The sequence below is a fragment of the Schistocerca americana genome, chromosome 7, assembly GCF_021461395.2.
Source record: "Schistocerca americana isolate TAMUIC-IGC-003095 chromosome 7, iqSchAmer2.1, whole genome shotgun sequence".
NCBI lineage: Eukaryota > Metazoa > Arthropoda > Insecta > Orthoptera > Acrididae > Schistocerca > Schistocerca americana.
Window position 1 is genome coordinate 200745248 of NC_060125.1, and position 72089 is coordinate 200817336.

Genomic DNA, 72089 nt, shown 5'->3' on the forward strand with positions numbered 1-72089 from the left:
GAAAAATCACACGTAATAGTACATGATATTTCGGAGATTTTCAAAGGAGTCGGCAGGATGCACCGAGCCTTGAAATGGAACCGCTGACACGACGTAACAATGACGGATTTGCGATTCGCGGAGGCGATGTCTTTGAGTATAAGCTCTTCATCACAAGGAGTTCATTTAAAACATTCAAGAATTCTAATAATTACATACATCCACAAGCTTGGCTTCATCACTTTTCTCATTGTTTTCTTCCTAACCGGTCATTAGAGCATAGACTAGAATTTATGTGTGGCTATTTACAAAATGAAACAGCAATAAGAATGCGATCGGTTATTCACGTCTGTCACAGTGGAGAAGATTTTTATTATGCTTTCCTTTCTGCATATTGGTCTCAGGCTACATAAGGTAAAGTAAAATACAGCATTATAATGAAGAAGCGTTTCGAGCAGCCTTATTTTCCTGCCCTGTAAATTAATTTGAAGATATGGTACACAAAAATAAGTATTTGGGCGAACCCGTACAGCCCCTCGTAACTTATTCGCATTTGCTTAATTAAATTGCATAACACTTAAGACATATTATTTTTGCTGGACGTTGTAAAGATGATTTTGAAGCTTTTCTGGGCTTTTTGCGAGAACTGGAGTTTGACACGGACAGTCGCATGATGCGAAGACTGGAGAACAACAATTATTGGTCACATCCACTACAGTCATCCATCCAGACAATCATAGCTCAGTCTATCTCCGTGTTCCGTACTGTGTAAACTTTCGTTACATTAGAGCACCCTATAGTGTTTCACTTGCGCGGAACTACGATCTACTGATTTCTGTGGTATTCTGCGTGTTCTTCGAGTTTTTCATAACGTCTGAAATACCAAGAAGGTATCATTGTTACACAAACAGGCAATGCACCTTATTTTTGAAGTGTACTCGTTCTTCAGACGTGAGACAGATTTAGGAAAGCCAGTCTGCGATGTTGCCAAGATGCCGGTACGCAATGCAGTAGCCTGTGGTGATATAGGCGTACGAACTGTCAGACTAATTGTGTAGGAGGCCAAGCTATTTTAGCAGGTAACTGGAAAATGCAGAATTTCGGTCTCTGCGGGAGAAACATAATATGCTAAAGCGGGAAAGAGGACTCGACGACTTTGATGAAAATGTTTTACTGCGGCAAGTTTTAGAATTTTATGAAGGAGACGAATTCCTCCTGCCAGTGAAATTGCTGACTGGCATGATGCTATTGAATTGAAGGAAATATGTGGTCATTCCAAAGAATGCTGAAAATCCTTGGATTTAAATATGTAAAATATAATGACGAACGCGAATTTTTAATGTTGTGAAGTGATATTTTGCTGCTAGGATGATGATGTGAAGAACAAAGTATGAAATCAGATCAAAAGAAACATCAGCTGTGTATTACTTGGACGAGACTTACGTAAATCAAAACCACACTATAAATTTTATTTTGCCAACAGAGCGAAATGGCGGCTTGAAAGTTCCGCTGCTAGTGGATTTGGGCCCCAGAGCCAACTTATGATCCGATGGAAATCCAAAACCAATCCTGACTACCGTTTCGAAATGGATGGAGAAACATTTCGAGACCGGTTTAGGAATCAGCTGCTGTCTTGTTTGTATCCACGCTCTTTCATTCTTATGGTCAATGAGAGCTATGACTCCGTTATTCCCAATAGGCCAACTACTACAAAAGCAAAAAGAAAGAAAAATACATTATCGTGGCTGTGAAGTAATAATACGAGGTATTGGGCTAAAATTTCGCCACCTTGGCGGGTTAGGACCTGTAGAAAACCTAAGATGTTATGGAAAGTGGTAACAAGTGGTATATATGTTCCTGAATTTATTCTCCTCTCCATAGCAAGTGACAGTTAAACTGCTATGACATACAACAATCAATATTTGACGCAAATGTTAACACTGCCAAAACTGAAATACAAAGAAAGTGTTATTAATTTCATTCTCCACCGTAATTCTGAAAAGCATAATTAATATAAATGTATTTTTGCATTCTAACATTTCGAAACTGTTTCATTAGTCTTAATCAGTTGATGGCCATGAATGAATAATGTTTTCAAGTTCTTTTCCGGCTTGCAAACATGTCACATAGGAAACTGCATGTCATTGTTTTGTGACACAAGATCAAGCGTTTCGTGTAGTAAATCCATTTCTCCTCATGAGTACCGGTTGAATGAAGCTTACTACAGGCAGGGCATTCAGCGACACTTTCACCACTATCATCGTTATTAGATGACATTCAGACGATGTCCCCACTCAATCACTTTTACTCGAATCACAGGGTTTTCTCTGGACTTTAGTCTGTTTTATTAGGTCTTTTAGGAGAAGTATATGATAACAAGCTTTTCGTAGAAGACATATTTTGGGGAATATCAGCATTGGCGGCTCCCATTGTCTTGCAGTAGGCGTGCATATAATTACCGTCACCAACGTACCCCTATCGGCTGACGAGAGTTTATGGAGTTACCTTTTACCTTTCAAAACAATAATTCTCTGACATTTGTGATGAGTGACGGAAATTACCGTTTTATCCAAGTTGAATGTTTTCAGTGGGTTACTATTAACTTTATCTATTCACGTTTTACGATTTCACACGATTTAATAACGTTTTTCTTATACAATTTTTAAATTCTGGTGACTGATGTCATTGGTTTTCTTAAAGACAGCTGAGGATGCCTGCCAAAGCAGAGGCGCATCCACATCCGTCCAGGAGCTTTCTGATCATTTGACAAAAGATATCGTACATTGTAACGAATTGCAAGCCATTCGGTGAAAATCTTTCACGGGTAACCCATAAATTTTTTTTTCCATTTGTAAACAGTATGTCACTAATTCATGTGCTAAGCCTTTTCGCAAGACTGGTGGTTGCCCTAGTTTGGTATCAAGCAGTTCTTCAGCAGTAAGATCTCCAGCCTCGTTTACATAATCTTTAGGCGTTGCCCGTTGATTTTAAATGAGTTGCTTCCACATTTGTAGCCCATTTGCTTCTCCCTCACTACCTTGATAGCCACTTTGATGGCCTCTTTATCCCGCTGCTAACGTTTTCCCATCTGAAAAAATAAATGTTCTTTTTAAGTAGTAATCTAATTTTAATAACAATTGCAACTTCCGTCCACAGGACGAACTTCTCTAAATTCCATTTAAGATACCTGTATTGTAGGTTCAATTGTTTTAGATACTTTTGTTGAACTGTAATACATATAGCACAGACTAATATTCATTTAAGATTAACTTTTATAGTATGTCATATTTGTACTGTCTTTTTATTGGTTCATTTATACTAGATCACTGTCTCAATAAGGAAAATTATGATAGTACCGAGAGCTACATCATATGAGAAGAAGTGTCCCACACCAACATAACGATAAGAAAAGCCGTTAAATGAGGAGAAAACTGCAACAATACTATTGTTGTGTAACTGCGAGACACAAATGTATTGTAGGGGGTGTTATCTATTATTGAGACATTTACTTTTTTCATATTTTACGACAGTAAGGACGTAATGCTGACTGGCAGGTACAATAAGCAAGCAAATTCAGCGAGTAGCAACAGTTGACTAATCCCGTGGATGCTCGATGTATTCACTTCCACTCTAGGACGTCGTCTTAGATCATGCTATACAGATGCTTTACACGTTCCGCAGGAACCCTGACGGAACATGGATGTTAATCGCCATAAGAAACTATAAAAACGAACAGGAGGGAAAGCAGGGCGATGGAACGTACCTGCGACGTGTCTTGCCTTATGGTTTGCGTAAGGAACCCTTGTCGAGAGTACGCCTACCTGATACTCAGACAACACACAGCCAACGGTCACGTTTGGTACTTCAAGAATTTCACACGGTGAAATATATTGTCACCATGTTTCCAATAAGGAAATGAGAGTAACGAAAGCAGGTATGTGTCAAATTGTTAACAGCCGAAATAATTTCATCTACGTGATTTTTACGTAAATTTGTTCCATAACGACATTACAATTTTCTTTTGTTTACGTGTAAGCTTCTGCTATAAAAGGCAATAATTTATTTAAATGGAAAGAGCAGGATTTGTATTTTAATCTCCGTTTCCACAAAACATTACAATTGAGTGGAAACTGAGCCGCGTCTGGATACGTGCCCCTCAAATTATTGATGAAACTGTCAGTACAAGCTCCCGGACACTGTTTTCTTTGGAACAGAGCAAGCTCACTCGCCGGTGACGCTCGTGAGCCGTGTGCGACTCTCGTTGATGCCCTTCATAGCTTGGCATCTTGTATTAGCGATAGTGGCGTCTCGTTTCCTTCGTGTGTTCACTGACACCACTACGACTGCTCGCCTTGTCTGTTCGGGAGTAGCAGCACCAGCGCTTATCGATATCACGTACTGTCGTACCATCTTTGTAGCGGCCTCTAGTATTTCCGGGTCGTGGTGTGTCGAGCTAGTTGAGTCGGGAGGGAGCAGCAGAGTGGTCCGGGAAGACCGTACTTCAGTGAGTTTTAGTTGAATGGACCGTGATAGTCGAGTAGTGTAACTTTCACTCGTGTGTCTGTGTGTGTGTGTGTGTCGTCATGGCAATGAGTGGTCTGTTGAGGTTTTATACTGGGAAGGAACTTTCACTGGTGTGTGTGTGTGTGTGTGTGTGTGTGTGTGTCCTCATGGCAATGAGTTGTCTGTTGATGCCTTATACTGGGATCCTTCCCGTGCCTGACTTCAGTGGGGGCGACCGTTGGTTGGTCGTACGGTCGGTCGCTGCAGCGGACGACGTGCATTTGCTCTTCCGACAGCTTCTGGCTTTTGCGTGTTTGTGCCGACTTATACGAGGGCTATCCACAAAGTACATTACGTTTTCGTTTGTGTCCGTTGGGGGCGGGGCTAGCGCGGCCATCTTGGTGTCATGGCATTCCGCCGCTCAGTCGGCATCCTGCCGTGCTAGTGAGAGGTTCGTGCTGTACTCCGTTGAGTTACTGTGACAGTTTGAAATGTCAGCGTTAATTGAAAGTGCCACGAAGTGTGAAGTGCGTGCTGTAATAAGGTTTCTGACTGCAAAAAACTGTACACCGATAGAAGTCGATCGGCAGCTTTGTGAAGTGTATGGAGACAACGTAATCACTGAAGGTGGAGTGCGTCAATGGGTCATAAAATTTAAAAATGGCCGAACTAACGATCACGACGAAGAGCGAAGTGGAAGACCCAGCATAGTGACTGCCGAACTTGTCGAAAAAGTCGATGCCGCGGTCCGTGAAAACCGTAATTTCACAATAACGGAACTCTCTATGAGTTTTCCACAAATTTCACGAAGTTTGTTGCACGAAAACATTACCGAAAAGCTTGGTAACCACAAGTTTTGTGCAAGTTGAATACCAAAAATCTTGACAGAGACTCACAAAAATCAGCCAATGGCTGCAGCGTTAACGTTTTTGGACGCTTACGAGAAAGATGGCGACTCATTACTCGATCGCATCGTTACTGGTGACGAAACATGGGTTAAGAATGTGAACTGCGAGACAAATTTGCAGTCAATGCAGTGGGGGCACACAAATTCCCCCCAAAAACCCAAGAAATGCATGCAGACAATGTCGGGAAGGAAGGATATGGCGACTGTCTTTTGGGACAGAAAAGGTGTTATTTTTGCGGATTTCCTGGAAAGAGGCACTACAATAAACTCTCAAAGGCATTGCCAAACTCTGCACAACCTCAGAAGAGCAATACAAAACAATCGCAGGGGAAAGTTGGGCTCAAAGATCTTGCTGATTCACGACAACGCTCGGGCCCACACGGCAAATGCCACTCGTGAAGTTCTCGAATGTTTTAAGTGGGAGTTGTTTCCTCATCCGCCGTACAGTCCCGACCTGGCACCAAGCGACTTCCACTTATTCCCAGCAATGAAGAAGTGGTTGCCTGTGCAGCGTTTTGATGACGACGCACAACTTCAAGAAGACGTAACCACGTGGTTGAAGGCGCAGGCGGCCGAATTTTACGACGAAGGAATTTCCAAGCTCGTCCATCGCTACGATAAGTGCCTTAATTTAAATAGAAACTATGTAGAAAAGTGGTATTTAAATGTGGCTTTCATCTGTATATAATAAAAAAATTTCCAATACTTTATTTATTTTTAATTCCAAAACGTAATGTACTTTATGGATAGCCCTCGTAATTCGTCCGTGTTGTTTTGCAGTGATTGGTTTAAGTATTGTGAGTTGCTGAAATTGTTTTCCCGGATCCGTGTGCATCTTGTGGTTTGGAACGTGCAGTTATTTTAATGCTGTCTTTGTACTAGATTTGGGGAGAGTAGCGAACGGACGTCGGTTCAGTTGGAGCGTAGCAGCGAGCAGGTTCGTGAAGCGCTATGGCAACCAGGGCCATTGGCGGTGTGCTGCCACTGATGGATCGAGTACGGGTAGCTGCGAGAGCGACGACTTCATTGCAAACCGAATTCTGGATGTTTAAGTTCGGTGAAAAGTTAACTGATGATCCGACTTCCACTTTGAGATCTCGCCTATGGTCGGCGGGTTGTTGCTCCCAGGGCCGCTGAGGCTGGCGGCCACGGGTGAAGTGTTTCGAGGCGGTGAAATATTGCAGCCATCGTTCTCTTTGTTATTCACCATATAATTTAGTATTACTCCTGTTAGTGAAGTGCAACTAGCTGTATTTTCTGCCTTGTGGCCGCTTAAGCCCAAGTTACCTGCCCTGGAAGTTAGTGTTATTTTCCGGCAGTGTACCTTTTCTTGTCGTGTCGATGCTGTCCTACACGGGGTGTAGTTAGACGGCCTCTTGTATTGTACTTTCCGTATTTTTTCGGGAGGTTTACCTTGATACTAGAGTTGCCTTCGGCATTGGGTGTTTTCTGAAAACGTAGTGCTGTCTGTTTCTTCGTCCTTGCCTACCAAACAAAAAACAAAAAAAAAAAAAAAAAAAAGATAGATCCATCGTTGTACCGGTGATCGGAGATTAGGCGGATTGGTTAGTAGGTCGGTCTGCGCTTAAGCCACCCTTAGTTTGTGTTGCCGTCCTGTTATGTGAGTACTACTCTTGGCTGTATGTCTCACCTTACCTTATGTTTCACTTACCTTTCCAGGCCGACCCGTGGAGCACTTGCTGAGAACCGTTTGTCCTGACTCCTTAGGTTATGTTTGTTGTAAGGATATTTGTAATTTTCAATTATTTTTGGCGTGGCCTTCAGCCGAGCAGTAATTCCACTAACTTCGTGATAAGGCCTTCTGCTGTGTTACAGTTAGTTTGAAAGCAAACTTGTTTCTAAAGCCAGGCATTTATTTTAAAGGTGCTATTTGGAATTCATTTGACTTTTAGTTCAGGACTTCATCCATTTGTTGCTTGAGGTTATTGTCGGTGGCCTTCTGCTCTAAAATTGTATTTTCTGTTTGTGATAAGGCCTGCAGGCGTCATACAGTCAATTGTGGTTCAAATGGCTCTGAGCACTATGGGACTCAACTGCTGAGGTCATTAGTCCCCTAGAACTTAAAACTACTTAAACCTAACTAACGTAAGGGCATCACAAACATCCATGCCCGAGGTAGGATTCGAACCTGCGACCGTAGCGGTCTTGCGGTTCCAGACTGCAGCGCCTTTAACCGCACGGCCACTTCGGCCGGCACAGTCAACTGTGTGTGTGCGTCTTTTTTCTTAAGAAATTGTTATAAAATTTTAATTTCTTTAAATAAAGTTTACGTACTTGTAGTGCAATCGAGAGTAACGGCTTACAGCCCCGTCCTGAGAAACCAGCTCTCACCCCATTGTAACGTACAACAGTAAACTAGGGATGTTACCATCTGTGGCGTCTCCGGTTGACTACTAAAAACAAGCTGAACATTTCATATTACGGCCTGTCGTTTTTTTGTTCGCACGATGTTTTTGTACATGCAGAACTCGTTTGAGCGGTTCAAAAAAATATGAAAGTTCGATTACGATCTTGCACATACTTTCGACAACACAAAGCGTCGGGACGGTGTGGTTTAATACCTAATTTAATCACTAACATGCCCTATATTCATCACATTGATGTTAACCATGAAGATTTTATGTATTTCGACTTTAAGGGTCTATTCAAAGAATGAAGTTTCAAATTTAAGTCACGCTCGTAGTGAACATAATAGAATAGTTGGACTTTCGATCAGGTCCTGTCACCGTCAAAACTGATCAGTTAATTTAATCATTCTGTACGTGCTCGTGACCCCCAATTGTCGCGGTAACTTAAATATACACATCGGAAATATTCAATGCGAACACTTTTTCCATCAAAAACTATTTACAGTATTTACTGGTGGAAAAGTACTTCACGCAGCACGAAATGTCGAGCGCACTCTCTCTCACATTCGACTACATTTTTTTCTTATCAATAGTAGTAAATACTCAATACACACATACCGACTCTTGAGCGAGAATTCCTAAGAACATTTCTCCAATTACTGAACTTGCTTCAGATAATACTAAACTTATTTTTTCAATACGTTTTCCGTTTCAGTCACATGCTACTCACATCCCCAAATGTTATTAAGAACTTACATAAATATTTCGCGTAACTGCCGATTTCCACTTCATTACAAGTGACTTATGAATGGACATAGTAGGACTCGGCTTGGGGGTTGATAAATTTCGGGGTAGGACTAACGATTCTTGCATTCGAAGCGCCACTACGCTTCTGGTTACAATGCAGAGCTCAAGATGGTATTAGTCAATTGACTCGTACGGGGACGGGTAAAAAAGGACGCAGTAACCAAAACTACAAACTATAGACGCTTAAAATTTTAAAATTACGAGAAACGCAGAAGAAAATAGCGTTGTAACTTATCCTGCACAAACGCCTGATAAGTTGGAAGAAAGGTTTCTCACAGAGTGTGAGCGATTTTTAAGTGAGGCTAATAGTCAAAGGTGAATATGTCGTCCTTCAAAAAAATGTGACATGAACATGAATTCCGTGCAATTTTGTATATATTTATAAGAGACTAATGGCGTACGAAATTGTTTGCAAGCGAGCATTTTGATTTCCCGTTCAAAATAATGGGTAAACGAGTTAACAGCTGCAATCAACTGCATAGCATGCGTAACACACTCAGGTGTAACAAGAAAAAATATTACTTACGAAATAAATGCCTAATAGACGAAATAAATCGTGTGACATTGACTGCAATTGTAAAATGAGTCACAATTGGAGCCATCAACTCAAACAATTGAGTGGGTGTAACAATTTGTAGGAATTTAAATGGAACAAGGACATAGTCAGTCGCAGGTGAACCACGAGGTATCGATTACTTGGTAGAATGCCGTCAGATTACAAGGGAGTTGGGTTAAAAGATATTCATCCTCATGCGATCTGTCCTAGAGAACTTGTATGGTTCAAGTTCAGGGGACCTAAACGACAGTAAAAGGCAATGGGAACAAGAAATGCACTTCAAACGACCGTCGGTGTCACATTATAGCAGAAATTGGGAATGTCGTATGTTGCTGACGTCAGCATCAGCACTTCCATATCCTCAGTCACACCCACTAAGCGCCTGGCTCCAGGGGGGGGGGGGGGGGTAGCCTCCCCACCTACACTGCACTTAGAAAATTTTTGCATGAAGCATCCCAAGCCTCGCGCTTGTACTATGTTTGGATAACTGATATCCAAAAATTCTGTTCTCACAGTGGTAACTTTGATTTAGCGCTATAAGTCATTCGCATTGCAATATTGGAACACGTAGGTAACACATATCTCAATAATCCATTAACAGCTAACTTTCTCAGGTTCTTTTTTTTTGAAAAACAGTTTTTCACGATAAATACTTTCCCATAAGCTCTGAAAATGCTAACAAGGGCAAGTAAACTTTCACAACCCATTTGCTCCTGTCACCAACAGATGGTTGCACTGAAAAATCCATATTTCTGTATAAATAATTAAAAACCAAAATTTGCCTACAAAACATGAGCAATGAAATAGGATTCATATTTGTTGAACATGAGTTTTACCTTAAATGTCACCCCGAAAACCCAGAAAACACAAACTAATAGCAAACCCCAGTTCCTCGTTATTTGTACCACTCCAATAGATGCCTCTAATAGTAATTGAGAAACGCAACAGAGCTTAGATTAACAATTTTCTGTACCTATGACTTTGCAAATATTCAAAAATGTTTATAACAAACAGAAGCACGAAGAAATGTGTTGGCTACATTGCTAAATGAGGTGAATATGTGAAAGTCGTTGCTTGTCACAATATTGCAAACAAACATTTGCAGAGCAAACGAAAGCTCGACTTAATTTACACGTACACATATTTTCGGTAAATTAGTGTCAAATTCTGAAGTATGTACCCTAATGGTTGGATTTAACATTTGACACTCTAGAAATCAAGCTTAAAAATTACATGTCATAAAATTAACCTGACCACGCTTATGGCAGTAGAAAAACTCGTATTACATGAGCCAGCAAGTTGACAGACTGTTTCTAACTAATTAGGCACATTCTCAGATAACATCCTTCCGGGACAGTGTAAAAAGTACTATGTGTACTTTGCCAGTTTAGATGAATACGCACTCGAAGTATATATTCCAGCATATAAGTTCTGTAGTACCATATTAGGAGGGAAATATGTAACGCATCGTGTTATATACTAGAAGCATTATAAAGCAAGCTATTCATTGCCTATTATTTCTAGTATTACGAAGGACACAGACCTTTTATGAGCTATGTCAATAACAGTAACTTGCAGTCAGAGGGCTCTCTGCAAGCCTTATAGACTGTTTTTGTCAAATATGATTCCCCACCGGACTCTAAAAAAAACATCATCAGCCTGTTTATGTTGTTAAATACGTAAAGTGAAATTTCGACCTGTGCAGTTGCATTTCTGCACCCGACCCGTACCATTACAGAGTCTACCTACTTGAACAGCCCCCTGTTGACATGCAGAGTCCATGGATTCGTGAGGTTGTCTCCATACCCGTGCATGTACATCCACTTGATACAGTTTGAAACAAGACTCACCCGACTAGACAACGTGTTTCCAGTCATCAACCGTCCAACGTCGGTGTTGACAGGCCAAAGCGAGATGTAAATAGGTGTATCGTATGGTCATTAAGGTTACATGAGTGGTCCGTCGGTTCCGAAGGCCGATGTCGATGATATTTCGTTGGATGGTTAGCACGTTGACACTTGTCGATGGCTCAGCATTGAAAACTGCAGCAATTAGAGAAACGGTTGCACTTCTGTCACGTTGTACGATTCTCTTCTGTCCTCGTTGGTCCTTTTCTTGTAAGATATTTTCCCGCCTATAGCGGTGTCGGGGATTTGTTGTTTTACCGGGTTCCTGATATTTTTGCAGTAGACTAGTGAAATGGTCGTATAGGAAAATCCCCACATCATCTGTACCTCGGAGATGCAGTGTCCTATTGCTCGCGCGCCGACTGTAGCACCACATTGAAACTAACATATCATGATAACATGCCGTTGTGACAGCAATAACCGACCTCATAAATGGTTCAAATGGCTCTGAGCACTATGGGACTTCACATCTGAAGTCATCAGTCCCCTATAACTTAGAACTACTTAAACCTAACTAACCTAAGGACATCACACACGTCCATGTCCAAGACAGGATTCGAACCTGCGACCGTAGCGGTCGCGCGGCTCCATACTGAAGCGCCTAGAACCGCTCGGGCACCTCGGCCGGCAATAACCGATCTAACAACTGCGACAGACACTTTTTGTCCTCTATAGGCGTTGCTGACAAGCGCCGTATTCTGCCTGTTTACGTATCTCTGTATTCGATAACTCATGCCTACACCAGTTTTTTTGGCGCTTCAGTGTACTTTATACCACAACAGAGTACTTGAAATGTCATCAAATTAATAAATAAACCGCCTGAAAGATATAAAACTTAACTCCACCCGAACACACCACGAAGGCCCAACGGTACCGACCAGTCACTGTGTCATTCTCAGTCTACAGGCGTCACTAGATGCGGATATGGACCGTCATGTGATCAGCACATCGCTCATCCGGCCGTATGCCAGTTTACGAGACCGGAGCCGCTACTCCTCAGTCAAGTAACTCCTCAGTTTGCCTCACAAGGGCGGAGCCTTATCCCGCTTGCCAACAGCGCTGGGCAGACCCATCTAAGTGCTAGCCCAGTCCGACAGCGTTTAACTTCAGTGATCTGATGGCCCTGAAAAATATACAGGCAGGGTAAATTAATTCAAGTTTTGTAAGAAAATAATATATTGAACCAGAGATTGTCAAATATGGTATCGATTGTGTAGTAGCGTCGCTGCTTAACAGCGATAGCTGATTCAAGGTGTTATTGATAATGTGTTAGAATAATTTAAGATTGAGAGATGTATTGAGGACACTCAAGGGTAAAGACGTGTTGTATGTGATGTGTGCTGGAGATATACTTTCTCGCTACGGGCAGGAATGATTTCTTATCACAAGATATTAGGATGTTAGCTAACTGAAAAAAGAATCTCAACATAAGCTTGAAATAATTAAGGTAAAGAAAGTTGTTTTGTTACGAATGTAGTGCGCTTATTCATAAGTGATGATTTAGGCAATGTATAGCACTCACATCCAATGATTTTGTAAAGTTAGTTGTTAATGTATAATCACGTTATTGAGTATGTTAACTGTGAGCAGTATTAATTTTCAGACACACAAAGAAGAAGTTTTCAAATTATTGTCATGTCTTTACATACCCCAACTCAATAGGAGTTCCCAGATCCATGTTATTTTTGATTAAATATTTTTGTCAATAATATGCTAAACAACAGCCCTGCATAGTAGCTGTTTGCAAACTGTGCAATGTACATTACTGACAAAGAGCAGTGCGAAGTACGTTACCATTGCACAGATAAAGGCAAGACATATTATTATTTCAGAGTAGCATTCATTAAGCACACTAGGGTCCATTATTTTCAATTTGATCATGTTCCTTTTTATTACCAGGGCTATTTTCAAACCAATAGTCTTGCATCAGATTCAGTTTTTTGTGTTACGTAAATTAACACAGTTTTGGTTTGGTTTGAAGTTATTGAAAGTTCACATTCTCGCAGCTAATTTAAATTTACATTCTCGTAGCCGTTGAAGTTCACTACAGATCAAAGCACGTAAACGACGAGATCAGACACATTCTCCTGACATTTCCATTCTAACAGTAGTGATTCAGACTACTACGGGTTACGTAATTTCAATGACATTTCAAACGCACATGTTTCACTTGGCAACAACTTTGTGTAGATGAAAATTCTTTTTGCTATCTTTCGAAGTTATTCAGTCAGGAGTACGCTCTGCTCTTTGTTATTTGGCTAGTAAGTGCCTGACAGGTCAACGGCGTATTGCTCTTTATTTGTTCTCTATTGGTTTTTCTTTAACCGTGTTTGTGCGAAGCTCAGTTGTCATCATTGCCGAAAATACTCACTTGCCAAATAACTCTGTTACAATGAATACCAATTCTGACAATACTGCATTGACGACAGTGCATCACACGACAGTCAACGAAAGTGCATCTTCAATGCCAAAGAGCCAAACTATCTTCAATTTTGCTTTATCTACCGATGTCTTAATTAATCTGACGGCACATTCCACAAATACGGAAGCCGCTGATACACATACTTCCCCTGTACAAAATTTGTGCTTTGATAATTTACCTTTAGAGTCAGATCAAAACGTCAATACCCAAACCTTAATAGACATATCAAATGCTGACACTGTTCAACTGTTTATGCAAAATACTTTAAACACTGACGGTCAGTTTTCGAACAATGCCACTTTGATGGTGTTTCTACAATCATGGATACCAGTAAAATGTCATAGCAGGAACAAGACGAACTCTTCACTCAAATTAGGCACTGGATCAAACAACAGACACAAATACCCAGTGACGAGGTCAATAAAGTCTCAAAAAACAAGATGAACTGACACACAGTATAAAACAAAAAATTAACGAATGTTTTGAATAACGAGAAACGCGATTTAATGAAGGCCTCATCCAGAATGTAGAGGCGTGTAATCAGTTTCAAGTGCAAGTTACGCATGCAATCCAAGTGCAAATTGAGACCATTCACCAATAAAACAAAAAGGTCGATCAGATACACGAAACTCTTTTTCACGAGCAACATGAAACCAGCAGAAGTATAGTAGGTCACGTAGAAAAATACATAAACAATTGCTACAGTAAAGCTTTCGGTGATCTTAAAACCATACAAGACACGAACACAAAACTTCAAAGTGGTTGTAAAGGGCATAAAACACAAGTAGAAACTCGTTTGAGTCAACAAACGAAAAACACCAAGGAGCCATAGAAACTGTCACCGGTAGACATGAGCAACTTGAACTTGTCACTGATTCTATCATAGTCAAATCAGACAAACGCCAACTTAACAAATGTGCAAAGAAACTAAAGAAACAGATCGACGTAAATGACACCAACAATATTGCTCAAATTTCATCCCTTACAGAAAAACTTGGTGACCTTTTGAACAGATATTTCAGGAGGTAATACCGATACTACAGCTGAAGACACATTGCATTCTCATTTCATTCAGTCTGAACAGTTGAATCTCTGAACCGTGCTATTAATGAGCTGAACTCACATAGCAGTGCACAGAATCTTAAAGTTAACGGTTTACACCATGAAATTGCCATGTTAAAAGATGAGACATCATACAATTAAGTATACCTATAGTAACCTTCAACATAATGTGGCAGAACAATTTGATACTACACCGCTAGACCACATTCTTGCAGATTACGACGTATGAGAGAATTAGAAAAGAAAACACATTTTTAACAGTAATAAACCGTCACCAAATTTCCGACACGATGGTTTCGTTTACAAGCATTTCTTGGCAGTACGTAAGCTCGAAGTACTCCGCAATAACAAATCAGATCTCCATCCCTCAGACTGGGTACAACAGGTTTCATTCTCGTTACCACCTAATTGGCCATAACCCATAAACTGGAATTCATTTACAGTCTTCTGCAGGGCGATCCCGCCACCGGGATGCGCCCCATTGCAAGTCAATGCTACACATTAGAATAATTTAAAAATGCATTGTGTCAGCTTATTGGTCGGAAAGAATTAAAGATCAGTTAATCAGTTTGCCATCCTTTAAATATTCTAACTTCCCAACCATTACACAATATCTGGACACATGGTTCAACAAAACCAGCACCTTTACCGAGCCATATAGTCTATCAGCATTACTACAGCTATGCATGTCTAAATTACTGCGTTCATTACGAGTCTCCAAGTTAACGGGGCAACAAAAAGAAAGAATTCTTCCGTTTCGCGATCCTTTACAACTTTTACGAGTACAGCATTCTGACTAATCCTTTGTAAATAAAAATTTCTCCCAAAACAGTAACAGTAATAACACGTATAGAAATCAAAACTCATCAGGAAATTTTAATGACAGACGTAGTAAGACGTTTAGGAATGGCTACAAGCTTCAGAATAATTTTCACAAATGTCAAAATTTTAATAATCAATATTTACAAAATTGACAAGAGTACCAGCAGTTTGGTAGCAACAACCAGAATTTTCAACAACTTCACCAAAAAACCAGCAAGTTGGAAATTCTGGACAACAATATTCTCAGCAAGGTCAACTCAACTTCAAAGGTTCGCCGCAAATTTCGTGAACACGCAAGGCATTAATTTCATGTATAGAAACCAGACATATCATTTCAACCGAAATGTTCCGTATCAGACTAACTAAAGCAACAAACGAAAAGTTCATAATGAGAAATTTCAGCGTAATTATAGCAAGAATAGTTTCTTTCAAAATCAAGAGCAACTTCAAGAACAACCTCCACTTGTTCTGAATGAAACTGACGTACGTTTACAACCACCTCAAAACCTTAATGACCACAATAGCACAACTCTACAAATTATTGAGACACCACAACAAGCTACGATAAGTAATCAAATTCCGATACAGCATGACTAAACTCCATTGTTTTAGCATACATCAACGATAAGTAATTAGAACCTCACGAAAGAGTAACTGAAAATGTAATCACTTTAGATGGCATTACAGAAAAGCTTTTACAAGAAACGAATCAGACTAACAAGACAGTTTAACACCCCAGCATTGATATACAAATAGGAACACACAAATTTACTGGTGTGATAGATTCAGGTTCACCTGTTAATGAGGCAAGTGATGCTGTATTTAATAAGTGTAACCACGATAATTCCTGCACGACTAATCCACTAAGCAAAATAAAAGTACCTGACGCAGTTTCCATCAAAGACGTCGACGTAAAACTACAAACATATTTACCTTTCTCTGTACATGGTCACTCATACCACTGTAATTTTTGGATTGTTCCCTTACCGCCGACGTAATGTTAGGTACGGCCTTTCTGGTCGAATATACAGCCATTTTGGATTTCAAAAACTCGTACCTCACATTAAACGAAAATTACAAAAGTTGCTTTGGAATTTCACCATAGTTTATCATCTGAGGTACAAAACGTCAATAGAAATATTTTTTTTTATTTTGCCATAAATACGCATTTGCATACATCGTTGTACACGGACACTTATTTTCATTGCAATAATGTACCAGACGATGTGGAATACGATGTTGAACAAACAACTACCAACAAGGTAAATGAAAGCCAAGCAACAACAGAAGTCGAACGGCGACAATTACATGACATTTTACTACATCATTTACGATATTTGATAACATTGCAGGTCCTGTTACAGGTTTCGTATTTAATGTCAAACCTCACAATTCTTTCAAACATTATTCCATACCATTTATTAATATAGAACAGTTCAAACTGGAACTTCAAGTACCACTCAACCAAGGAATTATAGAACCAGCTGTTAGTCAGTAGGAAAGTCCATTACACATTGTTATTAAAAAGGCTGGATCATTACATCTTGTTCTCGATTCACGCCAAGTCAACGACATTATAGTTACGGAGAATGACTGACCAGACTTCAGACGAACTTTTACAGAAATTTCATGGTGCATCTATTTGTTCAACACCATATCTAAAATCGGATTTTTGGCAGATTGAACTTCACACCAACTGTAGAAAATACATGGCACTTCTCTGTTTTGGCACTTGGAATCTGTGTTGTGAACTACAATTTGGTTCGACAATACCTTCTGCCGCATTCGTACGAAGTGTAAACACAGTAATACCGGCTGAATTGCAGGACAGAATAACCACGTATGTGGTTTTAATTGCAAAACGTACATGGTCTAACGGTAACAAGACCCTTCAAGCTCCACTTCAGACATTTCTTCAGCCAGGTCCCACAGTTAATCTGAGTAAATCCCTCTTTAGTAAGGCTTGTATTAAATTTCTATGTAATGTCGTTTTTGGCGATGGCATAGCGCCCGATCCAGAAAAACCTCAAGTCCGCAGTACGTAGCAGTAGTGCAAAGACGTATAATGGCAACATTGCTAATTGATGTGAATGCATTAAAATCGCTATTTGATGTCGTAATACTGCAAATGAACGTCTGCAGTGCAAAATAAAGAAAGATTAATTTCCACATACACACATTTTCGCCAAATTAGTGTGATAAATTCTGAAGTATGTAACCCAATGGTAGATATCAACAACTGATACTCTAGAAAATAGGCCTAAAATTCCGTATTATAATATTAACCTGACCACGCTTATGGCAGGAGAAAAATACGTATTAGTCAAGCCAGCAAGTAGACAGACTGAATGTAACTATTTAGACATACTCTCAAATAACATCTTTCGGGACAGTGCAAAAAGTGCGTTATATACTTTGCCACTTGGGATAAATACACACCTTCCAGCATTTATGTTTTCAAACACAATATTCGTAGGGACAAAAATAAAGCATCGTGTTATTGAAAGGAAGCATCGACAAACACGATATTCATTGAAAATTATTTCTCTTATTACAAATGACCATCAACTATTGAAAGCCATTTAAATAATAGCAATTTGCAGTCAGATTGCTGTCTACAAGCATTATAGACTGTAATTGTCCACAGGACTCTAAAAAATACGTCATCACTCTGTTGTTGTTGTTAAATGCGTAAAGTGAGCGATCGACCTGTGCAGTGGCATTTCTGCAAACCACGGCTTGCAAAAATAATAACCAGTAACCATCCATGCCACTAAAAACACCCGCATAACACAGTTGTTTTATTAGGAAAGGAACGAAGGAATAACGACTTTTTTTGTAACCAAAAATGTTATTTACACAACAGAAAAACACCTACAGCTTGTAAACTCACGAGCAAAGATGGAAAGAGTGCAAGATGTGGCATTTCCAAAGGCAATGTCGCAGTCAACGCATCGGGAAACACTACACACTTTGCAAGAAGCAATTTTATATTTTGCACCTGAAGCGTCTGTATAGTTCATTAAAATCCTTATTTATCGTAATATAAGCAAAATCACTACGAAAATTCGATTTCACGCATTTTACAGACACAAAGAGCTATCATAATACATCAAACCCCTAACGCAAGTCTATGTATGACTACTCTCTATCGCTATAAATGTCAAACAAATGCAGCAACAAGTATTAATGAGGTATTATTTTTTATAATGTACAGATATGCAGGAGTGGAAGCTATCGTTTTCTAAAGCAATTTGTGGATCACAACCGGAAATGTAGTAAGAGATTGCATCAGCCCAGCGTGCTATCCCAGCTGGAATGACGCATTATATCAAGTCCGTAACCACATCATCCTTGCTAAGACTTCGAATGAGCATAGCTAAAACAAAAGCGCTATAACTATGAAACTATGGCACCTCAATATTGTGCAGTAACAGCACGACTGTGCTGGTTTGTAGAGACGAACATATCAACTTCGCAATACACGGAAAATAATTTTATTACAGGAGCAATAGTAGTGTGGAATTATTAATAACTACCGAAGTGATAATATTATGTTCCATAAAATGGTGAAATATATAAACAAACAGCCTGCAAGGTATATACACAGTGTAAATGAATTAAACTTTTGTAAGAAAATATTATATTGAACCAGATATAGTCAAATGTAGTATCGACTGTGCAGTAGCCGCTCCGCAGCGAACGCTGATTCAAGATGTTAGTGATAATGTGTTAGAATAACTTTAGATTGAGAGATGTATGGAGGAATCTCGAGTGTAAAGACGTGTTATATCTGATGTTTGCTGGATATATACTTACTCGCTACGGGCAGTAATAACTTTTTATCGTAAGATATTATGATGTTTGATAACTGTTAAAAGAATCTCAACGTATCCTGGAAATAATTAACGCACATAAAATTGTTTCTTTCTTTCCTAATGTTGTGTACGAATTCAAAAGTGTTGATTGAGACAATGTATAGGACTCACATCTTATAACTTTGTAAAGCTAATTGTTAACGTATAACCAGTTTTTTGAGTGTGTTAACTGTGAGCATTATTAATGTTCAGAGAGTGCTCGAGTTAGTGCCATATTGTTACATACCGCAGCTCAATATCAGTTCCCAGGTCCATCTCATTTTTGATTAACTAATTTTCTCAAGAAGTTATTGTCTCAGTCATATCATATTTAATTAAAATATATGCTAAGCAACAGTTTTTCACAACAGCTGTGTGCTAACTGTACAGTGTAAAGTACTAACAAAGACCAGTACGAAGAGCGTTACCATTGCGCAGATAAAGGAAAGGAATTTTATTATTTTAGGGATAGCAAACGTTAACCACTCTAGGGACCATTATTACCAGGACCAATTTCACTCCAATACTGTAGCATCATATTCAGTGTTGTGTGTTACGTGAATTCATGAAGTTTCGGTTTGGTTTAAAGTTATTGACAGTTCACATTCTCGCAGCTAAATTAAATTTAAATGCTCGCAGTCAGAAAAGTTCAGCACAGGGCAAAGCGCTTTATCGACGAGATAAAATACGTCTTTACATGCCATTCCAATTCTGACAGTTGTGCTTCAGCGTACTATCAGTTACGTAATTTCAGTCATATTTCAAACGTACATGTTTCAAGCCTTGCACAGTAATCAAACACGTGATCGATCCTGTAGTGGGCTCCAGGTACGTAAAACCACGGTGAAACACCTATCTGCTCACTTTATAAAATCTGTAAGGTGGTAACCAATAAAGTTGCACGCTTCTAAGCTTGTGCTTAAACTTATATACTCTACTGTATGTAAGTTTTACTTTACAACCGGAGGTCACCCACGATAAACAGTCAGCCCTAAAGTTTCAACCGGAGGTCACCCACGATGTCTTATCGTACAGTATAACCCGAGGTACCTGCGAGATTCCTCCTCCAATGAAACAGTACGCTGTACCGTGAGAAAACTTCATGCAAGCATGTTACGCTAGTGTAATTTTATAGTGTAATTTCGTTAGGCGCAGTACCTGCGCTGTGTATAAATTAATTGAGTCACTGCATATTCCATAAGAAATGTGGGCGAATAATAATGCAACCTCGTAATTTAATGGTAAATTCCTCGATTTTTATGACAGAGGACCAAATAGTGACGACAGACAGTATCACTGACGGTATTGTAGAGAACAATGCTTCTCCTGTTTAGATATAGCACTTCTATAGAAGTCAGAGTAACTTTTTGTAGCTATATGCTGATAGGGTACGGTAGTTAACGGTCTGCCAATGTGCCAGTACACTAGCAGTTGAGGTTCCGTCCCACTGCTAGCCAAACCGACCGAGCGACAGCACAGAATTGTAGGGGACACATCGCCATATTGGGTACTCGAACACGATGATCGGAACATGCTGTCTTCGGGTGATAGTAAATTCTCATCTGTCGTCCTATTCTCATGTGCTCTAAACGATTTCACTTCAGCAGAAAGGTGGAGCTGTAATGGTGTTCCTAATAAAGAACAAGTCGATACAAATGCTTTCAGAAACGACTACCTAGCACGTAAACCTATACTCGATGTTAACAAACTTCTCTTCTTCAGAAACCCTTTACTTGCCACTGCCAGTCTACATTTTATATCCTCTCTACTTCGACCATCATTAGTTATTTTGCTCCCCAAATATTCAGTGCTCTGTAAAAACTCTTCATGCAATATCATATCTCCTATTCTTGTCAAATCTGTAGTCATACGCTCCACTTTGTTTCTTCTTCATGGTGTTCTCTTATTCTATCGGACAGTTATTCATTCGCTTTTTACAGGCAGTTCCAGTTTCCCTTACTCTCATTTCTGAGAGCTCTTTCATCAAACAGAAGCTCATGAAAAAGTCGTCAAAATATGTTTTGTGAACTTCGGTGGTTTGCAGAAAAGAAATCATATTCACCACAACTGTTCCGCCGAGTCCCAGAATTGAAACATTACTTTTATCTTTCAATGTTCCTTCATAGATGGGTCAGCGGCACTGACTTCGGAATTGTAGCTATTCATTGAGGCTGTTGCCAATGGGCTCCACTGTGGGGAGCCGGACTTGGGTATCAGGGGGATGTCAACCTCAACTCGTCTGTCCCCAGATCGGTCTGCCACTGTGGTTGCCCCAGTTGCTGCCCGCAGTGGGGCTGAGACCTCGCCTGTGGTTGATTGGGAGGTCGTTCCAAGGCGTGGCAGGCAGCGAAAGACGTCCCCAGAGGCTGATCAGAAAGCCTCCCCGGTGCGTCTGACAAACAGGTTTCAGGCACTGTCTCTGGCTGAGGCAGATGCAGCTGCCAGCCCTGTTTCATTTCAGATGATGATTCTCAGCCTTCAAGGTCCGGGCAATCGCAGACGGTGGGCTAATTGGTAGTTGGGATCTCCAATGTTAGGCGCGTAATGGGGCCCCTTAGGGATATGGCGGCTAAGGAGGGGAAGAAGTCCAGTGTGCACCCCGTGTGCATTCCGGGTGGAGTCATTCCTGATGTGAAAAGGGTCCTTCCGGATGCCATGAAGAGCACAGGGTGCAGCCAGCTGCAGGTGGTGGCACATGTCGACACTAATGACGTGTGTCGCTTTGGATCTGAGGAAATTCTCTCTGGATTCCAGCGGCTATCTGATTTGGTGAAGGCTGCCGGTCTTGCTTACGAGATGAAGGCAGAGCTCACCATCTGCAGCATCGTTGACAGAACCGATTGAGGACCTTTGGTGCAGAGCCGGATGGAGGGTCTGAATCAGAGGCTCACACGGTTTTGCGACAGTGTTGGCTGCAGATTCCTTGACTTGCGCCATAGGGTGGTGGGGTTTCGGGTTCCGCTGAATAGGTCAGGAGTTCACTACACTCAGCTGGTGGCTACACGGATAGCGGAGGCTGTGTGGCGTGGACTGTGCAGTTTTTTTTAGGCTAGAAGGCCTCGGGAAAGTACGGGGTGGGCTGCAATCTCAAAGGGTACATGACAAATACAGGACGTGCTTGGATCAAGGAACAGTCGGAATTGTAATTGTAAATTATTCTAGTTGTGCTGGGAAAGTCCCTGAGCTTCAAGCGCTAATAGAAAGCACAGAAGCTGAAATCGTTATGGGTACAGAAAACTGGCTAAAGCCTGAAATAAGTTCTGCAGAAACTTTTCCGAAGTCTCAGATGGTGTTCAGGAAAGATAGATTAGGCAGAATTGGTGGTGGAGTGTTTGTATCTGTCAGTAGTGGTTTATCTTGTAGTGAAGTCGAAGTAGATACTCCGTGCGAATTGGTATGGGTGGAGGTTATACTTAACAGCCGAACTAAGTTAATAATTGGCTCCTTCTACCGACCCACAATCTCCGATTATATAGTTCCTGTACAGTTCAGAGAAAATTTGAGTCTCGTAACAAATAAATACCCCACTCATACGGTTATAGTTGGTGGGGACTTCAACCTTCCCTCGATATGTTGGCAAAAATGCTTGTTCAAAACCGGTGGGAGGCAGAAAACATTTTCCGAGATCGCCCTAAAAGCTTTCTCCGAAAATTATTTCGAGCAGTTAGTCTACGAACCCACGCGAATTGTAAATGGTTGCGAAAACACACTTGACCTCTTAGCCACAAACAATCCAGAGCCAATAGAGAGCATCATGACTGATACAGGGATTAGTTATCACAAGGTCGTTGTAGCTAGGCTCAATACCGTTTCTTCCAAATCCACTAGAAACAAACGCAAAATAATTTTATTTAAAAAAGCGGATAAAGTGTCACTAGAAGCCTTCTTAAGATACAATCTCCATTCCTTCCGAACTTACTATGCAAATGTAGACGAGTTGTGGCTCAAATTCTAAGATATAGTAGCAACAGCAATTGAAAGATTCGTACCTCCTAAATTGTTAAGAGGTGGAACTGACCCCCCTTGGTACACGAAACAGGTCCGAACGCTGTTGCAGAGGCAACGGAAAAAGCACGCGAAGTTCAGAAGAACGCGAAATCCAGAAGATTGGCTAAAATTTTCAGACGCGCGAAATTTGGCACGGACTTCAACGCGAGATGCCTTTAATAGGTTCCACAACGATACATTGTCTCGAAATTTGGTAGAAAATTTGAAGGAATTCTGGTCCTATGAAAGATTCAGTCAATACCTTCGCTGCGCAGTGCCGATGGCACTGTTACCGACGACTGTACCGCTAAAGCGGAGTTATTGAACGCAGTTTTCCGAAATTCCTTCACCAGGGAAGACGAATGGAATATTCCAGAATTTGAAACACGAACAGCTGCTAGCATGAGTTTCTTAGAAGTAGATACCTTAGGGGTGGCGAAGCAACTCAGACGCTTGATACGGGCAAGTCTTCAGGTCCAGATTGTATACCGATTAGGTTCCTTTCAGATTACGCTGATACAATAGCTCCATACTTAGCATTCATATGCAACGGCTCGCTCACCTTTACATCTGTACCTACATACTGGAAAATTGCGCAGGTCGCACCAGTGTTTATGAAGGGTAGTGGGAGTAATCCATCGAACTACAGACCTATATCATTGACGTCGGTTTCCAGTAGGGTTTTGGAGCATATACTGCATTCAAACATCATGAATCCCCTCGAAAGGAAAGATCTATTGATACGTAATCAGCATGGTTTCAGAAAACATCGTTCTTGTGCAACGCAGCTAGCTCTTTATTCGCACAAAGTAATGGCCGCTATCGACAGGAGATCTCAAGTTGATTCCGTATTTCTAGATTTCCGAAAAGCTTTTGACACCGTTCCTCACAAGCGACTTCTAATCAAGCTGCGGGCCTATGGGATATCGTCTCAATTGTGCGACTTGATTCGTGATTTCCTGTCAGGAAGGTCGCAGTTCGTAGTAATAGATGGCATATCATCGGGTGAAACTGAAGTGATATCTGGTGTTCCCAAGGGAAGTGTCCTGGGACCTCTGCTGCTCCTGATCTATATAAATGACCTGGGTGACAATCTGAACAGTTCTCTTAGGTTGTTCGCAGATGATGCTGCAATTTACGGTCTCGTAAGGTCATCCGAAGACCAGTATCAGTTGCAAAGCGATTTAGAAAAGATTGCTGTATGGTGTGGCAGGTGGCAGTTGACGCTAAATAACGAAAAGTGTGAGGTGATATATATGAGTCCCAAAAGAAATCCGTTGGAATTCGATTGCTCGATAAATAGTACAATTCTCAAGGCTGTCAATTCAACTAAGTACCTGGGTGTTAAAATTACGATCAACTTCACGTGGAAAGACCTCATCGATAATATTGTGCGGAAGGCGAGCCAAAGGTTGCGTTTCATTGGCAGGACACTTAGAAGATGCAACAAGTCCACTAAAGTGACAGCTCACACTACACTCGTTCGTCCTCTGTTAGAATATTGCTGTGCGGTGTGGGATCCTTACCAGGTGGGACTGACGGAGGACATCGAAAGGGTGCTGAGAAGGGCAGCTCGTTTTGTATTATAGCGTAATAGGGGAGAGAGTGTGGCAGATATGATACGCAAGTTGAGATGGAAGTCATTAAAGCAAAGACGTTTTTCGTCGCGGCGAGATCTATTTACGAAATTTCAGCCATCAACTTTCTCTTCCGAATGCGAAAATATTTCGTTGAGCCCAACCTTTATAGGTAGGAATGATCATGAAAATAAAGTAAGAGAAATCAGAGCTCGAACAGAAAGGTTTAGATGTTGGTTTTTCCCGCGCGCTGTTCGGGAGTGGAATGGTAGAGAGATAGTATGATTGTGGTTCGATGAACCCTCTGCCAAGCACTTAAATGTGAATTGCAGAGTAATAATGAAGATGTAGATGTAGAAACTTCAATTCAAGCGCTCGACAAAAGTCTGGACAACATTGGGAAATGGTAGCATTCGTTGCCAGCATCATTAGAAATGCAAAATATCAGTTACAAATACAAATCTCCTAATGGGGAATATGGCACTTAATGGGTTAACTACTATATTATATCTGCTACAACTATATGCTATTCTGATTCCGACAGAAGTGCTGTATTAAAACAGGAGAAGCATTGTCCTTTACAATACCCTCATTGATACATTCTGTGTGTCGCTGTTTGAAGCTGTGTCAAACAAATCGTGAAATTTACCAGTAATTTATGCTAGTACGTTAATATCCGTCGTAACGTGCTATGACGCCATTAATTTGTTCATTGCACATGTATTTCACCGCATGAAACTACTCTATAAATCTACATTAACGGAGCCAGCCTGCTTCAGTAGTTGAATAAAGTTCTTCCAGGTTAGAGCTTAATGTTCGTTTGGAGGTGACATCTCGCATATGTAGCAACACCTAGAGTTGTACTATACAATAAGGCATTTCGGCTTGAGTGTTAAACGTAAGTGGCCTCCAGTTGTAGAGCAGAACTTGTACAGTAGACGTGCCAAATTACAAGCCCAGGAGCAGGCAAAATTACTGGTAACCAGCTTACATACTTCATAAAGTGAGCCGACGCGTGATTCACCAGGCGAATGGTCTATCCGACGGGAGGCCCTATCTACACGGCATTTCCATTACCCAGCTGGAGAGCACTAAAGAATGGATAGTGTGTTTGATCACTGGTCTAGACTCTTTATTTATACGTTTGATGACTTTCAACATTTTGTTAAGGAATATAATGCACTATTTCGTTAATTATTGGTAATTCCGCACCACAATTGCCTTTGTAATAACATGGTTTTCGGTGTACTATGGCGTGGATATCTCCGTCCCAGCAAACCTGCACCGTCATGCTGTTACTCTATAATGTTGAGGTCATATAGCTTGCAATATTTACAGCCCACTTGTTTGAGCCTTGCTTACTGGAAATTCTAACAGTGACGATGTGTTTTAGAGCTTGATATTAGTCATACATTCCAGCTAGGATAGCATGATGAACTAGCAGAATCTCTGGCGTCATTTCCGGTTGTGACTCACACATTATTTTAGAAGATGACGAAATCCAGATCTACATATCAGAACGTTAAAGAGAGCGGTACGGCTTTAACACTTACAGCGACACTTTTTTAGCGTTTATAGCATAACTGGTTAGTCATACGAAGTCTTGCATTACGTGTTAGGCATATTATGATAGCTCTTTATATCCGCAAGGCATACGAAATCGTATTGTGGTAGCGATATTGTTTATATTACGATAAACATGTACTATATTCATGAAATATTCACACACTTTATATGCGGGAACATTTAATTTATGCTTACAATGTGTGAGACATCTTGCATTATATTATGGTACGTAGTTTTTCCAAGATATGGCCTGTGACACTGAGTTGGGAAATATCGCATTTCTCACCGTTTCCATTTCACGTCGTGTGTTTTCTACCGATGGTTTAAATAATATTTTTTACTAATAAAAAGCATCTTACTCTATCCTTACTTTCCTAATAAGGCAGTTTTGTTATGTGATGTTTGTGGTTCTGTAACTAGTAACTGCACAAGCTGTAACTTCCAGAAATACAACCGCACAGATCGAATACTCAGTTTACGATTTCATAACGTGAGCTACACTGATTTCTTATTTAGAATATCCTGTGCTATAATATCGGACAAATACAGTCTATAAGGCTTCTAAGGAGCCTTCTGACTGCAAGTGCATGTTATTTACATAGCTTTCGGTAGGTCTGTACTACTTGTAATATCAGGAACTTGTGATTAACAGCTTCTTTTATAATGTTCCTAGTAAATAACGCTGTGTTTCACCTTTGACCACTCTACAGTGGTGCTTGAGAAATTTTATTAAATGCTGAGATATATACTTTGAGTGTGTATTAACCTTAACAGGCAAAGTTAACATTGTACTTCTCGTACTGCCGAAAATATTTTATTGGAAGGTGTTCATAATTAGTTACACGAATTTTTAGGCCTACATTCTCAGCTGTCAACTGTTCAGATCTACCACTGGGGCAAATGCTTCGGAATTTTGGGCACTAATTTGAGGAATATGTCCAAATGTGGAAATTAACTGATGCCATGCAGCATGTTTTTGCAGTGTTGTAACTCAAAAAGATTTTCCATGTTATTAACATCAGCTAGTAATGTAAATGTCATACTTTTTGCAGTGCCTTGGGAATATATTATTTGAGGGTGTGTTGTGAGTAGTTATATTCCAGCTGTCTGTCTGCCAAAGTATTTTCCTCCAGTTATAAGGCTGGTCAGCCTAGTTTAACAACATCGAATTACTAGACCTAATTTGCAGAATGTCAAATGTTGAAAACTACTATTTTGGTGCACACTTCAGAATTTTTGCACTAATTTGGCGAATACATGAATGTGTAGAATATAACAGATGCTTTCCTTTACTCTGCAGGCTTTTTTGTTATAGTGTGACATAAAAAAGCATTTTTCATGTATTAACGTCAATTAAAAATGTAAACATCACGTTTCTTCGCATTGCATCTGTATTCTGCAGACCTTTTACAATATTTGCAAAATTTTAGATGAAGAAATTAGTTAATTTACGACCTGTTGCTCTTTTAAATTTCTGTTGGATCCATCTAATGGTGTAGTGCAAAGATCTAACTATAGTCTCGGTTTTACAGTGCAGGCATCTACTGGTGACTGGTGGAACTTAGTTTACGCTTTATGTAGTTTCGGAATGGTATTTAAGATAAAACTCATGTTCAACAAATACAAATTCGTAATTCATTATTTATATTATGTACCAAATGTTGGTTTTCATTAGTTATGGAGAAATATTGATTATAAGAGCCGCCATTTGCTGGTGACAGGAGCAAGTAGGATGTGAAAACGGACCTGCTCTTGTTTTCATTTCGAGAGCTTGTGGGAAAGGGTTTATGGTCAGAAACTCATTTTCAACAAATACGAATTTCTACTTCGTTATTTATATTTTACAGGCAAATTTTGGTTTTTAAATATTTATGGAGAAATGTGCCATCTACTCATTCCAATATTCCAGCTTCCGTTCAAAGTTACGAATGTGAGGACTGGTGAATTTTAGGAATTAAGTGATTCAAAAATGGCTGCAGAGTGGAAACGCAACGTGGTGGGGGATGTTGCTTTATTCAGAATTCGTGGAAGTTCAGTGGGTTTTTGTGGTGGTGCTGATGTAAGCGAAATATGATGTCAATGTGAAATGCAGTCGAGTATAAGTCCCACAAAAGCAGGGTACCTGTGAGGTGCTCGGTGTGTGGGCGCTTCGTGAAAAATTTCCGGAAGTGTAATGGGGGTGAGGTGACCCTTCTTTCCTTCACCTCACCACGTGGACAGACATCGTGATTTCTGGAATGACCTTGGAGATAAGGATGTGCTAATGCTGGTGTGAGAATGATATGACATCGCAGTTGTCTCAACTGAAATGTGGAACCATACGTTATTTGAAGAGTATTTCCTATGCACACTGCCCTACTACTTAGCAGACGGAATAATAGGGGACTTAGAACGAAAATGATCAGCACAAATGGCCACACGTTTACGTAACCAGTTGGACAGCCTCATGGAGATACTGAAAAAATTTGACTGGCAAACGCAAAGTACTCCGTAAAAACTTCCTTTGTTTGTTTCACCAAGCGACTTTAAGTGATGAATCTACGAATACAGTGCAAATCCTAGCAACTGTTCTGCTAGGGATCACGAGGACAAGGTCTGACTGATCACAGAGAGCACAGAGGAGTTGAAGGCATCATTACTCCGACACTCCGTACGTGAGTGGAGCGGGAAGAAGAGAAACGACTGGAACAATCAGAAGCTGTCCCTTCCATGCACATCACAGCGATCTGCAGAGTACAGATTTAGGCACAGATACAGAATACACAACAGCGACAAGACTAGTCATGTGAATAGTACCAACTTACTTCACGACAATGCGTTACGGATGGAAGAGGCAAAATTGCTATACTTACTATAATAATAGCATACTCAAATTTATTAATCAGAATTGACTAAGAATGAGAGTGTGGTGTAATGTAAATCATAATTTGCTTATGCTCTAGTTAAAAAATTATTGAATAGAGAACACCGTCAGTTCTTAGCAATTATTTACCTGAATGACAAAAAACAGACAACACTACTTCCGTGTCGGTCACGTAGCTATAAGATCTCGAATGATGTATATTACCAGGTTTGTGTCATGTATTCTTTTCTAATATCCTAAAATAGACTTCCATTTGCGGAGTAAGACTAGTGCAGTAATAAAAGGTAGTACTAGTCACCCTCAGATACAACTGCAATCAGCAGGCAAAAGGATTACGACAAGACCCCGTACGAAAGGTGCAGCGCTCTTCACAGAAAACTGTAAGTTATAGTATTCTCAAATAATCAAATTCAGGAGACAGAAAGTGGTAAGTCTTTGGGGAAAAAGGTAGACCAAAACTTCAACTGGAAAACCCACTGCCAATTACTAATAGAACACCCTAGCTGAGCTACGTTAGCAACACGTGTGATTACTGTTACAGATGATTTTGAAGTTTATTATGTATACTGGTTTTTGAACCCAGCTTCCTGAACAATATTATTAAACTAGAGAATCATGCTATAGAAATTATATTTTGAGTTAACATTAGCATAGAAACATATCCTTTTAACAGTACGGGTGTACTGAACAAGCTACCATAATGTATTTCATGTCACGTAGATACTACATCAAAGAGCATCCTCACAGATGCCCGTTAACGTAATGCCTTAGATTAATTTATAATTACAGTTAGCACTGCATAATTATTGTATTTTGAAATGATGGGTCATTTCATTGTATTGCACGTGGATTTATACTAATGTGCTCCAGTATAGTTTTAATTAATAATAAAATTGCTATGCTTACTATAATAATGATATAAACAAACTTATTAATCAGAATTAACTAAGACTGACGGGGCAATAGGTCTAGACGTGCGTTCCCTGCCATTTGTGGCAGTAATCCACGCTTCAGACATGACGTACATGGCGTGCGAAACGCATCTGGATTCTTACACAGGTTCCCATTCAAATCTAAGGACAAAACTCTTGGTTACCTTTTATTAGACTGACACAGAACACTTCTACCAGCTTTAATAGCAAAATTAGAAACGGACTAACAATACATATGCTTCTGAAAGTGGGGCGAACATCCGTCGTGAAAATACAGTGAAAGGCCACAATGGACAATACACACGCGGCGTGTACACTTTTTTAATAACAGTGCTCATGCTTCGTGTAGCAGCGTGATTACGGTGAAGTAGGAGCAATGGACGACAGATGAAGCAGCACAAAGCGTGTCACGCAAGCTCAGTGGCCGAATAATGCAGCAGACGGCGTTCCCGGCAGGGTTAGCAGGGGGCTCGTCCGCATCTCATGGTCGTGCGGTAGCGTTCTCGCTTCCCACGACCGGGTTCCCGGGTTCGATTCCCGGCGGGGTCAGGGATTATCTCTGCCTCGTGATGACTGGGTGTTGTGTGATGTCCTTATGTTAGTTAGGTTTAAGTAGTTCTAAGTTCTAGGGGACTAATGACCATAGCTGTTAAGTCCCATAGTGCTCAGAGCCATTTGCACCATTTGAACCAAGCAGGGGGCTCGCGACCGTTACTCCTCCAGTACCTCAGTGTGGTGTCGTGGTGCAAAATTAAATCAACACAAACAGCGGAAGGCATCATAATATTCATTATCTTCTAGACGAACTATAGATTCGCAAATGTACAGACAGGGGTTTGAAGATAAAACTTCCCTCTACTAATTCAACGTCCACTATCTTCCCGTTCAGTCCGTAAAGAGAACGTAGTAATAGCCATCCATTGCTTATAGAAACAAAGTCGAGAACAAGTAAGTCCCTAGATCTGTATGGAATGACACATCGGTTTTACAGAGAGTACTCTACCGAACTGGCCCCTTACTTAATATGCATTTATCACGAAACTCTCGCTATCGCATCGGTTCAAGTACCAAGAAAAAAGCGCAGATGACCCCTTTATACACTGAAAAGCCAAAGAAACTGGTACCCCTGCCTAAAATCGTATAGGGCCTGTAGGAGCACGCAGATGTGCCGCCCCGGTTTTCGCATCATGTTCAATAGTACCTGAATGACGTCAAGTATTTATGAACAATGTATTTAATTTGTAGACTTTGCAGTATTACCATATCTGTAATCCATCAGCAATGCACATTCACACACACGCACACACACACACACACACACCCACACACAGAGAGATATATATATATATATATATATATATATATATATATATATATATATATATATATATATATATATATATATATACAGGGTGATTCAAAAAGAATACCACAACTTTGGGAACTTAAGACTCTGCAACGACTAAAGGCAGAGCTAAGCTCTATCTGTCGGCGAATTAGGTGAGCTATAAAGTTTCATTTAGTTGTACATTTGTTCGCTTGAGGCGCTGTTGACTAGGCGTCAGCGTCAGTTGATGCTAAGATGGCGACTGCTCAACAGAAAGCTTTTTGTGTTATTGAGTACGGCAGAAGTGAATCGACGACAGTTGTTCAGCGTGCATTTCGAACGAAGTATGGTGTTAAACCTCCTGATAGGTGGTGTAATAAACGTTGGTATAAACAGTTTACAGAGAATGGGTGTTTGTGCAAAGGGAAAAGTTCTGGACGGCCGAGAACGAGTGATGAAAATGTAGCACGCACCCAGCAAGCATTTGTTCGCAGCCCAGGAAAATCGACTCGCAGAGCTAGCAGAGAGCTGCAAATTCCACAATCAACTGTATAGAGAGTCCTACGAAAAAGGTTAGTTATGAAACCTTATCGTCTGAAATTGGTTCAAGCACTGTCTGCAGCTGATAAGATTAAAAGAATCGATTTCTGTGATTTTATCCTTGCTCAAAAGGAAACAGATGAATCTTTCGTTTCAAAGATTGTGTTTAGTGATGAAGCAACTTTCCACACTAACGGGAAAGTCAAACGTCACAATGGTATATGGGGCACTGAGAATCCGCGGGAAACAACTCAGTATGAACGTGACTCGCCTAAGGTGAACGTTTTCTTTGCCATTTCATCCAATAAAGTTTTTGGTCCCTTTTTCTTCGAAGGTGCTACTGTAACTGGACTACAGTATCTGGAGATGTTAGAGAATTGGCTGTTCCCTCAGCTCGAACAAGAAGCACAACAATTAATATTTCAGCAGGATGGAGCGCCACCACATTGGCACTTATCTGTCCGTAACTACCTGAACGTCAACAACCCGAGGCGATGGATCGGCCGCCAGGCAGCCCGTGACAGAGCACTTCATCACTGGCATCCAAGAAGCCCTGATCTTACCCCCTGTGATTTTTTTCTTATGGGGGTATGTTAAGGATATGGTGTTTCGGCCACCTCTCCCAGCCACCATTGATGATTTGAAACGAGAAATAACAGCAGCTATCCAAACTGTTACGCCCGATATGCTACAGAGGGTGTGGAACGAGTTGGAGTATCGGGTTGATATTGCTCAAGTGTCTGGAGGGGTCCATATTGAACATCTCTGAACTTGTTCTTGAGTGAAAAAAAACCCTTTTAAATACTCTTTGTAATGATGTATAACAGAAGGTTATATTATGTTTCTTTCATTAAATACACATTTTTAAAGTTGTGGTATTCTTTTTGAATCACCCTATATATATATATATATATATATATATATATATATATATATATATATATATATATACTCCTGGAAATTGAAATGAGAACACCGTGAATTCATTGTCCCAGGAAGGGGAAACTTTATTGACACATTCCTGGGGTCAGATACATCACATGATCACACTGACAGAACCACAGGCACATAGACACAGGCAACAGAGCATGCACAATGTCGGCACTAGTACAGTGTATATCCACCTTTCGCAGCAATGCAGGCTGCTATTCTCCCATGGAGACGATCGTAGAGATGCTGGATGTATTCCTGTGGAACGGCTTGCCATGCCATTTCCACCTGGGGCCTCAGTTGGACCAGCGTTCGTGCTGGACGTGCAGACCGCGTGAGACGACGCTTCATCTAGTCCCAAACATGCTCAATGGGGGACAGATCCGGAGATCTTGCTGGCCAGGGCAGTTGACTTACACCTTCTAGAGCACGTAGGGTGGCACGGGATACATGCGGACGTGCATTGTCCTGTTGGAACAGCAAGTTCCCTTGCCGGTCTAGCAATGGTAGAACGATGGGTTCGATGACGGTTTGGATGTACCGTGCACTATTCAGTGTCCCCTTGACGATCACCAGTGGTGTACGGCCAGTGTAGGAGATCGCTCCCCACTCCATGATGCCGGGTGTTGGCCCTGTGTGCCTCGGTCGTATGCAGTCCTGATTGTGGCGCTCACCTGCACGGCGCCAAACACGCATACGACCATCATTGGCACCGAGGCAGAAGCGACTCTCATCGCTCAAGACGACACGTCTCCATTCGTCCCTCCATTCACGCCTGTCGCGACACCACTGGAGGCGGGCTGCACGATGTTTGGGCGTGAGCGGAAGACGGCCTAACGGTGTGCGGGACCGTAGCCCAGCTTCATGGAGACGGTTGCGAATGGTCCTCGCCGATACCCCAGGAGCAACAGTGTCCCTAATTTGCTGGGAAGTGGCGGTGCGGTCCCCTACAGCACTGCGTAGGATCCTACGGTCTTGGCGTGCATCCGTGCGTCGCTGCGGTCCGGTCCCAGGTCGACGGGCACGTGCACCTTCCGCCGACCACTGGCGAAAACATCGATGTACTGTGGAGACCTCACGCCCCACGTGTTGAGCAATTCGGCGGTACGTCCACCCGGCCTCCCGCATGCCCACTATACGCCCTCGCTCAAAGTCCGTCAACTGCACATACGGTTCACGTCCACGCTGTCGCGGCATGCTACCAGTGTTAAAGATTGCGATGGAGCTCCGTATGCCACGGCAAACTGGCTGACACTGACGGCGGCGATGCACAAATGCTGCGCAGCTAGCGCCATTCGACGGCCAACACCGCGGTTCCTGGTGTGCCGCTGTGCCGTGCGTGTGATCATTGCTTGTACAGCCCTCTCGCAGTGTCCGGAGCAAGTATGGTGGGTCTGACACACCGGTGTCAATGTGTTTTTCTTTCATTTCCAGGAGTATATATATATATATATATATATATATATATATATATATATATCTGCGTGTGTGTGCATGTGAACATCGTATTGGTGCCTTAAATGTGATTGTGAATTCTAAGTCAATTACCCTAATGCTGTTTCCATGCCTAAGAAGTAACAAGCAACCTGTTAGACTGATATACAGCTTTTGTAGCTGGCCAGCTGATGTCGCCGAGCAGTTTAAGGCGCTTCAGTGAGGAACCGCGCGACCGATATGGTTGCAGGTTCGAATCCTGCCTCGGGAATGGATGTGTGCGATGTGCTTAGGTTAGTTAGGTTTAAGTAGTTCTAAGTTCTAGGGGACTGATGACCTCAAATGTTAAGTCCCATAGTGCTCATAGCCATTTGAACCTTTTTTTATTTTAGCTTCATTAAGAAGATTGATAATTGTCTGATTAGGAGGAAAGTACTTGTTAGCTGATGCACTGCAGTAAGCAGGTGAACACGAAGTATAAAGGTGGTCTATATTCCTGGCAGGATGTAATGACATAGGCCTACTCATCGTGTAAGAAACTGTCCCCACAAAAATTAAATATTTCCGTATCTGAATTGTCCTGTAACACTACAATGGAAAACCAGTCCAAAGTGACCCGTTTTACTTCTTTTATTCACTTGATGACTAGTTTCGGACGAAGACCCAGTTTCAAATCATGGGTCTCGGCTCAAAACTAGTGATCAGGTGAATTAAAAAAGTAAAATTTCTATCTCTGAATTGTGTCTTCGTTGTACAGACTAACAGAAGTTGCTGACCCAAAGTTATTCCAGCATACTGGATGTACTTAAATTATCTATAAGAGTTCAAACATTATATTAATGTGTAATAAATTCTGATATTTCAGTCTGATGCAGTGTAGCTGAATGTATTATCATTACCTATCACTTTTAGAAGTTTTTCAGTAATACTTCACCACTTACAGAAGACAAAAGATAATGTACCACTAAAAATGTAATGGAAATTACCATCAGCCCAATATAGATTTTCATTTGCATTTGAACATGGCATAGTAAATAATAGGCACAAAATGCTCTTTTGGCGAAGGTATCAATATTTTTCAATTGGAAAAATGTCGTCAAGTACTACATAACATCCAATAAAACACATATACAGCATACATTATAGACTAAAACAAACAAACATCAATATGTGAAAGAACTAATTAGGAGTTTTCATGATATTGTTGTGTAGTATCACGTCAACTGCATAGGTTTGCAATACAAAAGAGGGCATCTGCTTTATGTACACACAACAAAGTCAGAGTTGATAACAGAGATGAAACATAGCATAAACGATCTTGCAACATGACAGAGATGATATCTTGTAAGTGTTAACTTTAATAACATGACTTATCTAAGGTATCCTGGTTACATGCAAGTAGAATTAGAGAGATAAAAAATTCAATCTTTCAAGAAAAACAAAATTGTGTTATAAGTAAGTTTTTGAGCAAAACACGTATGTGGCACTACTGCTATAACTGAACTGTTCTACAAGTTATTGTAATAAAAAATGTATATGGCTTGCATGTTGGCATGACTGCTGAGAAGTTTTAGGTTAAGCAGAACTTGTTAATGACCCAGCTGTGATTGCAGTGCAACACTTCCAAACACAATGGATCTTCAAATTTAACACTTCAACTTCTAAATTTCCATTTATGTAATTTCATAAAAGTTGGTTGCCAAGTACTGCTGCTGATCCAACCCACAACTTCAGGGGAGCTTATTGATGAGAATTAGTAATTTATAAAATGACATCATCTTAAACTTGCAAAAAGAAGTTCAACATACATATGTTTGGAATGTATTTAGCACTGAAGTTCGATCACAATGGTAATACCCTTTGTCAATACTTCATAAGGTGACATTACATCAAAATCCTCTGTTGAAAAACACACATGGCCAATACTGCAGATCTCTTGTTAGAGAAATTACAATTCTATGGTATAAATGGAACAGCATATGAGGTGTTTAAGTCATATCTACAGAACAGGAAGCAAAAAGTCTCTTTATATGCTTCAAATGATTCAAAGGAGTTTGCCACTTCATCTAACTGGGGTGAAATTACATTAGGTGTTCCTCAAGGTTCGATCATGGGTCCCTTCTTGTTCTTGATATACGTGAATGTTCTCTCTTCTTATGTGAAACAAGATGCTGAACTGACACTGTTTGCTGATGATACAAGCATGATTACTAATCCAGTAAAAGGAAGTCCGATAGAAAATCATACAGATATGGTCTTTGGATAAGTTATTAATTGGTTTTCTGCGAATGGGCTTGCTCTGAACTTTGAAAAAATAAAATTACATCCAGTTTTCTGCTACAAAAATTATGATTCCTTCAATAAACATAACACATCAAAAGAAGTCAGTAGCCAGGGTAAAGCATACTAAGTTTTTGTGTGTGAATATAGATGAGAATCTTAATTGAAAAATTCATATTTTTGATCTCCTAAAGCGACTAGGTTCAGTAACTTTTGCAATCACAATAATTGCCAATTTTGGGGATGTAGAAATAAGGCAGCTTACATACATTGCATTCTTCCACTCTCTGATGTCATACATAATAATATTCTGGGCAACTCAACACTTAGGCCAAAGGTATTCACTGCTCAAAAGTAAGTAGTTAGAATAATGTGTGGGGTCCATAGTTGCACATCTTGTAGGCATCTGTTTAAAAGGTTAGAAATTCTTACAACTGCTTCACAGTACATTTACTCAGTAATGAAATTGTTTCTTAACAAAATGGACCAGTTCAAAATCAACAGCGAAGTTTATGACCACAATATCAGAAAAAAGAAAGACCTACACTATCCTTTACTCAATCTATCTTTGTCACAGATAGGGGTAAAATATGGTGCTATAAAACTTTTTGATAAATTACCAGATGAAATGAAATGTCTGACTGACAACAGTAACAGTTTCAAAAAGAAATTGAAATCACACCTCCTTGACAACTCCTATGCCATAGATGAATTCTTCAATATGAGTAAATAAAAATGGATATATAATATATGCATTTTGTGCCATTTAAGGGGATGGGACAGGTAATAGAAATATTTAGGTATAACACTATAATGTAAACAAAAATGTAAAAAAAAAAACTTCGTTTTCTGTGCACATTTCTTCTGCATTTGACACATTCCGCATCATAACGGTATTTCCATGCTACTGATCAATGGAACAAGTAACTAACTGTAGTTGATAGTAAATTTGCTGATGAGAGTCAGCCAAATTAATAGTTTTATTCTGAACTCGAAAGATCATCTGGTATTTAGGTCAGTCCAACATTACCGTGATCCTGTACCTAAATACTAACCTCATCTTGCAGTTCAAAGCATTGTCATCTTCTGTGGTTCATAGTGGTGAATTCTTGTATCAAAGCTGACACCTGTTCCAACAAGCGAAAGCAAGTTGGGACTTATCAAGTGAAGACCTGTGCTCACAATACAGTGCGTACTGAGAAAACTTGGTTCAAATGGCTCTGAGCACTATGGGACTCAACTGCTGTGGTCATAAGTCCCCTAGAACTTAGAACTACTTAAACCTAACTAACCTAAGGACAGCACACAACACCCAGCCATCACGAGGCAGAGAAAATCCCTGACCCCGCCGGGAATCGAACCCGGGAACCCGGGCGTGGGAAGCGAGAACGCTACCGCACGACCACGAGATGCGGGCACTGAGAAAACTGTATTTCTTTCATTCCCCTTGTAGTACGTCAAAGAGGGAGATAAGGAAAACTGATTGTAGTGCACAAATCAGAGACCTGTTGATGGTGCAGATGTGAAAAAATTGTACACAGCAACATTTGGAACTAATCGCCAGTTGATTCATTCGGTAGTGAGGAGAGTTTTTCACAGAAATTCTTATATTGAGTGTAAATTCCTGCTGAATCAGCATTGTGTTACAATTTCACGTAACATGTACGAAAATTTGTTACAATCTTACACTAACATGGACAAATTGTTATAGTTTTGCTGTAACATGTAGGGCAATTTGTTACAGTTTTGTTCTAACATGAGCTGAATTGTTACAATGTTGCTGCAACAAGGCCAGATTGTTACAATTTCGGCATGTCCTGGAGAGCAATTCGTTACTTTTAGCAGGAAGGTTTCAGTTCATTATAATCTTTCTGTAACGTGAGGGAACATTTGTTACAGTGATTTCATATGGGTGAATTTTTTAAATTTTTGCTGTAACACAGGTAATTTGCCACAGTATTAGTGCAACATAGAGGGAAAATTGTCACAAATTTTTTGTAACGTTGGTCAGTATTTTATTGTGCTGCTATAATAGTGAAAATTTTTTACATACTTGCTGTAATACTGGACGACCATTTCTTATAGATTAGCTGCAACATGGGCTATTTGTTACGCATTTACTGTAACATGGAAGACAATTTGTTAAAGTTTATATGTAATATGAGAAATTTATTACACATTTGCGGTAAAATGGACGATAGTTTGTTACCATTTTGCTGTAACATGACTATTTAGCTACATTTTTACTGTAACATGAAGTACCGTTTGTTAGATTTTTCCATCAAATTGCAGCATAATTTCTTATAAATTGGCTGGATACTTAGCTTCAACCGAAAATCTACAAGTATATCTACAAGACTAGTCTACAATTCACATTAAGTCCCTGGTCAAGGATTCATAGAGCCACCTTCAAGCGATTTCTTTATCGTTCCTCTCTCGAACAGCGCACTGGAAAAATTAACACGTAAATCCTTCCATGTAAGCCTTCATTTCTCTTATTTAATTATGATGATCATTTCTCTCTATGTAAGTGGGTGGCAAGAAAATAAATTTCGCACTCTGAGATGAAAGTCAGTGACTGGAATATTATGAGAAGATCCTGCCACAATGAAAACATTTATTGTAATGGTTATCAAGCCTATGCTTGTACATTATCCAAGACACTTCCTCTTCCACTTCGCATTAATAGAAAACGAACTTCTTTTCTTAGAATTCTTTCAATGTCCTCCGTCACTCCTATCTGGTGAGGAATGCACTGAGCACAGCCATACTTGGTTGGCTGGTTGGGGTTGAAGGGACCAAACAGCAAGGTCATCAGTCCACTGTTTCAAATGTGGTCCATTCTGATAGTGTGACATCTCAGAAAAGTCGGAACGATAAAAGGGAAAAGGGTAAAAAATGTTTAAGGGCAGTCATGTCATCAATGGTAAAAACAAAAGAGGTAAGTCAGCAAGAGAGCTAACCCAACACTATGCTAGAAGCAGGAAATATCCAATCTCTGAAGCAGCTGCGACTTAAAAGGTGCAACCGTTAGAATGTAGAAGTGTGTATGGGAAAAGGAGGCTAACCAATCCTAAAAAATGATAAAAACAGAGTGAAAGGGGAAGAAAAGAGGATCTCGGCCTGGGAGGGGAGTCGGGAATCTCCAAACACGGCTTACAGTGGGAGATACCCCAACACTCACCGCCCTGACCCAACACCAGAGAGAGATTAAAAATCTTAAAACTGAGAATAAAAGCCATTTTTCTGGAAGAATCCGAGAACCAGGTCAGCCATCATCAAAGGTAAAGTGCAGGGGAGTCTGTACTTAGGACGCAAAGCCAAAGGCATTCAACCAAAATGTGAGCTACTGACGGGAAGGCTCCACAACCACAAAGTGGTGGTGGCTCATCACGCAAAAGAAAACCATGGGTCAGCCTGGTATGGCCAATGTGTAGACGACACAGTGTGGTCGAGTCCTGTCGCAAGAGGCGAAAGGAAGAACGCCACGGGCCTGGTGTCACCTTAATTGTACGAAGTTTATTAGACAGGGAAGTAGCCTCCCAAGAGTTCGACCATGATTGTGCGAAGTGGGATTTGATGTGAAGCAGTAAATCCGCTGCAGGAGGGTTTACAGAAAATGGGGTGTAAGTGACTGCTCCCCCAGCCAAACGATCAGCAAGCTCATTACCAGGGATACCCACATGGTCAGGGACCCAAAGGAAGTCAACGGAACAAGCGGCACGGTCAATATCAGCGAGATGGTCATGGATGGCAGAGACCAAGGGATGGCGTGAAAAACACCAGTCAATAGCCAGAAGGCCACTCATTGAGTCCGTACATAACAAAACGTTGTGTCGGGACTGTTTAATAAAGGTAAGGACCCGGGAAATTGCCATCAATTCCGCAGTAAACACCCAACGTGTAGGTGGCAGCAGATGGTTTTCCGTTCCAACAGAGTACTTGAATGCATATCCCATATGATCAGCAGATTTAGAGCCATCAGTGTAAAAAACAGCATCCCGAAACTCCCATAAAATTCGGCGGAAAAAGGAATGGAACACCATCGGGGGGATGGAATCTTTCGGACCTCGGCGCAGATCCATCCGAATTCGAGGCCGAGGAACGAACGAAGGGGGGGGGGGGGGGTGGAGGGGAAGGAGCGAGGAAGACAGGACAAAGAAGGAAGCTGAAAATCACGCCAAAGAGACGCAAGGTGGAGCCCAACCAGTAAACCTGCACGAGGGCTGGAATCAGGTGGGCGACATCCACTGTCTTGGAACAGGGTGGAATAGGAATGATGAGTGGGAGAGGAACGGACAGCGAGTGCATAAGACACCAGAAGCAGTGACAGCCGAACAGAAAGGGCGGGGGCATCCCAGCTTCAACCAGGAGACTATCAACAGGGCTTGTAGGGAAGGCACTGGTGGCCAAACAGATACCACGATGGTGGACTGGATCCAGCGCATGCAGTGTGGAAGGAGCATCCGAACCATAAACTTGACAACCATAGTCCAAGCGAGACAGAACTAAAGCGCGATATAGACGGAGAAGGAGTGAGTGGTCCGCACCCCATGAGGAGTGGGCAAGCAAGCGAAGGACATTGAGTTTACAGAAACATCCTACCTTTGATATGGGGCAGGCAAGTGAGCTTGTTGCTGAAAAGAAGACCCAGGAAACGAAACTGTGGGACCACAGGCAATCGTTGTGCATCGAGATAGAGGTCTGGATCAGGATGGATCGTAGTACGGCGACAGAAGTGGACCACCCGCAATTTTAAAGGAGAGAATTGAAACCCGTGTGGGAGGGTCCATGCAGAGGCACGCCGTATAGCTCCCTGGAGCTGCCACTCTGCAGAGGCCATCGAAGAGGAACTAACACAAATGCAGAAATCATCCACATACAGGGCAGGGGCAACCAAAGGACCGACAGAGGCCACAAGTCCATCGATAGCAATGAGGAGAAGATGTACACTCAAGACAGAACCCTGTGGAATGCCCATCTCCTGGGTCCATGGAGAACTAAAAACAGTGCCAACCCGAACCCTGAATGACAGATGGAACAGGAACTGGGGGATAAAAATCGGGAGTGGGCCTCGAAGACCCCACTGATGAAGTGTAAGTAAGATTTGATGGCGCCAGGCAGTGTCATAGGCCTGTCATAGGTCAAAAAATACTGCAACCAATTGCCGGCGCTGGGAAAATGCCTGCCGAACTGCGGATTCCAAGCGAAGTAAATGATCTATCAGAGACCATCCCTCTCGGAAGCGACACTGGTAAGGGAACAATAGATCCTGAGATTCGAGGACCTAATTGAGCCGACAGGCTGCCATCCATTCAAGTAACTTGCAGACAACATTGGTCAGACTAATTGGCCGATAGCTGTTAAAAACGAGGGGGTTCTTACCAGGCTTAAGGACAGGAACCACGACGCTATCCCTCTTCTGAGAAGGAAAGTCACCCTGGAGCCAGATACAGTTAAACACCCAGAGAAGATGTTGCCGTTGTGGAGCATTGAAATGTTGAAGCAGTTGGTTATGAATGGAGTCTGGGTCAGGGGCCGTATCATGAGAAGAAGGAAGTGCAGGATGAAATTCCCATTCAGTAAAAGGTTTGTTGTAAGATTCTGATTGACAAAGGGTAAAACATAAGAAGGCTGCTTTGGCCCACTGTTTCCTTTGAAAGAAAGCAGCTGGATAGGAGGCTGATGCTGATGCCATTGTAAAATGGGTCGCAAGATGTCCTGCAAGAATCAACGGGTCGGTATAAAGGCCATCTGGGAGGTGAAGGCCTGGGAGGGTAGACTGCCGATGGCAACCTAGGAGAGAGCGAATTGTGGCCCATATCCGTGACATAGGAACAGTAGGAGGGAAGAAACAAGTCGTTCCCAACATGTCTGTTCGCTCTGTTTGATTAAATAACGGGCTTTAACGCGAAGGCGTTTAAAGGTAATAAGGCTCACAACGGATGGGTGCCTCTTAAGGTGTTGCAAAGCTCGACGGCGATCACGGACGGCAATGGTAATGGCCGTACTCCAGCACGGGACTTGGTGGCGACGAAATGGTCCAGATGAGCACGGTACAGCAAGGCTAGCAGCGCGAAAAATAGCGTCAGGCACGTCACTTGGACGTGAGGGAGAAAACACGACCTGTGCAGTGTATATGGACCAATCGGCGCGTTGGAAAGACCAACGAGGTAACAAATGGCAGAAAGATACCATGACCAGCACTGAAATGAGTAGGGGAGCCATCATTAAGAAGGCACAAGTCGTGGTCTGTAATAAACTGATCCCAGAAAAGACCTCGTCTAGATCGAAATGCACAGCCCTACAAGGGATGATGAGCATTAGAATCCCTGAGAAGGAGGAAGGGAGGAGGAAGTTGCTGAAGAAGGGCAGTTAAGGCAGCAGGTGTAAGAGTCCTGTCAGGAGGAAGATAAAGATTGCAAACCGTGACATCAGAGTCCTGGTGGACCCTAACAGCAACCGCTTCCAATGTAGTTTGAAGAGGAATCCACGTACTAGCAATGTCTGTACAGATCAATGTACAAATGCCACCAGAAGCCTGCAGGGGTCAACCCGATTTCGACAGAAAACGTGGAACCCACAGAGGGTCAGTGAATGATCATCAGTAAAATGAGATTCCTGCAGAACCACACAATCTGCAGAGTAAGACGAATTAAGGGATTTTAATTCCGGAAGGTGACGGTAGGATCCATTACAATTCCACTGGATAATCATAGAACGATGATTGAAATGGGGGTGGAACAGGCTAAAGCCAGTCATACCGCCAGGGCACCACCCGTCACCGACAATGAGGAGGCGACATCCATGAACGACAGGTCAGAATCTCGTTGTGAAGCCGGGGATGGGACCTCTGGTTATGTTTCTTCTTCTTTTCTGTTTGAGATCGAGGAGGGCTGTGTGGCATAAAGGAGCCAGCTGCAGCAAGATCGGGAACAGAAAGAGATCGGGCGACCTGAAGGCCGACAGACCGCGGTTATCGCGGTAGTCGCGTGGCAGCATACCTTTGGCCTGGATGGTGCCAGGAAGGGGCATCCCAGGAAGGGCGCCATTGACCGGCAGACGCCGAAGGAGTGGGACATTTCTCCGGCTGGGGAGGGGGGGCGGCGCCCAGAGCAGAAGGTGTGGGAGCAGCAGGGGAGGGGGGGGGGAGAAGAGGAGTCTGGGACTGGGGTAAGGAAGGGGGACGAAGGGGTGAGGATGTAGCTAAAGCATAACTAGACGTCATGGACACCGGGTGAAGATGTGTATACTTCTTACGAGCCTCTGTGTAGGCTAAACGATCAAGGGACTTATACTCCTGTACCTTCATTTCCTTCTTATATACTAGCCAATCTGGTAAACGTGAAGAATGATTGCCATGACAATTAACACACACAGGGGGGGAGGGGGACACAGGTACTCCCCTTATGGAGTGGACGTCCACAGTCACCACAAAGAGGGGCCTGCGAACAACAGGAAGACATGTGTCCAAAACGCAAGCACTTAAAACACCTCAAAGGAGGTGAGATGCATGGCTTCACATCACATCGGTAAACGTTAATCTTTACTTTCTCAGGAAGGGTAACCCCTTCAAAGGCCAGGATAAAAGCACCAGTATCAATGTGATTGTCCTTAGGACCCTTCTGAACACGCCAAACAAAATTAACACCACGCCATCCAAGATTGTCCCGAAGTTCTCATCAGTTTGAAGGATGAGGTTCACATGAAAAATCACACGTTGAACCATATTTAGAGGCTGGTCGGGGGTAATGGGCACAGGAATTGTGCCAAGATGGGTACAGGCATGAGGGGCCACAGACTTGGCAGCTGAAGCAATTTTGATCAGCAACGATCCCATTCGCATCTTGCTCAGGGAGTCCACTTAACCACACCTGTTTTCAATGTGTTCCACAAAGAATAAAGGTTTGGTATTGGTGAAAGTACCCCTGTCAGTCCTGGTGCAAACAAGATAGCGGGGGAAAGGCTTTGCCCCAAGCCGACAGGCCTGACCCTCTTCCCAGGGGGTAGCCATGGAAGGGAAGGCCGAAGGGGCAGGAGAAGCAGCACTAGAATAATCAATTCCATGCAGAGAAATGGCCACGGAAGAACGGCCAGAGTTCGGGACCCGTATGCGTTTCATTTACATAGCGTCCACCCTGATACCACCCACTCCGATCAGGGGCTCTCCTCACGGGTGCCATCCAGCCACAACAAGGGCCATCTGGCACGGCGGCCATTGCTGGGAGTTCCGACGCTCCAGGATGACGAGCAACCACTCCAAGGCTTGCATGATGAAGTCACAACTCAGGTATCAGAAGTGCAATCCCTGTGTGTTCAGGGAGTTCAACGAAAAGGGTACATAGTGACCCCACCACCACGGGCTGGCTACCGTGCTGGCTGTGCACCGAACATCAGACAACAGTGTGAAAGACAAGGTGGAATGAACTAGGAGGGCACACGTCGGAGACACTATGTAAGGTTCTCTTCCCCAAATGGCTCACACTACGGAAGAGAAATTTAGTAATGGAGGTGAAACCCCAGAGGGGGACAAGGGAGTGCCAAAAGGAGGAGATGATTACGCAACAAAGCTAGATTGCAATACCAACATAAGCATGAGGATAGCGGGGGCCAACATAAGCAAGGACACCAAGAGAGGGAGAGGAGAGGGCGAGGGGGATGGAGCAAGGAGAGGAAAGGAGGGAAGGGGAAGGAAATGCAGCCCTGGAAAGAAGGAAGGCTGCAATAGCTCGGGGCCCCATGCCCACCACGCACGTATCCACAAAAGAGTTGTGGACGCCCTGAGGGGAACAACCATACTCCAAAAGTGTGTGAACAAGTGTAGTGTAAGCATTCTCTTTAGTACACCTGTGGAATTTTGTAAGTGTTCCACCAATAAATTTCAGTATTTGTTTTGGTTTCCTCAGTTTATCTGATTGTTCCAGTTGAAGTTGTTCATAATTGTAGCCCATTAGTATATAAGGCAACATATGTAAATTTTATTACATATTACTACAAACCATTATGTATGGGACAAGAACCTATGTTTCCTCGAGAAAGTAGTATGGAAGATTGTGTAAAGAAATATATAGCAGAGTGGCAATAGAAGTAATAACAGATTCTTCTATATAGACTCTTACCATCACTTAATGAAGATATGAAACTAGTCTCAATTTCAAAGCCAAATTGAGCCGTGCCTACTGAAGAAAAGGGAAAGAAGGAAGATTGGAATTTAAAGTGCTGCCTATTGTCCAGTTCAAAAATTCTTATCCTATTTTGTCAGAAGACAAAACGTCATTCAGGAAGCATAGATTTGAGCTTCCCATTAGAGCTATAAAATGCTGAGGAAGCTATTCCAAAAGGAAACAGGCAGAGATGTCAGCGCCAAGGAAATCCATGTACTTATGAATGCTGATGGTGGAGGAGAAGGAGGGAAGTCTGATTACTAACAGGATCATAATGGTGAAGTCATTATGATAAAACAGAAGAAGAAGAAGAAGGAGAAGAAGAAGTAGAGGAAGAAGAAGACGATGACTGTGATGACAATCATGATTGGAGTGTGGTGTCCAACGATTCGCCAGAAAACGTTGTCAGGATCAACCCAAATGAACTGGTCAAGTGATAATTATTCTTCCAGGCTTTAGAAGGAGAGGGAAATAATTCATATGATAGGTCATACCTATTGAGAGGAACTGCAAAATGCACCGATTACGGTTGGAATCTGTGTAATATAAAGTGAAAAACACAGTGGAATATCGCACACGAGAATGTTAAGTCTTTCTTCAACAAATCAATTGCTTAGATAAATAATAAATTTGCTCCTTTGAGTCAGACCCTTGTTGAGTGTATGAGTTCAGAAAATATGACAAGGAAAAATGCTGCTCCTTCCCACACGATTTTTTGTTGACAAAGAGCATTAACATTCTCATGAGATGCATTGCTAAATGCATTTGAAGATGTATGAATGAATTGCACAACTACCTTTTGAGCTAAAGTGGTGATCATTGTTTGCTTTCTTAAATCTCGTCGACAAATGCGCATGTAGCCGTAAGTTAAGTCAATAGTAGCACCCCTGTGAGCGTTTTACAACAAATTTTTTTGTATTTACATGCATCTCATATGCGGAATAATGACATAAAAATGCAACAGTTTTTTGAATTTAAATGAATTTAATGTGTGGTACGATGATGTTACGAAGCTTGTCTACAGACCTAAAATGAATTTCAGTAGTGTCATTAAAAGTGCTGTTAGGAACTAATATTGAAAATTTGTATAACATAATGTGTAATTTGAAGGTCCAATGTCACATTGTCCAAAGGTTAGTACGGGAATTGAACTCTGGCCATTAAAACGTTAGCATAAACGTTTTTGTCAACTGTGCCAATACGGAAGACACATGTATTTTAATAAATAATACAGACAAGCTATGGGGGAACTTTAAATTTGACTGTTCATTGCATTCTAAAGTGCGTTGTGTGCAAGAAGTCTTACATATGGCAGAATTTTTTATTGTTATGGATGTCTCAATTTACTAGGGCTGCAATTACACTTACGTGCTACTTGTGCTCTAAAAAAATAATTTCGCTTTTGACACATCGACTGTCTCTTGTTGCACCATCATCCCTGCCCACGTTTGCCCACGTTTTACCTTTGTAATCGTCTTTGATTGTGTTGTGTGTAAATAAAGCAGATATTTTCCTTTTTTAGGATACAGAGAAAATGCTAGGAAATGTTGTGTGGTTGATTACAGACTAATTTAATAAGCATGAAAGCATCATGGAGAGGATCAGTTACTTCCACTGGGAGGCACTCCAAGCGAGGCATGCTCCTAAACTTCTGGGAGTGTATATTCCTAGATGAGTCAAAAAACATGTTGCTTCCTCCCACATATACATCACAAAAGACAGCATAATTAAAATGAGAGAGATTCGAGTCCCCATGGAGGATTCTCAGTATTTGTTCTCTCCACGAAACCTTTGAGACAGGAACAAGAGAGGGACAAGTGACAGGGGTTACAAAATAGGTCTTACAGACAACTGTGTGGGTTCAGCATATTAGAATATATCTGAAATGAATATTATTTTTTTTATATTTCGGCTGTCCTCTATTGTGGAAATTCCTGCCAGGGCCAGTAACATCATGCATTAAAGGTCACTGATACTTTTCCTGCATGTGACCAACCAGCAGTAACACTTGTACATTCCAAGGTCATTTAATTGAATAGTGAGCAAAATCCTTGCAAACATACTACTCCAATATGATCAGAGACTATTTTTGTGTCAAAGATAAATAGTCGTTTGCACCATCTTTGTTTCCATTACAACATGTAATACGAAAAATATTCTCATGCAGTCTGTTTGTACGACTTGTCAAAGTCGAAGTCCCACTCATCAGGTACACTGCGTCTGTTTTTAAGTAATTGACACGAATTTTGATTGAAGAATGAGTTGGTAGCTACTTTTATTTCCTGTTGGAAGGTTTGGTTTGGTACTCTGCAGGTAAGTGTACATCAATTTGATCTTCTCGCCCATTTCATGTCTACTGATTCAGTATGCTACGAATTTACATAATGTGCGCCGCATCTCTTGATAAAATTTCATTGGTGCGACTGTTCTTGCTTTCTTGGCAAGTGTCACACCTCAACAGGAATTTGCTTAGCGTAGTTCTCAGATGTTGATCTTTATCATAGTTCAGCATCTAAAGACCTCAAACTGTTAAAGTACTGGATACAATTATGGTCTATTATACGCTTTTAATTGACTTGATATTGCATCTGGAATGTAACTGTCATAGTTTTGGTTTAGGGTTTCTGTAGCTTTTACTATCAAAACTGTGTCGAGGAATTGATGCACCATATGTTATAGGTCACTCTCTTTGACCGCATTACTAACAGATTTTACATATGCGCAAATAAACCAAAAAACAAGACACATTTACTAAACAATGAGAGGGAAATTGCAAGGTGAAATTAAACTTATTATGGAAAGCACAAGAGAACATAGGCATTTCAAAGCATTTAATGTCAGCTGTTTATTCTATGCACAGAAATAATAAGATAAAAATTCACCCTTCAAACGTGAACTCAGGTAACATTAACTAAAGTGTCAGACACGGATGTTGCTTTCATAGACAGTGTTTAATGTTAGATTGAGCGGGTCACAAAATTTGCCTTATAACGAGAAACGATAATTATCCACGTAGTAACGTAAATTTTACGACTTTCCTGCTTTATAAACACCATCTTGTAACAGACAATACAGAAAATGATATAGAGAACAGTAACTATGTTAGGTCACTGTAATACATGGTGCAGTGATTACCACTAATGAGACTTAATGCATTTCTACACTACAACCAGTAATAATAGAAACTGAAGTAAAAGGAGAAAATATCGAAGGAATTAGTAAAATTAATCATCGAGTTTGTCATATGAAATATGCAGAGTTATTTGTAGCTGAATTTCCAAATATTAAGGTGCTTATGTTAAAATTATAATGTAATATTCGAGAGGAAATCGTATCCAATCTATACATAGTTATCCTATTCGACTTCAACCATCCTCCAACGTCCCTCTTCCTTGGAATTGTGATTCGATATTTGCACACCTTGTATAAGCGTCATATTCTTGGAATGTAGACCTGTACCATCTACAAAATTTAGTTCTTGTGGCGTGACGTGTCTCACAGAACATCAGTCATTCATTTCAAACATTGCAATTTTAAAGTCTTGTTCGCATGAGGATAATTTTTGTCAATAAAGCTGTCTTCGTCTACTGCTGTGTAGACGCGAAAGATGGAATCTAGCTTATTACTTAACGAGACAAGCTGAACTGCCTGAAATGGTGTTACTTCAGTATGTAGTGAAATACGCACTCCTATTTCACAAGAAGGATTTAGATGTCAAACAGTAATTAAATATCAAGTTACTGATACTACCACAACGCTAAATAGATTGATCATACTTGGGATGCCACCTTTTTTATTAATTTAAATCAGTATGAAGAGAATGTGTATTCATAGCTGACTCTGAATCAAAACTACTCTGAACTCTTTAATCACAGTAACGGTCGCAGAATCTGAATATAACTCTTCGAGCACCATAATATTCACATAACAATACACTTTGTATGGTTGGATGTTTTTTGGTTTAAATCGTTGGATTATGTAGAGTAAACGTTAGACAATTTTGTCATATGATGGAGACCGTAGCTGTCGTTTGAAGACAAATGTTGATAGTGTTGGGACAGCAACCAGCCACAAATTTACTTTCAGTTCCTTTATTCAAAGGGTATCGTTACCGGTTTCGAATCATTGTGATTCATCCTCAGACGATTTACACGATTTCTTTGTGACATGTGGTGTGTTTTTTACAGATTAACTGTCGTGAAATGTCGGTTTGAAGTGTTTGTTCTCATAACATTCGTCCAACAGCTGTAAATACATTCCCACTGCATTCTCATTGTTGCACACACAAGTTTTTCTCACTAAACACTTTAAATTTGTCACTGACAAGATTTCTATCACGCATCACATGTTTTGATTCATACAAAGTGCTTACAAACATATATACCGCTTTACAGAGACTCGAAGCGTAGGCACAAAGAGACGTTAAATATCGTTTCCTTTCAACAGCAGCTAAATGAGTGAACGTTTGCACTAGAAATAAAGTGACGAAAAGCTCAGTAATGAGTAGGAGTAAACTCCGCACATATCGCCGTTGCTATCTACTTGCCAACAGATGTTAACCATCAAATTATTTCCCACCAGTAACTTGGAGTAACATGTTAGAATCTGAAATGATCTGATGAAAAATTATGATTCGGCCTGGCAGACAAAACCGGATCGGTCGTTAGTGTTAAAAACGCACGAGAATATGTTAAAAATAGAAACGTGTTTTCACCAGCATTTAGGCTTCCATATGCAAGAAATCGAAATGTTAAGATTAAAGTATTTGTTCCAGGCCATTGTTCGAATCAAGAAAACAACCTTTCATGGAGATTTTATAAAGTTTTTGATTCGATGGAAAACAACGAAACTCGAAACTGAATAAACATCTACATCTATACTCTGCAAACCTCCTTAACTGAGGGGATCAAATCTCTCGAAGGGGGATAACGGAGGTAGTTTCTCTGGGTAGTATCCAAGTCCCACACAAATAGTTTCAACATCTCAAGTTCAAATTAAATAAGAAGTGCTTTGTGGCCTCACTTGACGATTGGTTCATTAAAAGAAACAGAATTTTTAGTTTCACTACAGTCGACATAACTGTTTAGAGAGAATTCAGCAACTGTGCTTGAGTAGACATTTAAGATAACCAGTACTCTCAACAACAACAAAAGTGTGCAACTGAGATTGAACAATAAATGAGAATTATCTTAAATATCTAGAGGTTCTAGTAAAGGAAAGATTACGGGTGACAGATTTACTGACTGTTTGTCGTAGAAAGAAATGGTCTTTAGCGGCATTTAATGACAACCTTTTTGTAAGGTCAAAAGTCTGTACCGCAATGAGATTAACAAGGCCTGCAAGAAAGTGGCGTTATACGGATTGAACGCAAAACAGGTGTAACACAATTGATGTCATTCGGATACTTTTGAACTAGACAGTAGGTGACGGCATGTTATCTTCCTGTAGGCGAGAGTATCTTTAGTCATCGATTTCTTAAATTACATATGTATTTTACGTTTGCAAACGATAAACCTCAAAGCCTGTATCTAAGAGTCTGCGATCCACCTTGGTGAACGCCACCTATTGTAACGGGCATTCCATTTTCGGTGCTCGACAATGTTGAAAAAAGTCAAGGCGTGTGATCCGACTAGGTCTTTAACACGTGATCTCTCACTGAAAACGGCACAGCACCATCGATGTCAATGTTTTAAATTGGAATTTTGAACAGAAATTCCTAAATCTAACTCGGTATTGGTTCAAATTAATAATTTGAACTGAAATCTATTACATTGCAGTTAGAATAATCCTAGAATACTTACAAATCTTACAAGGAAAACGACATAGTATCTGTCTTTCTTTCATTCCAGCAACATACACAATATTGTAATGGATGTTGATGAGTTAATTACTTAATAAAGTTATTATTGAGCATGTTGCATGGGAGTCTGAAGATTGTCAGTATTACTAAAATGTTGTTATGTTATAGCAGAAAGAGACATTAAAAAGAGATTATTTGGAGACGACAGTGGAAAATAATTTGAGAAACGAACGCGTCTTTGAGATACTGAATTAATGGCATAACCAAACGATTTTCATTGTCTCTTGCCTTTACATATTTCAATCCAGTCTGTCTTCCATCTCTCACTGCAGTATATTTCTGAGCGTGAGAAGTCATAACTCACCATTTCTTGTACATCCAAGTGGCGTTTAGCCTTGCAATAGTACATCCAAAGGCCATGGCAGTTCTCAGCTTTGCCTATTACCAGTATTGTTGTGTCACATGCGGAGGACCAACACATATCTCAAATAATTACATGAACTCATCCAACATTATATTGACTACAGGACCCGAAGGAACTAAACAATGTAGAACAATTTCTCATAGATTGACAAAGTAATGTTATCAGTTAAATTAGGTGTCCTTAGGCGACGAGTCAGCATGCTTCCTATTCGTCGTTCTCTGGTGAAGTACCGGTTTCTTTAATCTTTCCTTTATTCTATACTGCATCACTCCAGTGGCATGACCGCATCAGACAGAGCAAATACCTCCATCAGCAGAGGAATGAAGTGCTGCAGTATATATGAAAGGTTCCTTCTAGCAGTAACTGAGTACTTTACGAGGATGCAAATAGGATACTTGTCGAAAGGTTACTCCAGACAATGCAAGTACCCTGTAGATAACGGAAAAAGATTTAATCAGTGTAAACCTCATCAGCTAATAACATACCAATAGATTTCGTAACTCAATACAGATCATACTCTTACTTGCGATAAAGACGAAACGTGTAATTTTGGAAATAACTAATGTTTTGTGGGCCTGAATTAATGTTTCCCTAGTAAATGCAGCTGATTTCCTCTCTAAGGTATCTTTAACTGTCCCAACGTAACCGAGTAATGTGTTTCCGGTTCTGTGTTTTGCAAGCCGCTGGGCAGGGGCTTTGTGAGGCATCGTTAAGCCATGGCTGACGACAACAGTACCTGGAGAACCCCTCTGCCCTATAATGGAACATGCGGAGTGAGCGACCACGAGTGGTCAGGAGGACGTACTTGATTAACGGTTGCCAGAGAGTCTACACACGCCGGCAAGCGGCTTGTGTAAGTATACACCGTATGAGCCTACAATGGAGCTGTTACATCTGCTGCTAGTTAATCATGTTGTCGACATGTTTCACGAGATATTCTTTTCTCTCATACGAGGGAGAATATGTTCTATACGCTGTTCCGAAGTAGACAGCTTACTATGTTGTTCACTGATGTGGTACTTTCTTTGTGTGCAGAACCACGTGTAACGTATGTCAGTTACATGTGCCACACAGCGATTTGAACTATTATGATCATCATCTGTTTCTGAAGCCGCAGATTCTGTCATGTTCCTTTGCGTCCTAACCTCCTAGAAAACCAATTTGCAATTACGTTTCAAATTACCCACTCAGCTAGCAGAAGCTGCAGCTCAATGTATCTAGTTCGTCCAGCATCTTCTTCTCCTCTCTGTTGGGTGCTTACTGCCTTTCTACCTACCGACTACTCACTCTCCAATATCGTTCTACCAACTGCCACGTCCAGCTTATCTCCAAAGTACAATTCAGCATCGGTGTCTTGTTGATGTTTCCATCTGACCAATCCACTGCCACGCACCCACTCGCGAAGCACTGACCCAGTTAGCGGCTGCGAGGAAGACGTTCTTAGCAACATCGAGAACAAGAACATGCTAGAAGTTTCCACAGTGAATCTAGGCGAGTTAATGACACGTCTCGTCTGCCAAATCAGCTAGAAACGTGACATCTCAATGCGCGCACATCCTACAAGTCACGCGCAGGCCACTCAGAAATGTGCAGGAGTTCCTTTTGACCGTTTTTTTAGCAGGGACATGTGGGCATTGTCTTGTGGAAGTTAACGGAATGTGTCACAAGCTTCCTCCAGAAAGCCCATAGAAGAGCAAAGTCCCTGGCATACTGGCCATCTATTAACATGCCTTTCCTGCAATGTGCTTAACATATGTGAATGAGAGGTTGCTGATAATAGAGCGGACTTAAAGTAAAATTAAATACATGTACCTTAGTCAACTTTGATCCATTATGGGAGGAGTGAATCCATGTCGTTAAAGAATGCCTGCCCACTTTGGTCTCGATGAAGAACGGTGACCTCAATCCTTTCGACGGAGACCTTGCAGCAGTACATCTGGACACCACAGGGGTGAGGCATGGCTCAAGTTGAAATGGGCCGCTTGTAGAGTGAATCCACCCGTACACTCACCGCTTCTGCTGGTGAAGGGGATGCTGGCTCTGCAGCCCTCAAGGTCACCATCTGGTCATCTGTGATCGCTCGAACCCCTCACGTGCCGCGACCACACATTGTGTCCTCTCATCAGCAATGCAAATATCATAGTTGCAGGTATGTCTGACGTCCATCATCCCGTGACGTATTGACATGACACGAAACAATGACACAGATGAGTATTTATTCGTTTAACTGTGTCCATTCACAATAGTTCCCTTAATTAACTAACTAGTTAGACAAATGTACACAAAAGTAACCTGCTCCTCTAAAAAGGGTAGTAATACTAAAGGCTGACTGTCTTGATATTTGGGAAGTCGAAAGATATCCTTAATACCCAATATTTTTCTTATGGAAAAAGTTAAGGTTATTAGATTGGCAGTGTTAACTTTGGAAGGTGTGCTGCTTCTTGCATTAACTAAACAGAAGTTATCAAGACCGAGATATCTCTGATCGACACAAATCCTAAATGTAAGAATATTTAAACTTCAACAATAACCTTACTTAGTAAACAGGTCATGCAGGTTAAGGTAGCGCAATTCTTAATTTTTACGCCATTATAAAAAAGGGTTGGATCATCAATGGTGTTAAGGAAAAGGGTTTTACATCAAATTAATGTCCCCACACCTTGCCATTAACAGTGTGTAAGCTAATGTATGGCACTTTTGGAAACAGTAGCGACCAGTAGGCTACCATCATCCACTAGCTCTGCTACTACTCCCAGTACTTGATCACATAATCCATTCATGCTTGGATGTATAGTAGGGGTCATTTAAAAATTCGTAAAACTGTGCACCAAAGCATCTCACATACTAATCTATTGTACCATCCTCACATATCATTATGACTTTCTTGCCTCAGTAAACGATGCCGAAACCCAGTATTACTGACTGCTTGACATTTTCCTTTGCTTTTATTTTTATCGTCCCCCAGAAAGGAAATTTCGCTTATTCGTCAGGAAACACATTACAGTGGCGAATGTAATCATAACAACATCATTATAGTTGTCTTGAAGATCCTACAACACCGTTTGACACATTCATCCCTTGGTGAATTGCTAACGTGGAGGTTGAGACGTACTCGTCTCCATCGTATGAATACTCTCAGTATCTAGTTCCATTTACTATGTTAATCATAACACATTATCTCTGTCATTTAGTCATCACACAAATACATTCGTATGGTGTCGTCAGCAACTGCATACTGCAGTGTATATATCCCTCAGGATATCTGTTCAAAGTTATGTCAAGCTAGTCATTTCTTTCTGTAATAGAGATCGTAAATTATACTATAAATACAGTCCACACTTTAGTCCTGGAGATTTCCCGTCGATTTCATCATGATTAGCACTTTTCCAGCGTCTGGAACCTCAGCCTTCCTAATCCCTCACGTTCAGCCACTATAACACCTATAATCCGGTCTTCTCTCAACTTCATCGCAGCTGAATATAATCTTTAAACATTTTGAATGACACTTGACTTCGTTTCGTTAAAGATTCCGCATAAAGGATGTCTGTTACCTACAGCAGCGTTATCTACATCAGTTACATCTACAAGACACGCTATAACGGCGAAGACTGTACTTAACCGAGCAACGACAATCTTAATGTGGATTACTTATAAATAATTACTGAGAATACTCCTAATACAACATTTTGTGACATTTACAAGATCTTAAATCTGTCAATTGATCAGTACAAACTCGCCTTGCCGTTCACTTCTTTAGCTCGCTCATGATATTTCTTCAGATTATTAACGTGCTGGACTTCTTAGTAATTTCTGGTTGGCAGTGTCTCCATATTAGCACAGTTTTGGTTCCAAATCCTTTTCGCTGGGGAGGATCCCAATTAAATATTGAAAGATTTACCACAAATGAATTGACGTTTCCGTGATATACAACGAGTCTTATTTGGTATCTTCTGTGCAACAGCTATATGAAGATCTTTTATTTTTCCTGTTGCCTTTCATTCCTCTTTTCTTCGATCTGTATCCTGTCAATGGCTAACCTCGGGATATTCTCGATATCTTCTTTCCTGTGCACTGGCGTAGTCCTATTATTCTCTAAGTCTGTCTGACAGAGATTTGTTTCTGAGTACAGAAATGGAGCCATCCCTGTCGATTCATGTAGCAGGTTTCTAATTACGTCTTGAAAGCTCTGAATATATAAATCTCAAGTACTACGTTTTCAGTGGATATACAGCGGGAAAATTTAAGCAGTTCTTCAGTGTTGGATTCGATGCCGCGTAGTATCTTAATGTAAGTAAAGACCTCCACTCCCATATATGACCTTTCCAATTCGGCCTATTTCCAATGAAAATCTGTTTACAAAATCATCGGTGATGATCGTGCCGTTGCGAAACTCAATTTGGTAGACATTCTGAATTTCGAAGTAAGTTCTTCCATGACAAAAACATACCGAAAACGAAGTGATGTATGGTCACAGACGTAAACACATCTATAGCAGCTAAGTCCCTCAGTGTAGTTGGCACAAACGAAACATTTAGCTCAAAAGCTCGAAGGGACACATTGAAGGTTTTGCCAACTGTCAAGCTTTACATGACGCTAGGACTTTTCGAATATTCTTCATCATGTAGCTCAAGTACGCTGATGCTCTTAGTTTCTCGAAGCACTATCTAGGATTGAAGTCTGCATGGCTTCAGGTGTACTCCTCTGATATGTACACAACCTAGCTGTCGCTACGTCAGTACCCCCTTGGGAACAGGATCCTATTTTCAATGTTATAGATCATAATGATACTGACCTGATTCCAGTCATATCACTTCTCCTGCACTAATCTAAGTAATGGATCTTTCTCCTTTTCCTTGGCCATATCTATATGAGTCGTCCCAACAAAGATTTCAAAGCTGAACCGTTTGATGCATTAGGTCAACAAAGTTTTCTCTTAACTCACAGTTGTTTTCGTAGACAAGTTCTGGCAGAGCTCACGACAATCTTAAGCGTTTCCTTGGCACTTTTATTTCACGTTTGCATCGTTACTGCACTCTCATGCGCTACTCTTGCCCGTTAGGTGAAACAAATATGGCGTCTTAACAGTATTTACAGTGAACCCAATATAGAAATATATTAAACCGAGGTACACATGGACTTAACTTTTAGATTTCAGAGTGTGGTTACTCTCTCAATGATTTTTTTCTGGATTGAGTCGAAACCCACAGAGATGATATTATGTCAAGAAAATTCATGTTGGAGCATCCTAAATCGGAAATGTTTGAATTTAGAACGATCCCACGCTTTCTGAATACCTGCAGGAATTACTTCAAAGTCACAGTGTGTGTCGCCCAAGCCAGTGACATTCCTCTTTAGCTCTTCAGGAATGACATTGCTAAGAACTCTGATACAAGACACAGATGACACTTTAAGACCAAAAGGTTATTTGCGGAATTGGTAGCAATGATCAAAGCACAAAAATCTGTGTGCTCTTGGTTCCCTGGATGGAGTTCAGTTTGTCACCAACCGTCTCTGAGCTCTACCAAAGTAAGCACCTTCACACCATGAAAGTGCTAGAGTAACTCATCGATGATCTAAGGGCGGTCTGTCACAGTCTCTATCATAGTGTTTATCTGAACTGAATCCTTCAATAAACATAATGATCCACCCTTCTTCTTCACAAAATGAATAGTGCAAAGATATGAGAATATGGCCAGTTCTGTTACTCCTTTGGCATGCACTGATTAAATTTCTCCTTCAATCTTTTTTATAATGTTGGGGAACGACATATTTTTCGATAGTAAACTTACACTACTCCTTAACTTAAAATTTATACGTATTATTTGGAATCATCCCAGGTCTTTCAGCAAAAACTTCTCTGTGTGAGTACAGAATGTCCCTCAGTTGCTCCTAATTTTTATTTGGAAAATATATGAGAGTTAACCATCGTTCGTTATTCTGGTCTCCTCATCAGTTCTATTCCTCTTAAGATTTTCTACCTCGGTTTATGCACGACATTTAAATCCAATACCACCCATCGTTCCGTTCCTGTCAGGACCGAATAGTCATCTAAGCTTATTCTTTCTGTAACGTCATTCAGGTATACTTCTAGCAGTATTTTGCTTAGGTTAATGATCGCATAATAACGTCTGACGAAATTTCGGCCAGTGATTAAATCGATTGGCAAGGATTGAACTATTGAAAAATTCGGTCGAAACAGGAATGTCTGACACTTGAAAAAAATTTCAACCTGACTATTCACTGTCACATTTTACCATTCACAGTCACTTTAAGGCGCTCCGGAACGCCCTATACTTGCAATGTTAAAATAACGCTTATAAATTACATCTTTCCTCACAAAGTATTTGATGTAGGAGTTGAACTTTTTACAGATTATTTATTGGAATATGGGCTACAACTTAACACAGGGATTTTACAAAATTTTAGTTCAGTTATCAAAGATTATTTTTTTTCAATTGTAATGAAAATTCACAACATTTTTTTGCAATTTTTTATTTATATATTCAAAAATATACAGTTTTTTTGGCAAAAGGCTGTGTTAAATTATGCAGAAGGTACTGTGTAACATTTACTGAAAGTTTGAAACAAATATGTTTGGAAGATCCTTAGAAAACATGTAATTAGTATGAGAAAATAAAAGTTTTGGGAATCGAGCGACAAAGATTGGATTAACTTGTTAGTGTATTCCAGGTCGATAGGATGGATTATCTTCATCCTCTGCAATCTCCTCCTCCAGCTTCCTCTTCTTCCTCCTCCTGTTTACTCTTGCTTGTATTTCTAGACTCTTTACAGCCCTGTCTGCAGCCCGAAGGCGTTCCTTGTCTAAAGCAAGCATCGCTCATTGTTATATTCGTAGATTTTGCTACCATTTTCTTCAGTTGCAGTTACTGCAACACTGTTCCAAAAGGTGTTCATGTATGAACACTTATCACATTTCAGTTGTATTTCACTAGCAAGTCCTACGTGCTTTATTATGGAGAGTTCCAGACCAACTTCACTACAATGAATACATCTTACTCAGTTTGAAAAAATTCCTTTGAGAACCGACATATCAAATATTTCATTCACATCCGATTCGCCCATAAAACATTCATAGTTTTCACTCATTGAACCAAGCTTCTTCTGTGAAGTATTTTCTTTCCCACTTTGACTGCTATGGGCAGGTGTACTTGAGAGGTTAGGTTCACTCACTTGGTTATCGTCTTTATAGTTTACAGTAATAACACATACCTTTGGCTTTCCAACACTTCTCCTTTTCTTAAAAGCCTTCAGAGGATTTCTAATAACTTTACTTTTACTCATTATTATACTTCAACAAAACAGAGACTCAAGAAACAGAATTAATTACGAATATTTTCGAGATAACGACAGAGTAAATAAACATGAAACAATCGACAATCACACCAGCGATATATATTGAACCATCACAGGTTAGCCACAACACATACATTATCTCACATCACTAAAATGTACCTGATGAACACGGACGTTAATAATAACACCATTTGACAGCAGTTTAACAGAGCCACAGTGGGTCACGCCCATGTAGAACACATTTCAAAAAAAATTTAAAAATAGTTGTAGTCTTCGGAATTGAATAAATTATATATCTATTAAAAGGTAATAGTCCGCAGATTCAGAAAGCGCAAAAAAGTAAAAATTGAACTTTTCATGATTTTGAGCCTTTCCGGAGCCCCTTAATATTTTTTTCTGTTCCTCGCACAATCATTATTATCCTTCTACAGAGGCATGGCTACCAGTGCCTGTAATTCCCTGATAAGCCTTCTCTTTTATGCACAAACACAGGACTGGATAGCTGTTCTCAATGACGTACTCATTCTCTCTGAGAAAAGTTTCTTAATGGTCCTAAGACATACAGAGCATAGCACTGTCCGAAAGCAGAATTACGATCTTCTCTTACCAGCGTTCCTAGTGAACTTCTGGCACGATGCTCTCCTTCTCCTGGGACACTGGGAACAGTGTAGTGTGGTTCTTCACCTCGATTCACTGCTGCTCTCACTACTACTTCTTCTATTTGTGCTGATCCAGGTCTTTTTGTTTTTGTCATCAGTCTTCTCACTGGTTTGATGCGGCCCACCACGAATTCCTTTCCTGTACTAACCTCTTAATCTCAGAGTAGCACTTGCAACCTCCGTCCTCAATTATTTACTGGATGTATTCCAATCTCTGTCTTCCTCTATAGTTTTTGCCCTCTACAGCTCCCTGCAGTACCACGTAAGGTCACTCCCTCATATCTTAACAGAAGTCCTATCATCCTGTCCCTTCTCTTTATCAGTGTATTCCACATATTCCTTTCCTCTCCTATTCTGCGTGGAACTTCCTCAATTCTTGCCTTATCGGTTCACCTAATTTTCGACATTCCTCAGTAGCAACACATCTCAAATGCTTCGATTCTCTTCTGTTACGGGTTTTCCACAGTCCATGTTTCACTACCATAGAACTCTGTGCTCGAGACGTATATTCTCAGAAATTACTTCCTCTAATTGAGGCCGATATTTCATATTAGTAGTCTTCTCTTGGCCAGGAGTGACTTTTTTACCACAGCTGGTCTGCTTTTGATGTACTCCTTGCTGCGTCCGTCAGTGATTATTTTACTGCCTAGGTAGTAGATTTCCTTAACTTCATCTACTTGGAGACCATCATTCCTGATGTTAAGTTTCACGCTTTTCTCATTTCTATCACTTCTAATTACCTTCGTCTTTCTTAGATTTACTCTGAATCTATACTGTTTACTCATTAGACTGCTCATTCCGTTCAGGAAATCATGTAATCCTTCTTCACTTTCACTCAGGATAGCAATGTCATCAGCGGATCGTATCATTGATATCGTTTCACCTTGAGTTTTTTTTCCACTCGTGAACTTTTCTTTTATTTCCATAATTGCTTCCACGATGTACATATTCTACTTTACATACTATATCATCCTTTCCATATCGTCATACGCTTTCTCTGTCTATTCACCTCCAGCTTGTATTCCTGAACTATCGTTGCCAGTGTTAGTTTGCTGTCGATTCTGATGGTGACGACCCTGTCACTATACTGTTTACAAAAACACACCCTCTGCCCAACCTTCCTATTCATAACGAGTCCTACTATACCATTTTCTGCTGCTGTTGATATTGCCCTACTCTCATGTGACCAGAAATCCTTGCCTTCCTTCCACTTCACTTCACTCATCCCTACTATATCTGGATTGAACCTTTGCATTTCCCTTTTCGGGTTTTCCAGTTACCCTACCACTTTCAAGCTTTTGACATTCCACGCCCCGACTCTTACAACGTTATCCTTCCGTTGATTGTTCAATCTCTTTCTCATGGTAACCTCCCCCTTGGCAGTCCCCTTCCGGAGATCGGAATGGGAGACTATTCGTGAATCTTTTGCTAAAGGAGAGATCATCATGATACTTCTTCAATTACAGGCCACATGCCGTGTGGATACAAGTTACATATCTTTAATGCAGTGGTTTCCATTTCCATCTGCACCTTCATGCTGTGGATCATTGCTGATTCTTCGACTTTTAGGGGCAGTTTCCCACCCCTGGGACAAGAGAGTGCCCTGAACCTCTGTCCGCTTCTCCGCCCTCTTTGACAATGCCGTTGGCAGAATGATGTTGACTTCTTATGCCGGAAGCCTTCAGCCACCTATGATGATTATTAATCCAAATTCAAGCAGAGGCAGGATTCGACCCAGAGACCGAAGATGGTTTGGTCATGAATCAAAGCCGCTACCCTTTTTTCTTGTTGATCTCACTTTGTTTTGTATTGTTCGTTGAATTTGTTCGAAGTGGACGTCCGATGACACCCATTCAGGTTCTTCGTTGATCCATTTACCCAGGTTTTTTTTTTTTTTTTTTTTTTTTTTTTTGTTACAGAGGGTAGCTAACACTCTGACCGAACACACGCTGAGCTAGCGTGACGGCATCCCCAGACCACGGATGCCAGTCTATCGAAGTTTATTTGCTAATTGAATGGGTTTCGTGATGGATGTGAATCTCTCCAAAAATGTTGTCTTCTTCGCCCATTATTACGCTATTGATATTACATCTGTTTACATCTTTGTGTACCATAGGATTGGTGATGATTATCAAATTAATTATTTTCGAGTTGTATTGTTGGGCATGGTACTCGTAGCCTAAATCCTGCAGCAAAGCATGAAAGCTTCGAATATCACCCGTAATCCCGCCCACAATAATATTCTCTCATTGCAGTCTGTGCAGTAGTTTAGTCAAGCAGATCCTGATTAACTCGGGAGGGTCGTACAGCACATCAAGAGACTGGTTTCGATGAACCATAATTTAAATGAAATATCTGATTATGATGTCTTGCACTGTTATAGTCCCTATCATCAGGATACCGAATGTGACTTGATCTTGTGTGCTCTTGGACCAGTACTGAGCCATGAAAGCTTTTCAGAACTATGTGTATGTTTTACAGTCATCCTTAGGGATGCCCATTCATGCTATTGAATCACTCCTACCTGCACACATATGAAATTCACTTTTAATCATGGTCTCCAGGAAAGTGGAAAAGTGTTCTTCAATAGTTCAATGAACATTTTGGGGCGTAAACTGTTCGTTGAGTCTTGCAACAGACTACAGTTTTTAACGTCAGAGTATGCCTGCGCATTTCATCTTCTGCAAACTCACTGACTGATTGGTTTGGAGCATCCTTGCTATGTCTTGTCAGATCCCACATTCTGTGAAGCTTTTCTTCGAAACCTCTGATCTCAGCAGAATCGCGGTGTCTTCTCTTCCTTGCCCACTTGTCATTTGAACCCACCCCTTCTCACTGCTCCTACAACTTTTCAGCATCCACAATAGATGCAATGCATTTAACGCTTCCCAGAGGCTCCTGTTGATTTCCGCTCGATTTTCCTTGAAGCATAGAATGTACCTCTTCCGTCTCTGCTGCTTCTAACGGTCGAGCCCTGTGTGAGACAGTTTCGACTTGACTTCACGCTATACTGACACCACCATCTCGTTGATTTAGGGCCTGTTCATGTCTTTCTACTCGTGGTGGGGACTAGAGAACAACGGGTGACTTACTGGATAATTTAGCATCCCGAAGCCCCAAGTAGAGCGATATACGCCTCATATAAATAGAAGGAATAGTTTCTCTGCCAGTACACCTCATGAGACTACGAGCTTACCATGTAGTCAAGGACAGTATTCTTTTATTGAAATATGGATATCCCGGTACATTTTTCATATATAATTACTTGTAGTAAAATACGGCGTAGAATGGAATGTGAACTCAACAATGGGTCTAGTTGGCTCAGTTAGTCTTCACAAATACATTGCATATAGAGATCATAGCTGATGCCCGTGTGACAACACCCTGTCTCACTGCAGCCACTTTCTGTTCTCCATGTCCTACTGATGAGACAGGAGAACGCAGCTTGGAACCTGTTGCTGTACCTGACGTGACTACGTGGGGAAGGGGGGGGGGGGGGTGTAAATCGCTTTTCGGCTGTTATTCGTTAAAGCGTCAAAACATTTGTAATAGCTTGACAGCCGTGTGGCTAGGAGAAATAGCCCTCAACACCCTTTGTCATTCTGTGCAGCATGGAAAAAGTTGGGCTCTCTTCCGGTTTTCTATATGGGATCTTCATCCAAATCCATGTGGCAACCACTCAGTCGTGAAATCGTAAGAAAACTCTGTTATGAATTGTCCACGATTTGAGCACTCTTTTCTATATGTTTTGTATTGGTAATTGAAAAACCACAGTCATTGCGATTATCACCAATCGGGTGGATTGCTTCAAATAAACAAATCACAGTAATTAAAGAGAGGATCAAGTATACTGAACGTTGGCCGTGTGTTCATTATAATATTTTCACTGCAACAAAGGACTTGCAGCATCTGCATGGCCACATCGTAGCTCCTCCGATTTTAAAACATTTGCTTCTTGTATTTCAATCTCTTTTGCCTTCTTCAGCTTCTCTACATGGCTGGCATTATTATCAATCGGTTTTGGCAGTGTCAGTGACATTTGTTGGCCCGACTGAAGGACTCGATGAGCGCCCTACTGCGTCTAGTGTACATCTCGTGGTCAAATGTGATAATGTTTTCGAAGTAACGGATGGTTATAATTATGGTTCAGCTACTCACAGAGGTCCAGTTCGGGCTCTAACTATCGTATGACAGTAAAACGTAATGCGTTAAAGCAGAACCGATTTATGCCGGAAAAAGCAGTTCCAAATTTTGACCACCAAGTACAAATCTGGCGTGGTGAATGAAAGACAGATGTATAGAAATATTTCCACATTTAATTGACTGGGAACAGTTCGTAGGCAGGAAAGTTCAGATAAGTGAGAAAGGCATTTAATTACCGCAGCTTACACAATTTGTTTAATATGAGCACCAGAGACGTAGACGAGATGTGTGACAATCCGGTATTTGAGTGGCGTATGCCTGAGCAGGGACGTGGGTACAAGCACGGTACGCACCTAGTTTACAGTGGAAATCCGCCTAAAATCCACATCAGGCTTGCAGGCAGGCCGGTACTCAGAGTTAATTTGAGTGTCGGATTCGATTCGAGATTGGATCACTTCACTATGCCTTGGAAAAATGCGCTTCAGCGTTCTCGGCCGTCAGGACGAGTCCAACTGTAATACTAGGAGTACCAAAGTATTTTCTCTAGCGCGCATTCCGAAAGGTGGGTATTCTCGGTCCATCCTAAAAACAATAGAAAAGAAAACAAAATTCGCTAATTTTAGTAGACCTACACTAAAAATACTCTTTTTCAAGAGACACTGATGTGTAAGGAGGGTGTGGAACCCAAAAATATTGATGACGTTCACTGTGGAAAGTAACATTTACTACTAACACTTAAATTTTTGGGTTAAGCTTAACAAAAAAATTTAAAGCATTTATAAAATGTGGTAGCAGAATTAATTTAAAACAATAAATATGGTTTTCTAAATCTTAAAATATAAAGTAACTGATTAGATTGCAGTATTTTTCAAAGGTATACGTAAAGTACCCCATTCCTGCTTTGGTATTGTGACGCTAAACACATCCATGTGTTCATATAAGCAGATGAGATGACGTTTGGTTTGCGAGACGATCAACTGTGCGGTCATCATCTCCCGTACAAAGTCCCAATTTTTACACAGTCCAATTTTTTCACAGTCCTATATAGCCACTGTCACAAATAATTATGATGATGATGATGATGAAATGACGAGGACAACACGAACACCCAGTCCCCGGGAAGAGAAAATCCCCAACCCGGCCAGGAATGAATATAAAGAGATGTTTGCCTCTTTCAGCATAGTTACCTTTGAAGAAGAAATGTCTTTGAACCTGGATTAAAGAATACACGGATTCGTTTTAGCTCTGTATGTTCTTAGTGGTCATCTAACGTCGCAGCAGGTTCAGTTGCACCGAAGGTAGGGGCATGTTGTTGAGCTTGCCACAGACTGCTGCCGTGTCTTGGAGGAATATGGACGGACGCCCGCCTCGTCTGGTTGTCTGGGGTCACACTCTTCCGACTGCATTACATCGTCTGCAAACTGATAACACCGTTTTGCTATGTGAATCGTTGAACACCATGTATCCCGTTTCTCGTTTACTTTTAATATTGTCCTCTACACACTGATTCCCAGTTCACTCCCCTTCATGGTGAGCACGTGTGCTGTATTGAAAAATTAGCTTTCGCTTTGTGGTGTGAGCACTGTGCCTGTGTGTTCTGATCTCTTCTGCTCATTATTTGGTTGAACTAAATCTATAGTCAGTTCAAATGAGCGATGTAGGATTTGTAGTTGTATACCAGTTACATGTTACGCACTCTACTGAAATACACAGAGACCGGTAGTTTAACCTGTATGAACATCTTTGCTGTCTTTCTAGTTCCATCAATCAGTTTCAAACTATTTCATGTTGTTTCAAGCTAATTTTTCACACATTTGCATTAGTTTGTAAGTAAACACTCAGCTTAATTTGTTTAAAAGTCGTGGCATAAGTTGCTGACCACGTGTCTTAAAAAAATGAACTATATGTCTAGGACTCCAATTGTCATGGCTTTTTAGTAAATTACATGAACTGATCAAAGCCGTTCGTGACAGCTCTTTGGGAACCAAAGTGAATCATTTATCGTCTCCCGTCCGCTGTACCTAAGCTGCCGACCATATTACGACGAATCTATTTGAAATAGATATATACATCTCTTGCCTTTCAGCTTGCAAGCCACCGCAGACATCGTACGAGTCACAGATCTGGGATAGAGTGGCGCAATACAGTACTGGTACTCTTAAGGTTATCGTTTTACAAAGGAACTGTAGGCATAGGATGGGTATCCATGTTTATTTTGTGCTAGTTAGGTGATACTTCCGAGTCAGATACTACGATCTCACAAGGACAGTCATTAATAGACAAAGCATATCGCTTTTCAACGTAGTGATTTTATTCAGATTACAGAAGTTAATCTTGCAGTATCAGGGTTTGTAATCGAGTAAACGTATGTTAATTTCAAAGCGCTAATAACTTTTATATATTTTAAATAATATGTTTTAAGTAAACATACCCTGTCATAAAGAAAAGGAGTATTTACATAGGAAAGAAAGGAAATGATCGTGTGACATTGTAGGTCGGGAGACTCCACTTGGGGAATTTCGGCCGCCGGGTTAAAGTCTTATTTCAGTCGACGCCGCATTAAGCGACTTGCGCGTCGGTAATGATGATGAAAGGATGATGACAACAGAACATCCAATCGACGAGCGGAGAAAATCCCCAACCTGGGCCCGCTGCGTGACAGGCAAACACGTTGCCACTTTGCTAAGGAGGCGAACATTTGTATAGAATACCACCGTCTATGACACCATTCTGTCTTTTGCACTATCCCGTTTCTCTCGTTTTATGTACTATTACCATTACGATCTTCGGCTAGCATCTGGTGAGTCAAGGATAGTAAGATGATATCCGTGTCATCGCACGATAGCTGCAATACAGCATATCTTTGTAGCCTTCCAGTTACTCAGTACCTCACCGCCAGAGAACAGTAAGCAAACTACCATATCATGTCGAATCTTACTTCAACAGATTAATCAGTTAAAAAATAACGGATAATGGTAAAATATCTTCTTTTTTGGATAATCATTTTATCGGACGCAGAGAATATCATTTAACATCAATATTTAGATGCTAGGTATTGCTTAATAGTCAGCCGTTGGCGTAACTACAGTCTGAAAAACAAGTGACAAAATTTTATTTCTGAGTTCAGTTGATACGAAGCACAATGAGTATGTGTGGGGGCCTAAGCGGGTACAAGCACAATTTACTACCTATCGGCCTTATTTCCTTCTTATCAATTATTTATGATCCCTCAACAACCTCCCCAGCTCTTATAGGCTATTTGATTTTCATATAAATGACAGATTGCTACCCCATTGACCAGGAAGTAGATAACAGTAACTAGTCGTAAACCTAGTCTCTTATTGCTATAGTTTACTATCCAGATGGTATACTTTATGTTTCTGACCTTATCGCTTACCAAATTATCAAACTGAAGTGAGAGGTTATCCTATCGGTGGAGGAGCTAGATGAGGGTATTTATCTGTGACTCTTACCCCTGTCGTTACGCTTATTTACACATTAGTATACTTTATGATCCTTATCACCCTTTACTCTTAGCACTATCATCTATTAACCAATTACAAAAATTTACATCCCTGCACCTTTATCAGCTTACTACTCTTAGCACTATCATCTATTAACCAATTACAAAAATTTACATCCCTGCACCTTTATCAGCTTACTACTCTTAGCACTATCATCTATTAACCAATTACAAAAATTTACATCCCTGCACCTTTATCAGCTTACTACTGGGCTTGCTGTGAACGATGTAATCAACTTCATGTTGAGGCAATGACACCCGTTCTTCCCGCAGAGCTGCTCGCAAATCTTAAAGAATGGTTGGCGGACTCTGACGTGATGCAACCTATCTCCCAAGTGCATCCCAAATATTTCCCTTGGAATTAAAACGTGGTGAGAGAGCAGGCCAAGTGATGCGTGCGGTATCTTCCGAATCGAAGGAAACGTCAGCCACCAGTACTCTACGAGTTCGTGCATCATCGTCTATCAGTACAAAGTCTGTCCCCACACTACCTTTCAACAACCGCATGTGATGTCCCAAGACTTAGTCACAATACCTGCAGCAGTTACACCTTGCCAGTTCAGCTGCACAATTTCATGAATAGGCGTCTGAGTGGTCAACATAATGCATGCCCACACCGTTAGGGATCTTCCTTTATATTGGTCTCTTTCCACAGTGTCTGGGTGGTCCCAAAATAATGTTACATGTTCCGTCCAGACGGGACTCCGTTGGGAGTCACGGCCCAGGGCAATTGGAACTCTTCTGTGAATAGAACAATAGCCCACTGTTCGAACATTCAGTTGTAATGTTGACGACTCTAAACGTTCTCTTCTGTGAAATCGCGTCAGATGTACAGCAGACAATAAAGGCCTCTCTTCCGAAGACTTCTGTACCTGGTTTGCCTCGATACAACACGTCCAGTGATGCTGCGTGGTCAGACGCCATTTGCTGTGCAATACTATGGCAATACTGTCGTGCCCTTACAGACAAATAACGGTTCTCTCTTTCTGATCTCACACGAGGTCGGCCGCGCCCTGGTCTTTGGGATACAGTTTCGGTCTCTATAAACTGTTTTGACATCCAAGAAACAACAGAACGATTCACACTAAGCCATCGGGGTGTATCAGTTCGCGACTGTCCTACTTTCAGTCTTTCTATGGCCCTCCGTCGCAGATACTGAGGCAGGCGTCTTCTCTGTACCACGCTGCACCGTGTGAGACTGTGTACGTAATTATTGTGAATGTGGGACTACCCAGAAAACGCTACCGCGTTTGATAGGTGCACTGACGTCATCGTTGGCGTGGTTGTCCATTGACCGGAATGCCATCTTCCATGAAGATTATGATCGTACAAACATCTGTTCATTGTTCATCTGATTATATCGAGAATTAGATATGGGGCGGGGAATTAGCCGTTTGTTGCTTTAATTTTTGACACCAGTGTAGTTATGCCGTTACATCGTTTGTTACGTGGTTTGCCCTGTACCGCAGGGAGTTAAAATGATAGAAGGACGATAACTTGTTTAAAGCAGTTACACAGTGCATGTTCTATTACCCGTAACATGTACGATTTGTTATAAACGTTCCAAAACGTTTGAGTTAATAAACATTTGGGAACGTTTGCAACGCATAGTACTTCTCATGGGTGCTTGTATAATAGTACTTACTTATCAGGACATAGAAAACACATTACAGGTCGCAGGAGGAAACACATATATGTTTCTATACAGTAGTGGCAGCGCCCAAGACATATCTGCAGCTTACGGTCGCTAAACGTGGCATGCAGCGCACCGAACGCCCTCCAGCCGCCGTCACCCTACGCCTGCTGGCTTATCTGCACTTCACGGATGGCCAGCTCTGGCCTGCGAAGCCTGACTCCCACCTTGAGGCCTAGGCACTGCAAATATCTCATACATCTTCCCGCGAGGTGCCCACACATTGTATACTCTTAAGAGCTGGTACGGAAGATTAGCGAACAGCAAATTAATAACTGTACGACGGAACGACAATGTGTATCGGGAATAGCTAACTTGCAAACTACATATCACAGTCCAGTAACGTAACTTATGTAGTAGAACGGCACTAGGGAACAAAAGTTAAACTGATTTAGTATTATTGCACTGATTTCCACATATAATACATGGAAGCGACAAATGTCATGGGATACCTCATAATACCTTGCCAATCCTTTTTCCTGGCGTAGTGCACAGTTCTATGTGGCATTTTATGAACAACAAGTTGGAAATCCCCTGCAGAAATAATGAACCATCTGCTTCTGTAACCGTCCAAAACTGCGAAAGAGTTGTCAATGCAGGATGTGGAGCAGGAACTAACGTCTCACTTATCTTCGATGAGATTCCTGTCGGGTGATCTGGGTAATGAATTCGTTGGCTCAAATTGTCCAGAAAATTCTTTAAACCATTGGCGATCAAAAAATGGTTCAAATGGCTCTGAGTACTAAGGAACTTAACATCTAAGGTCATCAGTCCCCTAGAACTTAGAACTACTTAAACGTTACTAACGTAAGGACATCAGACACATCGATGCCCGAGGTAGGATTCGAACCTGCGACCGTAGCTGTCGCGTGGTTCCGAACTGAAGCATCTAGAACCACTCGGCACTGAGGCCGGCCAATCGCGATCAGTTGTGGCTCAGCCACATGACGTCATTGTTTGTGTGTGAGAATACCTAAGAGACCAAACTGCTTAGGTCATCGGTTCTATTTAAACTAACTTAAAGTAACCTATGCTAAGAACAACACCACACCCATGCCCGAGGGAGGACTCGAACCTCCTGTGGGAGGGGCCCATCATGAAGTCCATGAACGACTGCGAACGATCTCCAAGCCCAACGTAACCATTTCTGGTCAATAATCGATTCTGTTCGACCAGAAGACCCAGTCCATTCCATGTAAACACAGCACCGACCATTATGGAGGCACCACGATATTGTACAGTTCTTTGTTGACTACATGGGTCATTGGCTTCGTGGGGTCTGCACCAAACATGAACCCTACCAACAGCTCTTACCACCTGAAATCGGGAGTCATATGATCAGGCCACGGCGTTTTAGTTGCTTAGGATTCAACATATTTGGTCACGAGCCTAGGAGAGGGGCTGCAGGCGATGTCGTGCTGTTAGTAAAGGCACTTGCATCAGTCATCTGCTGCCATAACTTTTTAACGCAAAATTTCGCCAGATATGTTCGTCATACGTCCATTTGAGTTGTGTGGTTATTTCAAGCAGTATTGGTTGTCTGTCAGCATTCTACATAAACGCTGCTGCTCTCGATCGTCAAGTGAAGGCCGTGGGGCACTGCGTTGCCTGTCGTGAGAGGTAATGCCAGAAATTTCATAATCTCGGCACACTCTTGATTGGCACTCGGAGTATTGAATTTCCTACAGGTTCCCGAAATGTAATGTACCATTCATTTAGCTCCTACTACTGTCCTACTGTCTGACCATAATCATGTCGGAACCTTTTTCACATAGATCACGTGAGGACAAATGAGAGTTCCGCTGATGCACTGCCATCTGTCACCTGTATGTGAGCATATCGCTATCCCATGACCTTTTTACAACCTCTGTATATACGCAGTTAAAATACAAATGGTTCACCGAGAAAGGAATCAGAATTGACAACACAAGGAATAGAACTTCTATGTGAACACTACATGTGGTATTAGCGTCACCTACATCTGACGAATGCCAATATTTAGAGAACGATAAATAGTACCAGCTCGAGCCACCTTGCACACAGGAATTACTCTCCACCAACCTAATGTCAATAAATCAAAGGATTCGAGACAATCAGACTTAATTCAGTTTATACCAGGGAAGGTATATGATTCCTTTACAACACTGCATACAAATAAACCCTCCCTGAGCTACAGAGTTGTCACTTAAAGCTGTTCTAACACTTTATTTTAATAGAGCACACTCAATAGTATCTATATGAAACCTGCACTTTATTTAAAACACGGTATAGTCTAGTGCAGTTACCACAGAAGCTCAGATATCAACGCCCCGTATCACTGCTATAGTTCTGATAGCTAACAATGGAATCGTCCAATCCAACGTGTCGAAAACTTAACTGAATATTTTCCGTACAGGAAGAGTACATCAAAATAAACTGAAATGATTCCATACAGGAAGTGTACATCAAAATAAATTTTCTGTCAAATTTTAGCTCCTATGGCTGACTGTAAATATTAAAAAGTATATATAAACTAAAATTACTCAATCTAGCTGCATGAAGAACTCTTACAATAGCGGTTGGAACTGCCCTACCCTCTTGTCGCACTAACTTTTGAATAAACAGACGCAGCTGTGATAAGAGAACGCGGCGCTGCGTTGCGCGAAGTCCAAAGTGCACCCAGCCGACTTGTAAGTGCATAAACCACACAAAAGTTGTCGCAGACAATTTTTTTTAATGTCATCAGCTGAACTGTCACTGATG